This window comes from Scylla paramamosain, chromosome 13 (genome assembly GCF_035594125.1).
Source record: "Scylla paramamosain isolate STU-SP2022 chromosome 13, ASM3559412v1, whole genome shotgun sequence".
In the NCBI taxonomy this organism is placed as follows: domain Eukaryota; kingdom Metazoa; phylum Arthropoda; class Malacostraca; order Decapoda; family Portunidae; genus Scylla; species Scylla paramamosain.
In genome coordinates, this window is record NC_087163.1 from 15,375,119 (window position 1) to 15,447,207 (window position 72,089).

Here is a 72,089-nt window from a genome sequence, read left to right on the forward strand (position 1 = left end):
GCAAACTTGGTATTGTTCAATGCCTCAAAAACTCAATTCCTCCATCTATCAACTCGACACAACCTTCCAGACAACTATCCCCTCTTCTTCAGTGACACTCAACTGTCCCCCTCTTCTACACTGAACATCTTCGGTCTGTCGTTTACTTACTTTACTTCACATTCCATCTCTAGCTAAAACAGCTTCTATGAAGTTAGGTGTTCTGAGACGTCTCCACCTGTTTTTTCTCACTCCCCCAGCTGCTAACTCTGTATAAGGGCCTTATTCGTCTATGTATGGAGTATGCTTCACATGTCTGGGGGGTTCCACTCATACTGCTCTTCTAGACAGGGTGGAATCAAAGCTTTTTCGTCTCATCAACTCCTCTCCTCTAACTGACTGTCTTCAGCCTCTCTCTCACCGCCGCAATGTTGCATATCTAGCTGTCTTCTACCGCTATTTTCATGCTAACTGCTCTTCTGATCTTGCTAACTGCATGCCTCCCTTCTTCCCGCGGCCTAGCTGCACAAGACTTCCTTCTTTCTCTCACCCCTATTCTGTCCACCTCTCTAACGCAAGAGTTAATCAGTATTCTCAATCATTCATCCCTTTCTCTGGTAAACTCTGGAACTCCCTGCCTGCTTCTGTATTTACACCTTCCTATAACTTGAATTCCTTCAAGAGGAAGGTTGCAAGACACTTATTCGTCATTTTTTGACCACTGCTTTGACCCTTTTATGGGACTGGCGTTTCAGTGAGCATTTTTTTTTATTGGGTTTTGTTGCCCTTGGCCAGTGTCATCCGCAAATTTACTAACATCACTACTAATTCCACTATCCAAGTCATTGATATATATATATATATATATATATATATATATATATATATATATATATATATATATATATATATATATATATATATATATATATATATATATATATATATATATATGTTACGGCCATTTTGGAAAATTGGTCGTTTTACAAAATTGCCGGTCATTATGCAAAAAGACCAAATTCGTGGTCACATTGCAAAATGACCTAAATTTCTCAACATTTTGCAAAACGACCAAGATTTTGGTCAGTTTACAAAATTATCGTTGGTCAGTTTGCAAAACGATCAAGATTTTGGTCAGTTTACAAAATTATCGTTGGTCAGTTTACAAAATGTCCATACAGCAAGCAGGCAGATGAAAAAAAAAAGCGAGGGAATGATAAAACGTAGTGAACATAACTAATTTTAATACCAGAGGAAGTCCTGGACGGTATGCAGACGGAGGAGCAGCTTGCAGAGGCACTAGGTGTTGGCAATGAGGTCACAGACACAGAGGAGGAAGAGACAGGTGTTGAAAAGCAAGAAGAAGCATCTGCTGTCATTAACTGCATCTCCTGTGGCAAAAGATATTTTGGTTTAAATGTGTGCAATGTGTGTGAGAACCCATGTCACTCTAATACTCCGTGTTCTATGAGGAATAACGATGCTGATGAGTCTGTGCTTTGTTCCATCTGCAGTCGGAGTCAGAGTATTCATACTGAACAAATGAAGTCCAACATAGAACAACAGAAACAAGCCCAAAAAATGATCGATAATTCTGTGAAGAGATTTCAACCAGCCAAGGTAGGGGAAACTGTGATGGTTCCTGTTCCATTAGTTGACCGCGGACGTGCAGAGTTTCCTAATGTGAAGGCAGTTGTTTTTCAGGCATTGGACAATGGCACATATAAGCTTGGTACAAAACACGGCCTGCTTAAACAAGTGTACACTCGCAACCAATTTACTCCATGTCTAGAAAAATTCCTTTCTCTTGATGATGTTGTACAGGAGCGGGAAGTAAGTCTGCGGGAAGTAGCAATTGCAGAATCAATGGGACAAGGTCAGGGATTCGCTAAATGCTCTTGCACTAAGTCATGTATGACCAGACGCTGCAAGTGTTTAAAAAAACTCTGTATTATGCAACAGCAGATGCAAATGCAGTGCCTCGTGCTCCAACAAGGTCGACACACAATAAAATTAGTTATGTTCACTACGTTTTATCATTCCCTCGCTTTTTTTTTCATCTGCCTGCTTGCTGTATGGACATTTTGTAAACTGACCAACGATAATTTTGTAAACTGACCAAAATCTTGGTCGTTTTGCAAACTGACCAACGATAATTTTGTAAACTGACCAAAATCTTGGTCGTTTTGCAAAATGTTGAGAAATTTAGGTCATTTTGCAATGTGACCACGAATTTGGTCTTTTTGCATAATGACCGGCAATTTTGTAAAACGACCAATTTTCCAAAATGGCCGTAACATATATATATCAATGACTTGGATAGTGGAATTAGTAGTGATGTTAGTAAATTTGATAGGTAGATTAATTAGGTCAGAGTCGGATGTCATGATTTAGCTAGGATGAACAGGACAGGCAAATGGAAAATGCAGTTTAATATCAACAACCGCAAAGTACTTAGCGTAGGTTGAGAAAACCAACACAGTATGTACACAAGAAAGAGCGAAGCTGTGATAGGTTCAAGGTACGAAAAAGATTTAGGAGTTATAGTTAGCTCTGAACTCCGTCCAAGAAAGCAATGCATATAGGCCAGAAATAGGGTAAACATAGTATTACGATTTCTTTTTAGGAGTGTTAAAGGCAGAAGATCCGGATTAATATTAAAGTTATATTTGGCGCTGGTCAGACCTCATCTAGACTAGGCTGTGCAGTTCTGGTCTCCATATTACAGGATTTATATAGGTGTATTAGAATCAGTATAAAAAGAGAATGACTAAAAGATACAGGGGATTGGGGTATTCTTTACGAGGCGAGATTGATGCTGTTAAATTTACATTCTTTATAGAGACGTAGAATAAGAGGGGACCTGATAGAACTCTTTAAGTGTTATAAGGGTTATAACAAGGGGCGCGTAAGCAAAATTCTTAGGACTAGTATCCAAGACAGAACAAGAAATAATGGGTTCAAGCTTGAAAAATTAGGTTTAAAACAGAGATAAGAGGGAACTGGTTATCAAATAGAGTGGTAGATGAATGGAAAGGAATCAATAATCAAGTTGTTAGTGTTGATTCATTGGAAAACTTTAAGAGAAGATTAGACAAATTTATGGATGGGGGATGATAGGTGGAAATAGGTAGGTATATTTCATATAGGGACTGCCACATTTAGGCCTGATGGCTTCTTATAGCTTCCTTTATTTCTTATGTTATGTTCTTATGTTCATCCTTTGTTACTTCATTTATCTGACTAAAATCAACTCCGTGGTGATCGAGAATGCTGAATAACTCTGTTTCACTATGTCTTGGATTTGTTCATGAACTACCTTTCTATGACTATGACGGTCTAAATTCTGGAATATAAAGAGGCTGAGTATCTGGTTTGAGGTTATTATGATGTTCTCCTTTATCAGTTGCACCTAATCATTCACCAGGCAAGGCAACATCAAGGTACTGTTTCAACAGTTTTACTTGTGAGGGCCTTAGCTCTGGGTAATCTTTAATAGTAATAAGGGATTCAAGCGTCTTATCATGGACTGCCTCATCGTCATCTCCTTATGAATGTACTGAGGTGATACAGGTAGGTATCATTGGAATTAGGTAATTCCAATGGTTCTGACACTACCTTCCTATCAAAGGCTAACGCTTGAGTTAAAAGTACTCTTTGTTTTAACGTTCTTGGACCACCAGTAGTATTCACTACAAGAGAGGTAGTTCTATGTTCATCTCTCACCGTATTGAGAGTTGGTTCAACAGCTAGTTTGTTTACTCTACTGTGGCCTTCGAGGCAAATAGCACTACCTACGGTGGCTTTTGGAACGAACACAGGAATATGAATTGCCATATGATTAGGTATTTCATGATTCCCTATTACCGTGACATTAACCATTTCCCATTCCTCTTGATTGTTTCCATTTTAGTTTTTCAAACTTGAAGCAGTAACCTGGTTTATTTCAGACTCTACTATACTACAGTATGAATTATTTGGTGTTGTTCTTTTCTCCTGTCCCGCAGTAAAATCAGTTTGAGCAGCAGTTGAAAGAACAACTTGGGATTGGTTTGTACTATGAGAGAAAGATATCAAACACCATTCATTGTTCTAAAAGTCTTCCCTTAAAATCTCGCTGTACTAGTATCTGTGTGAATCTCTATCTTATTGGCCTGCATTGATTCCAAATCCAGTAATCCATCTGATGGCGTCGGGAAATCGGAAAAAAAAAACCTTAGAAATCCAAAAGGATGGTTGTAGTATTTTTACCTAACCTAACAGGAAGGCGAACAATTCCCAAAATTTTTGAGAGGTAGGCGAGAAACTCCTATTAGAGTTTTATAATTTTGCCTGAGAGGCCATCGGTTGCCATGTGACGCGAGCTTTTATTGTCAAATATACTTTTCAGAGAAGACATTTACAGCAGCGCCCGTATCTACCGCAAAAGAAGCCTTCACAGGTCTTACTTAGTTTTATATGTAGAACCATTACGCTGGTTTGACTGTAAGCGGTTATTAAAGACTCACTTAGAGCACTATCATCTGCCTGATCTGCAGTATTTTGATTTCTGCGATGATTTTCTATCCTGGTTTGTGTTTCATGGGACGCGAGGTTTCCTTCGATGGTTTTGCGCTAGCTCCACGAAGTTTTCTTATTTTCCTGAAAAATGAGTAACACTCTTCTCGCAAAAGCTTTTCTCGCAAAGCTTTTCGTATGTTTTATTTACTTTATCCTGTTCGCTTTCTGCCATGAATAATCATTACTCATTTAATAATCATAAGTAACTAAGGAAACGGTATTATCACAATACTTATATTCCTGTAGATAATAATATTTTGTTAAAGTAAAGTTAAGAGAACTAATCATTTAACTAATGTACATTATTATGATTACTATTTTTATGTTTTTTTTTTTTTTTTTTACTGCCCTCAAAGATGTTTCAAAGTTCCTAAAATTAAGGAACCAGGTAGAAAAGGAAAACATATAATGATATGAGATATACAGCTGAAATCGAGCTGCCATTTTACACTTTCACTCACATCACTTATCATTAAACCCAGCTGTGACCTCAGTGAATGTTTCCCTTTGTGTCTCACAACGCAAGGGGGCAGTCACAGCCTGCCCTTTAAAGATAACTCTTTTCCTGCACACAAAACTACAAACATGTAATTACACACACTCTTCACTCAAAATTCATAATTATCATGACGACTCCTACACCAGCCTTGGAGTCCCCATCTGGGGAGGGGACCACAAATGTCCCCAGGTCGGACTGTGTCTTCCCAGCCCCCCTCACCTTTTTCTTCATTAACTTCTGCAACATTTGCGGTCTTAGATCTAATTTTCAATCTGTAGAACACCATCTCTACTCTACTAAACCTCATCTTCTTTCTTCAATGTCTGTGTCAACTGACATTGAAGGTGTCTGAGGCAACTGACAGTAGCCCCTTTTCTGTCTCCTACTTTTTATATCCTCATTTTCAATCCGAAGCTGGATATTGCGTATATATGCGTAATGACTTATCCTGCTCTCGTACCCACACTCTTGAATCTTCTGAGTTTTCCACCATCTGGCTACGACTACAAAGTCACTCTCAAACTAAATTTATCTGTGGTGTATACCTTTCACTTAACTCCTCTGACTATCAGAAATTCTTTGACTACTTAACTTCCAAAGTGGAAAACATTCTGATTCCCTATCCTTTTGCAGAGATTTCCATTCTTGAAGATTTCAATGTTCACCACCAGCTTTGGCTTTCCCCTTCCTTCACTAACCATCCTGGTGAACTACCCTTCAACTTTGCTATCCTCCATGACCTGGTGCAACACCTGGTCATGGTGCAACACCCTACTCGTATTCCTGACCGTCTTGGAGATACGCCCAACATTTTCTACCCTTTCCTAACCTCTAATCCTTCTGCTTATGCTGTTACATTTTCTTCTCCATTGGGCTCCTCCGATGGCAATCTCATACCTGTATCTTGTCCTATCGCTCAAATCTCTCCTCAGGATTCCCCTGAGCGGAGGTGCCTCTGCCAATTTGCCTCTGTTAGTCGGGTGGACTTGAAGAGGTATTTTGCTGATTTTCACTGGAATGACTGCTGCTTCCGTAACAAAGACTCGTCTCTGTGTGCCGAGCGCATAACAGAGGTGTTATTGTCTGGCATGAAGACATACTTTTCTCACTCTTTTTCTCGACCTAAACCTTCCAAACCTTGGTTTAACACAGCCTGTTCTCGTGCTCTACATGATAGAGAGGTGGCCCACAAAAAGGTACTTTAGCCTTCCATCACCAGAATCTCACAAACTTTATATTTCTGTTCGGAACCATGCCAAAGTCTATTCTCCAACTAGCCAAAAACTCCTTCATTAATAGAAAGTGTCAAAATCTTTCAAGACCTAAATCCCCTCGTGATTTCTGGCATCTAGCCAAAAACATCTTCAATAAGTTTCCTACTTCTTCTTTCCCTCCTTTATTTCAACCAGATGGCACCACTGCTATGGCATCTATCTCGAAAGCTGAACACTTTGCTCAAACCTTTGCTAAAAATTTTACCTTAGATGATTCAGGGCTTGTTTCTTCTCTCTCTCCTCCATCCTCTGACTACTTCATGCTACTTATTGAAATTCTTCCCAATGATGTTTTCCATGCCCTCGCTGGCCTAAACCCTCGGAAGACTTATTGACCTGATAGGGTCCCTCCTATTGTTCTCCGCGCTTGCACTTTGCCCATTCAAACTCTTTCAACTCTATCTGTCAGAATCTACCTTTCTTGCTTGCTGTAAGTTTGCCTACATGAGGCCTGTTCCTAAAAAAAGGTGACCGTTCTAGTCCCTCAAACTACCATCCCGTTGCATTAGTTTCCTGCCTATCTAAAGTTTTTTTTTAATCTATCCTCAACTAGAAAATTCTTAAACATCTATAACTTCAAAACCTTCTATCTGATCGCCAGTATGGGTTCCGTCAAGGCTGCTCTACTGGTGAGCATATATATATATATATATATATATATATATATATATATATATATATATATATATATATATATATATATATATATATATATATATATATATATATATATATATGGATAGTGGAATTAGTAGTGATGTTAGTAAATTTACGGATGACACAATGATAGGTATATTATTTATGTCAGAATCGGATGCCATCGACTTACAGGCAGATTTAGATAGGATGAATGAATGGACGGACAGATAGCAAATGCAGTTTAATATCATCAAATGCAAAGTATTTAGCGTAGGTAAAGGAAACCCACACAGTAGGTATACAGTAAATAACGAAACTCTCGTAGGTTCAAGGTACGAAAAAGATTTAAGACTTATAGTCAGCTCTGAACTCCGTCTAGGAAAGCAATGCATAGAGACATAGAAACAAGGCAAATAGGGCATTAGGATTCATTTTTATAAGTGTTAAAAGTAGAAGGCCGGAAGTAATATTAAAGTTATATTTGGCGTTGGCCAGATCTCATCTAGACTCTGTTGTGCAGTTCTGGTCTTCACATTACAGGAAAGATATAGGTCTTAAAAATCAGTCTTAAAATCAGTATAAAGGAGAATGACTAAAAGGATACATGGAATTAGAAGTATTCCTTACGAGGCGAGATTGAAGCTGTTAAATTTACATTATTTAGAGAGACGTAGGTTAAGAGTGGACCTGATAGAAGTCTTTAAGTGGTATAAAGGTATTTTCTACCTGTATTTTTCATGCTAACTGCTCTTGTGATCTTGAGGGGGATGTAAGTAAAATTCTTAAGATCAGCAACCAAGATAGAACAAGAAATAACAGGTTCAAGCTTGAACAAAATAGCTTTAAGAAAGAGACAGGAAGAAATTGGTTCTCAAATAAATTGATAGATGAGTGGAACGGACTCAATAATCACGTTGTTAGTGCTAAGACATTGGGGAGCTTTAAGAGAAGATTAGACGGGTTTATGGATGGGGATGATATATGGAAATAGGTAGGTTTATTTCATACTGTGACTGCCACGTGTGGGCCTGGTCGCTTCTTGCAGCTTCCCTTATTTCTTATGTTCTTATCTTTTTATGTTCCAAAGTACTCTCGTAGGATAGAACCCGTAGGGCTTCTATTCTTCTCTCTGTAACTTCATCTCAAGTTTCCTCTCTGACCGTTCTATTGCTGTTATAGTAGATGGTCAATGTTCTTCTCCTAAACCTATTAACAATGGTGTTCCTCAGGGTTCTGTCTTGTCACTCACTCTCTTCCTATTATTCATTAATGATCTTCAAAACCCAATTCCTTGTTCCATTCACTCCTGCGCCGATGATACCACTCTGCATTTTTCCACGTCTTTTCACAGACGTCCAGCCCTTCAGGAAGTAGACAGTTCACGCAGGGAAGCCACAGAACGCCTGAATTTTGATCTCTCTAAAATTTCTGATAACGGCAGAGCAAACTTGATATTGTTCAATGCCTCAAAAACTCAATTCCTCCATCTATCAACTCAACACAACGTTCCAGACAACTGTCTCCTCTTCTTCAATGACGCTCAGTTGTCCCCCTCTTCTACACTGAACATCCCCGGACTGTGCTTTTCTTATAATCTAAACTGGAAAATTCACATGTCATCTTTAGCTAAAACAGCTTCTATGAAGTTAGGTGTTCTGAGACGTCTCCGCCAGTCTTGCTCACCCCCCCCAATTGCTAACTCTGTACAAGGGCCTTATCCGTCCATGTAGTGAGTATGTTTCATATGTCTGGGGGGTGCTCCATTCATACGGTTCTTTTAGACAGGGTGGAATCAAAAGCCACTTGTCTCATCAACTCCTCTAACTGACTGTCTTCAGCCTCCTTCTCATTCCCGCAATATTGCATCTCTAGGTATTTTCTACTTCTATTTTCATGCTAACTGCTCTTGTGATCTTGATAACTACATGCCTCCCCTCTTCCTGTGGCCTGACTGCACAAGACTTTTTTTTCTCTCTCTTATTCTATCCACCTCCCTAATGCAAGACTTAACCAGTATTCTCAGTCATTCATCCCTTTCTCTGGTAAACTCTGGAACTTCCTGCCTGCTTCTGTATTTCCACCTTCCTATGACTTGAGCTCCTTCAAGAAGCAGGTTTCAAGACACTTATCCTTCAGTTTCTGACCACCGCTTCGGACCCTATTCGGGGATAGATAATTCAGTGTTTTTTTTTTTTGGGGGGGGGGGGGTTGAGGGATTTTTGTTGTCCTTGGCAAGTGTCCCTCCTGCATAAAAAAAAAAAAAAGAAACGAATAGCCTATTAATCAAGCTAAGAAAATCTGAGTCACATTGACTATCTCAATACAATTAAGGGATGTGATTTATATTTTAATTATGTAGTGTATAATGTAGTGTCAGCTAGTGGATGTTCTCACCTAAGGTCTGAATGTAATTTCTTGTGCGATTAGAGGAAGAATAGTCATCTTCTTCGTCCCTCTCCAGATCACAGCTGACGACTCATGACAGACGGCGTCAGACAGTCTGATAAGGAGGCACGTAAGGAGGCACCTCTGTAGTCTCGTGCCATTAGTACGTCGCTCCTTGCAGTCCCTGCAACCGTTACATGTCTCTGGAATTATGCAGAAGTCTGAGAGTTACTCCTTGACTGATATGTAATCAACTCCTCAGTCATGGCCAGTGATTAAGTAGAGGGTGTGAATAAAAGATGTGCATGCGCGTGTGTGCATTATGAGTTGTGGTAGTAGTGACAAGTTATACTTCTGTGAATGTGACGAGTGGTAAGGAAGCTGGGGGGAGAGTGTGTTGAAGCGCTTTGGCGGTTGTTGCGTTTTCCGGCTGTTGTTCCTGGCTGCTGGTTGTTGACCTACTTGATACTACCCCCAGCGAGAGTCAGAAATTTCCACTTAAACTTCTAGAAGGTTCTGATCTGCAATTACAATGGTTCCCTACACTATGTGCTAACAATCTTCTCGTTTTTCTTTTTTGGAGTTGCTTTTGATTTCTGCTTCTGCACAGTGGGTTCAATGCCATCTGTCTCTGGAATGCTAAGAATGCAAAACCTATCTTGTAGGCCTTGTTCATGGCGTAGGGAGATCTTACATCGCACCTTTCCGCTTTTTCATGGAAAGATTTGTGTCCTTCATTGTTGTCCTTTTCCGGGAAGAGATTTCTATTTTTCGCCTCTATAATGGTTTCATGGTTGTCTGTTTCTTAAGGGCGTGTCTTTCTTGACTGAAACTGTCCTCATGCTTGTCTTTCTTTCTCGTCGTGCAAGTCAGTACGAACATCGGCAGTTCCATCCTCGCCTCCATAACGAATATCGCCAGTTCCGTTCTCACCTCCACACAAAACATCTGCAATTCCATCATCACCTGCACAAGCAACATGTTGCTTGTGGAGGTGCCGATGCTTGTGCCGATGTTCCTTCTCCAGAAGGAACATCGGCAGTACATCCACAAAGAACATCAACAGTTCCATCTTCGCCTCCACAAGGAACATTGGCTGTTCCACCATCGCCCCCAGCTGGGGTGTAGAAGTACACAACCTCATGAGTGTGATCATCATGTGTGAGGCACGGTGATTTCTCGTCCATCACAGGTACAATGCCACTACCAAGCGGTGAGCGCCTCTTCCTCGCCTTCTTCTTGAAGCATCTCCTACAGAGCTAGGAAGAAATTGCAGGTACTTGGTCCGGCTCGTCCTTCTGGGTTTCTATTGGTCGCCTCGTGGTAAGTGCGTTCATATTGGTCGTTAAAGTGTGTCTTCAGAAACGTCCGTCTCATAAGACTACGTAATTATGCATGCGCTCTCTCTCTCTCTCTCTCTCTCTCTCTCTCTCTCTCTCTCTCTCTCTCTCTCTCTCTCTCTCTCTCTCTCTCTCTCTCTCTCTCTCGTTCTTTCTCTCTCTCTCTCTAGATGTGTGAAAGATTGTGTCGGATGCATAGGTGGCGGAACTAAGCTTTTGGGCATTCCAGGGGGTGCTGTGAACTTATCATTAAACACAGCTGTGACCTCGCCGAACGTTTCCCTCTGTGTCTCACAACACAAGGGTGCAATCACAGCCTGCCCTCTAAAGACAACTCTCTTCCTCCACACAAAACTACAAGCACTACTGTCTTGACACCCCCCTCAACCTTTTCTTTATTAACTTCTGCAACATTCGCGGTCTAAGATCTAATTTTCAATCTGTAGAACACATCCTCTCCTCTTCTAAACCTCATTTTCTTTTGATCACTGAAACTCAAGTGTCTGAGGCAACTGACAGTAGCCCCTTTTCTGTTCCCTCCTACTTTATCTATCCTCATTTTCGATCCAAAGCTGGATGTTGCGTTTATGTGCGCAATGACTTAACCTGCTCTCGTGCCCACGCTCTTGAATCTTCCGAGTTTTCTACCATCTGGCTACGACTACAGAGTCACTCTCAAACTAAATTTATCTGTGTTGTATACCTTCCACCTAACTCCTCTGACTATAAGAAATTCTGACTACTTAACCTCCATTCTGACCCTCTTCCCTTTTGCAGAGATCTCCATTCTTGGAGACTTCAATGTTCACCGCCAGCTTTGGCTTTCCTCTCCCTTCACTGACCATCCTGAACTAGCCTTCAACTTTGCTATCCTCCACGACCTAGAGCAATTGGTGCAACACCCTACCGTCTTGGAGATACGCCCTATATTCTTGACCATTTCCTGACCTCTAATCCTTCTGCTTATGCTGTCACCCTTTCTTCTCCGTTGGGCTCCCCCGATCATAGTCTCATATCTGTATCTTGTCCTATCGCTCCAATCCCTCCTCAGGATCCCCCTAAGAGAAGGTGCCTCTGGCGTTTTGCCTCTGCTAGTTGGGGGGACGTGAGGAGGTATTTTGCTGATTTTCCTTGGAATGACTACTGCTTCCGTGTCAGAGACCCGTCTTTGTGTGCTGAGCGCATAACAGAGATGACAGTGTCTGGCATGGGGGCATACATTCCTTACTCTTTTTCTCGACCTAAACCTTCTAAAGCTTGGTTTAACACAGCTTGTTCTCGTGCTATACATGATAGAGAGGTGGCTCACAAAAGGTACTTAAGCCATCCATCACCAGAATCTCATGCACTTTATATTTCTGCCCAGAACCATGCCAAGTCTGTTCAACTAGCCAAAAACTCCTTCATTAACAGAAAGTGTCAAAACCTTCCAAGATCTAACTACCCTCGTGACTTCTGGCATCTAGCCAAAAATATCAGTCTGTTCCTAAAAAGGGTGACCGTTCTAATCCCTAAAACTGCCGTCCTATTGCTTTTATTTCCTGCCTATCTAAAGTTTTGAATATATCCTCAACAGGAAGATTCTTAAACATCTATCACTTCACAACCTTCTATCTGATCGCAAGTATAGATTCCGTCAAGGCCGCTCTACTGGTGATCTTCTGGCTTTCCTTACTGAGTCTTGGTCATCACAGGAGGAGGCAGTAGACACCTGCCGAAACGATAATTACTCAAAGTGAGGTCTAAAGCACTGTTCAGGGGGTGCTGTGAACTTATCATTAAACCCAGCTGTGACCTCACTGAACGTTTCCCTTTGTGTCTCACAACACAAGGGGGCAGTCACAGCCTGCCCTCTAAAGACAACTCTTTTCCTCCACACAAAACTACAAGCACCTAATAACACACACACCCTTCACTCAAAAATTTTAAAATCATGGCGACTCCTACACCAGCCTCGGAGTCCCCATCTGGGGAGGGGACCATAAATGTCCCCAGGTCGGACTGCCTTTCCGTCGACGACCCTAAGTGCCTTGACACCCCCCTCAACATACCTAGATATTGCATATCTAGCTGTCTTCTACCGCTATTTTCATGCCAACTGCTCTTCTGGTCTTGCTAACTGCATGCCTCCCTTCCTTCCACGGCCTCGCTGCACAAGACTTTCTTCTTTCTCTCACCCCTATTCTGTCCACCTCTCTAACGCAAGAGTTAACCAGTATTCTCAATCATTCATCTCTTTCTCTGGTAAACTCTGGAACTCCCTGCCTGCTTCTGTATTTCCACCTTCCTATGACTTGAATTCCTTCAAGAGGGAGGTTTCAAGACAATTATCCACCAATTCTTGACCACTGCTTTGACCCTTTTATGGGACTGGCATTTCAGTGGGCATTTTTTTTATTAGATTTTTGTTGCCCTTGGCCAGTATCCTTCCTACATAAAAAAAAAAAATCTTCTTTTAGAGATTTTGGTGAAACTTTTGCTGTTGCCTTGGACATATGAAAAGCTTTTGATAGAGTCTAGCACAAAGCTTTGATTTCCAAATTACCCTCCTATGGCTTCTCTCCTTCTCTCTGTAACTTCATCTCAAGTTTCCTTTCTGACCGTTCTATTGCTGCTGTGGTACACGGTTACTGTTCTTCTCCTAAATTTATAAGCAGTGGTGCTCCTCAGTGTTCTGTCCTGTCACCCACTCTCTTCTTATTATTCATTAATGATCTTCTAAACCAAACTTCTTGTCCTACGCTGATGATACCACCCTGCACTTTTCCACGTCTTTTCATAGACGTCCAACCCTTCAGGAGTTAAACATTTCACGCAGAAAAGCCACAGAACGCTTGACTTCTGATCTTTCTAAAATTTGTGATTGTGGCAGAGCAAACTTGGTATTGTTCAATGCCTCAAAAACTCAATTCCTCCATCTATCAACTCGACACAACCTTCCAGACAACTATCCCTTCTTCTTCAATGACACTCAACTGTCCCCTTCTTCTACACTGAACATCCTCGGTCTGTCCTTTACTTATAATCTGAACCGGAAACTTCACATCTCATCTCTAGCTAAAACAGCTTCTATGAAGTTAGTCGTTCTGAGACGTCTCCGCCTGTTTTTCTCACCCCCCTAGCTGCTAACTCTGTACAAGGGCCTTATCCGTCCATGTATGGAGTATGCTTCACATGGGGGGGTTCCATTCATACTGCTCTTCTAGACAGGGTGGAATCAAACGCTTTTCGTCTCATCAGCTCCTCTCCTCTAACTGATTGTCTTCAACCTCTCTCTCTCACCGCTGCAATGTTACATCTCTAGTTGTCTTTTACCGCTATTTTCATACTAACTGCTCTTCTGATCTTGCTAACTGCATTCCTCCCCTCCTTCCGGGGCCTTGCTGCTCAAGACTTTCTTCTTTCTCTCACCTTATTCTGTCCACCTCTCTAACGCAAGAGTTAACCAGTATTCCCAATCATTCATCCCTTTCTCTGGTAAACTCTGGAACTCTCTGCCTGCTTCTGTATTTCCACCTTCCTGTGGCTTGAATTCCTTCAAGAGGGAGGTTTCAAGACACTTATTCATCAATTTTTGACTACTGCTTTGACCCTTTTGTAGGACTGGCATTTCAGTGAGCATTTTTTTTTAATTATTAGATTTTGTTGCCCTTGGCCAGTGTCCCTTCTACATAAAAAAACAAAAACAAGGTTTGTACTGAATTCTGAAGTTAGAGATCAAAACCCAAAAGTTATGCATCCTATCGCGTCCTTTCTACAATGTTCTAAGGCCTGCAAAGTTTATGGTTTGGAAAGTGTCACGATCCCGGTTATCTTTCCATGAAAGTGGACGTTACAATGATCCCAGAAAGTTTTAAAGGTCTGGATTTTTAAAGGCCTCGAATACCTACCTAAGCTATTCGAAATCGCTAGCTATTAAACCCTCTCACAAAACCCTTACTCTGACACAGCACACCAGGAATTACCATAACCCAGATCAATGTTGGGATAGAAAACACAGGATATATTAATGATGTTAACTCACAAAGAAATTGAGGTATTACACTCAAAAGGAAATTAGGGAAAAAATTTTTACCCTAGACCAACACAGAATAATTCCCATACTCAATCACAATAGTTTCCCATTTTTACTCAGGCTCTTATATCGCCTCTTTTTTGTGCTCAGAGGTTATACACATCAATATATAACATTCCCGTAACTTCATAAAGCACTAAAACCCTTTTACTCCTTCATAGGCCGCTGAAATATTTTCCCCACCTGCGGGAATTTCCCTACACGCTGTCACCGCGTCACCAAATAACAATTCCCGTATTTTACCTCTTCAAACCTCACAAGACAACATCGCCATCACCATAGATCACCTATAACACCATAACACCACCCTCAAAGACACCAATACCACCACAACACCACCCCCAAAGACACCAATGACACCACAACACCACCGCCACAACACCACAACCCCAACCATAAAACGGCTGCCTCTCACCCCGACACTATCCCCTCAGCGTTACATAACTAACAGCACTCACCAACCAAATTTCACCGGACAAGAGCTCTTGGTACCACAAAAGACTCACCAACCTAATCATCAATATCAGGGTTATACCACCACATCACAAATGCCTCCACGCACACACACTCCGTCACCACACCACACCCGAATATTATTCCCTGAGAAACGCCACCCCTCTGTTCTCTCTCAGGGCCTCTGGCGCTCTGTCTCAAGAATTTGCTGACTCAATACAAAAGCCAAACACGTACCTCTTCTCGCCTCAACACATTCCACCTCAAATACACCTCTTCAGTTACATATACATACATATAAAGAACGTAAATTATGAAGAGAATAATACTACATGATATAAAATGAGCAAATAAGCCTTATACTAAGAATATACATGTTTAGAAGAAAAACGGAACACAGGGAACACTAAGAAAACGTGTTTCTTTTCAGAGGTAAACTCGGCCAATAACATGACAAAAGTGACTTACAAAAGCCCATGATTTTCATCAGCATAATAGTGAATAGGAGAGTAAGTTACGTAAATCTCTGATAAATAATAGGAAAACAACCGGTTATAGGGCAGAATTTCGTGTAACACAGATACTAATAGGCCTAGTGAGAGAGAGAGAGAGAGAGAGAGAGAGAGAGAGAGAGAGAGAGAGAGAGAGAGAGAGAGAGAGAGAGAGAGAGAGAGAGAGAGAAGGGAGAGACGGTATCGCATACTGATGTTGCAAACACCAAGCAGGAAGCAGGAAGAGTATGTCGACTTGAACGATTTTTACAACCACAACGTAATTCCTAAACAGTAGGGATATACAGGTATAGCTTCAGATATTAAAAGGACACACACACACACACACACACACACACACACACACACACACACACACACACACACACACACACACACACACACACACACACACACACACACACAGTTAGTTTACTGACAAACTTACAAAATATGAAATACATACAGTTTGTCGTATGAATAAACTTTGTCTATTTTCAGTTTGTACATTTCACGGCTGTCGGTCTGTCTGTCATCACCATTTTTTTTTCCATTAGAATAATACATTACTCATAAAACATTAAAACATAAAGATTCGACACAAAACAAAACAAACAAAAAAAATCTTAAAATTAAGTAAAAAGTGACATTTAAAACACGTAACTTATTGCACTTAAACCATAAATCATTAAGATAATTGAATTAAAAAAAATGGCAATGAAATTTCAATAATCCATAAGAATTAGTAAGATATTCTTAAAAATCAAGAAATATAAACACACACACACGCACACACACACACACACACACACACACACACACACATATGCCGTCGGCGAGCCCAAATAGGTAACAAGTGGTCAGTAAGCCCTAAATACATTGTCCGGTGCTGCAGATAACCCTAAAATTGCGCTCTTTGCTGCCAACGATGGAGCAATAGAAAGAGGGTTATGGTAAAACCAGAAAAGTTTTTTTTGTTGGTGTTGTTTTCGTAAACTGTTGACTAAAATAACAGTAATGACATTTTTTCTCTCTTCTTTAACCTGTGAAAATAAGGGGAAGGAAAATGAAGGGAATGGAAGGAAAGGGAAGGAATAGGAAGGAAGAAAAGGAAGAGCAACTGTTAAAAAAGCTGATGCATCTCAGGCAATAATGTAATAGTGACAATAGTAGTGGTTGCAGTGGTGGTAGAAATCATGAACATTTTTCTAAGCACATATTGATAAAAGTAATAATATTAGTAGCAGTCGTAGTAAGAATTTTATATATAAAAACAAGAACAGCAGCAGTAGCAGCAGCACCAGCAGCAGCAGCAGCGAAAGCAGCAACAATAACAACAACAACAACAACTACTACTACTACTACTACTACTACTACTACTACTACTACTACTACTACTACTACTACTACTACTACTGCCACTACTACTACACCTACTTCTACTACTACTACTACTGCTACTACTACTACTTCTACTACTACTACTGTTACTACTACTACTACTACTACTACTACTAATAATAATAATAATAATAATAATAATGTCGTGGACCGATATGTTCGAAGGAATTGGTATATAAGGACTACTGGAAAACCCACAAACATTTTTTTCATATTTTAATTAATATGTCCTCGCGACATACTACGGCGAATAGGTCACCACGCGCGCTTCTGTCACCTACTTCGCTTCGCTTCGCAGCATTGCTAAGTGTTGACTTATACCCCTTTACTTCTTAGCTATTGTTTCTATTGTTTTTACACACCTCTTCACACACACACAGCGATAGACTAGTAGTTACTAACATAGATACTTTCCTCACCAGTTTGGTTGTTTATTTTCTGACCACTAGTTCTTATTAGATTGTTTGTATTGATTTGCATACGTCTAACCTTCTTACAAGGTTATCACTAATCCCTGTAGATGCATTTGTCTCTGTGTAATCGTGTAATTTCAGCAGCAAGTAGAAAACCACCACGTACTCCGGCAACTTAGAATTCCCCAGGGAGCTGACCTGACGTCATCAACAATCCCCACACTACCCTCGCTCCCCGCACCAATCCTTGCCCCACCCTTACCCGTTTTCCTGCCAGGCCACACTGCGCGCTTCCTGTTGTGTTACTGTACTCAGTCTCGACTGCTGCTGTACCTACTTCTTCGGTTGTTTAAACGACTGCTACTGTCGCCATTCATCATGCCTTCTCTCCTCAGACATTGCGACGCCTGTCAAGACAAGTTTTCCGCCCAATACTTTAGGAATTCCTCAGCTTGAAGGTTGTGCCATATACAGAACAAAATCATGAGGCTGCATGAGAAGTACGAAGAGAAATGCAAGAAATATGATGACCTCGCCCAGCAGTTTGAAGTTCTTAAGGACTTTGTTTCTGCTAATATTGGTTGCTCTCTCCCAGACACTGCCCCCGCCACTGCCCCCACCCCCGCCAGACACGCCGCCACCCCCGCCAGACCCACCGTGCCGCGCCCTCTGCGCATGAGGAAACACCCTTCACCATAGTCAGGAATAGTCACTCCAACTACTAAATAGAAATTCCTCCCTATTTCTACCTACAACAGATTTAAGGTGCTGTGTGAAGAGGAGGAAGACGCCCTCGAGACGAGACTGGTTGGTGACTCATTGTGAGAGGTCAGCTATCCGAGTTTTGTGGTCAGGCCCGTGAGTCACACAAACGTTTGTGTATGCCTGGTGGACGCCTAGACGACATCATGGCAGCATGCGATGAGGCAGCCAGTGGAGCGAAAATTAATGCCTTTTTGTTTTCCACGCAGATGTTAATAACGTTGAGAACACCAGATCCGAGGAGCTGATAGAAAAGTACAAGAGGATGATTCAGCGTTATAAGACCAAATCTCAAAATATTATTGTTCCAGGCATCCTCTCCCGGACCAGAGCACCGACCATTTTTTGTCTATGATAGAGCTTTTAGTACTAACAGCCGTCTAAGATCTCTGCGCAGATGAAGGTGTGGACTACGTGAATCTCTGGGACCACTTCTATAATAAACCCTTACTATTCCAGGATGACGGTTTGCACCTGAAGGGGGTTGAGGCAGCACGACTCGGGAGGCTGCTAAGTAACAAATTTCTAGTTTCAGGCCAAAAAACGCCCAGCAGGATCGCGTAGCCTCATCCACGTAAACGACTCCTCACCTACACGAAATAAACTTAAGGTCTTCTATGTGAACGCTCGTAGCTTGCGTAACAAGTTTTCAGTTAGAAGAAATAGCGCTCACAGAAGACTACGATATAATAGGCGTAACAGAGTCATAGTTAAATGTAGAAGTCAGGGACTATATACGGGAATATAAAATTCTTTCAAGGAGGAGGCGGTAGACACCTGCCGAAACGATAATTACTCCCAGTGAGGTCTAAAGCACTGTTCAGGGGGTGCTGTGAACTTATCATTAAACACAGCTGTGACCTCACTGAACGTTTCCCTTTGTGTCTCACAATAAAAGAGGGCAGTCGCAGCCTGCCCTCTAAAGACAACTCTCTTTCTCCACACGAAACTACAAGCACCGAATAACACACACACACCCTTCACTCAAAAATTTTAAACTCATAGCGACTCCTACACCAGCCTCGGAGTCCCCATCTGGGGAGGGGACCATAAATGTCCCCAGGTCGGACTGCCTTTTCGTCGAGGACCCTAAGTGTCTTGACACCCCCCTCAACTTTTTCTTCATTAACTTCTGCAACATTCACGGTCTAAGATCTAATTTTCAATCTGTAGAACACCACCTCTCCTCTTCTAAACCTCATCTTCTTTTCCTCACTGAAACTCAGGTGTCTGAGGCAACTGACAGTAGCCCCTTTTCTGTTCCCTCCTACTTTCTCTATCCTCATTTCCGATCCAAAGCTGGATGCTGCGTTTATGTGCGCAATGTCTTAACCTGCTCTCGTGCCCACGCTCTTGAATCTTCCGAGTTTTCCACCATCTGGCTATGACTACAGAGTCATTCTCATACTAAATTTATCTGTGCTGTATACCTCTCTCCTAACTCCTCTGACTATAAGAAATTCTTTGACTACTTAACTTCCAAAGTGGAGCACATTCTGACCCTCTTCCCTTTTGCAGAGATCTATATTCTTGAAGACTTCAATGTTCACCACCAGCTTTGGCTCTCCTCTCCCTTCACTGACCATCCTGGTGAACTAACCTACAACTTTGCTATCCTCCATGACCAAGAGCAATTGGTGCAACACCCTACTCGTATTCCTGACCGTCTTGGAGATACGCCCAAAATTCTTGACCTTTTCCTGACCTCTAATCCTTCTGCTTATGCTGTCACCCTTTCTTCTCCGTTGGGCTCCTCCGATCACAATCTCATATCTTTATCTTGTCCTATCACTCCAATCCCTCCTCAGGATCCCCCTAAGCGAAGGTGCCTCTGGTGTTTTGCCTCTGCTAATTGGGGGGACCTGAGGAGGTATTTTGCTGATTTTCCTTGGAATGATTACTGCTTCCGTGTCAGAGACCCGTCTTTGTGTGCTGAGCGCATAACAGAGGTGATAGTGTCTGGCATGGAGGCGTACATTCCTCACTCTTTTTCTCGTCCTAAACCTTCTAAACCTTGGTTTAACACAGCTTGTTCTCGTGCTATACATGATAGAGAGGTGGCCCACAAAAGGTACTTAAGCTTTCCATCACCAGAATCTCATGCACTTTATATTTCTGCCCGGAACCATGCCAAGTCTGTTCTCCAACTAGCCAGAAACTCCTTCATTAACAGAAAATGTCAAAACCTTTCAAGATCTAACTCCCCTCGTGAGTTCTGGCATCTAGCCAAAAAATATCCAATAACTTTGCTTCTTCTTCTTTCCCTCCTCTACTTCAACCAGATGGCACCACTGCTATCACATATATTTCTAAAGCTGAACTCTTTGCTCAGACCTTTGCTAAAAACTCTACCTTGGACGATTCTGGGCTTGTTCCTCCCTCTCCTCCACCCTCTGAGTACTTCATGCCACGTATTAAAATTCTTCGCAATGATGTTTTCCATGCCCTCGCTAGCCTAAACCCTAGGAAGGCTTATGGACCTGATGGGGTCCCTCCTATTGTTCTCCGAAACTGTGCCTCCGTGCTTGCACCTTGCCTAGTCAAACTCTTTCAGCTCTGTCTGTCAACATCTACCTTTCCTTCTTGCTGGAAGTTTGCCTACATTCAACCTGTTCCTAAAAAGGGTGACCGCTCTAATCCCTCAAACTACCGTCCTATTGCTTTAATTTCCTGCTTATCTAAAGTTTTTGAATTTATCCTCAACAGGAAGATTCTTAAACATCTATCACTTCACAACCTTCTATCTGATCGCCAGTATGGGTTCCGTCAAGGCCGCTCTACTGGTGATCTTCTGGCTTTCCTTACTGAGTCTTGGTCATCCTCTTTTAGAGAATTTGGTGAAACTTTTGCTGTTGCCTTGGACATATCAAAAGCCTTTGATAGAGTCTGGCACAAAGCTTTGATTTCCAAACTACCCTCCTACGGTTTCTATCCTTCTCTCTGTAACTTCATCTCAAGTTTCCTTTCTGACCGTTCTATTGCTGTTGTGGTAGACGGTCACTGTTCTTCTCCTAAATCTATTAACAGTGGTGTTCCTCAGGGTTCTGTCCTGTCACCCACTCTCTTCTTATTATTCATTAATGATCTTCTAAACCAAAGTTCTTGTCCTATCCACTCCTATGCTGATGATACCACCCTGCACTTTTCCACGTCTTTTCATAGACGTCCAACCCTTCAGGAGGTAAACATATCACGCAGGGAAGCCACAGAACGCCTGACTTCTGATCTTTCTAAAATTTCTGATTGGGGCAGAGCAAACTTGGTATTGTTCAATGCCTCAAAAACTCAATTCCTCCATCTATCAACTCGACACAACCTTCCAGACAACTATCCCCTCTTCTTCAATGACACTCAACTGTCCCCTTCTTCTACACTGAACATCCTCGGTCTGTCCTTTACTTATAATCTGAACTGGAAACTTCACATCTCATCTCTAGCTAAAATCATTTTTTGACCGCTGCTTTGACCCTTTTAGGGGACTGGCATTTTAGTGGGCATTTTTTATTAGATTTTTGTTGCCCTTGGCCAGTATCCTTCCTACATGAAAAATAAATAAATAAATAAAATATATATATATATATATATATATATATATATATATATATATATATATATATATATATATATATATATATATATATATATATATATATATATATATATGAAAAGTCGTGTAAACAAACATGGAGTCGGCATCTTATTTTACATCAAAGCCAGCCTGAACCCAGGTCTCTTATCGAAACCTCTCATTGCAAGCGCAGATGCTCCATTTATATTATTAAAAAAATAATTACGGGACCAAACTAGCATTATCTTTTATGTACAGACAACCAACCCAGCCAGTCCAGACTGACAGTGAAATTTTCCACCAAATTAGCGCGATAATTGACACACACGACGCTGTAATCCTTGGAGATTTTAATCTACCGGTGACTTAGTGGGGCGAATCACTCACCTCACATCATGAATATGACCTGTATAATAACTTAAAAGAAAGTTCACTTGCTCAATTTGTGCAAAATCCGACACGTGATAACCATGTCATTGATCTCGTGCTTGCTACGAACGATGATTTCATAGAAAATGTGATTGTCGGCGAGGAGTTTAGTATCAGTGACCACCGCGCAATCACCTTCAATATAAACTTCATGGCAAACGAATTATATCTAAGCAAAGTCCTTGACTACAGAAAAACAAATTTCTTTAAACTCAAAGCAATTCTTAACCAAACAGACTGGAGTCACCTACTTACCACCACTGATATTAATGCTCACTGGAAATTTTCATGGATAGATACTTACAAGAAGTGCAAGAATGCGTACCATGAAAAATCGTCGTCCAACTAAAAATGTTAAGCCCAACTGGTGGAATACTCAAATAGCTGAATGCTTGCGCGCCGAGATGGATGCACATAACAGATTAAAATAATTCAGTATTAACGAAGAACACGCTAAATTCATTTAATTAAACCGTAAAGCAAAAGATCCACCGAATTACATGTTGCGAACCAGAGTAAAACCAACCCGAAGGAATTTTATAGCTTTATCAGGCAAAAGAGAGTGATTACTTCAATTATTGGACTCATAATTGACACAAATGGAGATTACAGTAATGACGAGGAAATTAGTAACATTCTAAACACTTTCTTTGCCTCAGTATTTACAGTAGGAGACCTCAGCAACATCCCTACGGCGCCAGCAGTCCAGCTTAATAACAACGACGTCCGAAATAGCATCAATATAACAGAAAGTTAAGTGTCAAAGTGCATCGATAAACTTAAAGTAAGCAAGTAACCTGGGCCTGACACGATCTCACCCCGCATCTTAAAAGAAGCGAAATCCTAATTAGTTAAGCCATTAACCCTATTGCTCAACAAATCTGTGCAGTCCAGTACAATGCCTGATGAATGGAAGCTCGCTAACGTAACTCCGATTTTCAAAAAATGGCAGTAAATCTTTATTATGTAATTACCGGCCAATCAAGCTTAACCTCAGTCAAATGCAAAATGTATGAAACACTAATAAGAAATAAACTCGTTAATCACTTAGAAGAAAACAACTTACTTAAAAATATTTAACATGGCTTCCACAACAAACGCTCTTCTGTGACGAACCTCTTAGACTTCTATGATATTCTGAACCAGTACGACGAGAGTAAAGCGGAAGATATAATATATCTTGATTTTCGAAAGCCCTTCGACAAAGTCCCCTACACACCCTTCCTGATTAAACTAAAATCACACGGTATCCAAGGCGACGTGTTGCGATGGGTTGAAAACTGGCTAAACAACCGTAAACAAAGAGTAGAACTAAATGGAAAAGTATCTAAGTGGACTAACGCAACGAGTGGTTTAACACAGGAATCAGTCTTAGGACCTGTTCTCGTCCTTCCTTATATTAACGACATAGATGAAGGTGTCACCAGTATAATATCGAAGTTTGCTGATGACACCAAAATTGCGAATTCCGTAGTCTCTAACGAACAAGTAATAGAAATGCATAAAATTGACTGACTGGGGGAAAACATGGCAGATAAGTTCTAATGTAGATGAGTACAAAGTGCTTCACACAGTGTATAGAAACGAGAAAGCAAAGTATATTTTAAATTGTCCCCAACTTAAAAGTGTTGACAACGAATTTGATTTAGGAGTGACAGTATCGAGTAGGTTAAAATCTAGACAACAATGTTCAATAGTCGTAAAGAAAGCAAATAAAATAATTGGCCTAAACGGCAGATCTTTTGAATATAAATCTAAGGATACAATCTTCACTTTGTATAACTCTTTAGTCCGTCCCTTTTTGGAATATTGCGTACAAGCATGGTGCCCCTACTACCAGAAAGACATTGATAAATTAGAAAGAGTTCAGCGTAGAGTAACAAAAATTATACAAAGTCTAAGAAACAAATCATACGAAGACCATCTTAAAGAATTAAGTTTTTTTCCCATTAACACAAAGAAGACTAAGAAGCGACTTTATACAGGTGTTTAAAATCGTCCAAAGCATTGCTAATATGGACTGCAGTAAATATTTCACGATAGACTCTTCAAATTACACGCGAGGAAACGGTTGCAGAATTGTTGGGAAATCCTTCAACTCTCATGAATTATTCATTTATTTATTTATTTTTTTCCATCGAGTAGTAAATCTATGGAATGGGCTTCCTCGAGACGTGATTGACTGCAACACCGTAGGTAGACTGCAACACCGTGATAGACTGCAACACCGTCTTGATAAATATCTTGCCTGCAATCCGTGGCTAACAACGTTTGTTTGTTAGTGATTAACTTCCTTGCCCTCAAGAAATGGTGGGCACCTCATTTCATCTATTTTCTTTCTTTCCTATAAAATTTCCCTTTTTTTCGTTTTTTTTTTTCTTCTCTAACCCCGTAAGGTATTTCTTTGCGACCTTTTTTTTTTCTTTTTTCTTGCACGGCATATACCGGAGTGAGTGGAGGGTAGGAAGAGAGCCTTCTGTTTTTCTGTCCTTTTCTTCTACTATAACCTTAGTAGTCCTAGGTCAGGTCACATCGTGAGGAACGTAAGGTCTGCTGTGGCCTGTTTTTCTATGTAACTTTATGTAACTACTAATTATTTACATTTTGCAAGTCAAAATTTCTCTCGCCTTCATCTTCAAGTCATTCAAAGTTATTAATGTCACTTTATATCTCTTCAACATATTCATTGATCAACGCAGTCATCGTGTAAAACAGAAAATGTAAAATGCATAAACACAACAAATATTTAATTGGCGCAATTAATGTTGAGTTAGAAAAACACACATGATATCATCACATCAGTTAATATAAACATTCCATAACTGAGTATCTTCGTACACCATACAAATTTAACATACTAACATAAAACATCAAATAAACATCCCACTCTTCCTTTAATAAGTTAATTGATTTATAGACTGCATTACGCTTTCAAGTTCCACTTACTTTTTAAGTTATTTTGTCTATCTCGATCCCTCTCTGGTCAGGCACTCTGGAAACTGGCTCTCTGTCTGCTACTCTCCGCTACTGAATTATTCCACTGTTACACGCTATAATATATAATCGTTTGGGACTACCTATTTCCCTCAGAAATTTATCTTTATTTTCATAACATTTTACATATCAACCATTCACATTGTTCATTTATGCATGTGATCCGCCCAAAGGCGAGCTACTTGATGAAGACACCAGTCAGAGGGAAGGAGCAGTTTGGAGGCGAAGCATAAGTGGGCTTGGGTATTTTTCTATAGGCTGACCTCCTTCCGGTGCCTCACGCCTCCTGGCCTCACGCCTCCTAAGCTACTTTCCCTTTCAAATCCTTTCTCCTCCTTGCCCCTACTATCATTACCATTAACTTCTCTTTGACCTAGGCAACCTTCCCAAGTTTTATGGCAGTCTTCCTATTGTGGACTGCGTGGGTCCTGTGTCCATGTTTGTGTTTTTTCAGCTTCCTCGATATCAAGTGCTAATTACTTTCCCTTTCCTGGGTAGTATGACCGCTTGTTATTCTCCCTACTTAATTCATCTTCCCCATTTCTTCTTTTTTTCTTATTTATTCTAGCCTATTATCTTTCTTTTTCCTTATTTTGTCTTCTTTCTTCTTTTTTTCTTTGTTCTTTCTTCTTCCTTATCAATACAATATATTTTGTGGTAAGGCTTTACCATATTACAAACAACATCAGCAACAACTACAACAGCAACATCATTAATTCCTTCTTGTACTAGTACTACTACTACTACTACTAGTACTACTACTACTACTACTACATCGACTATAACTACTACTAATTCTACTACGACTATTACCACTATTACTACTACTACTACTACTCCTACTGCTAATGTATCTACTATAAGACCACCAACAAAAACAACAGGAAGTTTTACAACATCTGAAGATGAAGATAAAGATAAAGATAGCAATAGTGGTTATAAATTCAATGATGATTATTAGGATAATGAAAAAACACAACAACAACAATAACCACCACCACCACCACCACCACCAAAAGAACTACAACGATGGCGGCGATGACAACAAAAACAACAACAACAACAACAACAACAACAACAACAACAACAACAACAACAACAACAATAATAATAATAATAATAATAATAATAATAATAATAATAATAATAATAATAATAACAATGATAAATACTACTACTACTACTACTACTACTACTACTACTACTACTACTACTACTACAACTACTACTACTAGTAATAATGATAATAATAATAATAATGATAATAATAATAATAATAATAATAATAATAATAATAATAATAATAATAATAATAATAATAATAATAATAACAACAATAATAATAATAATAATAATAATAATAATAATAATAATAATTGTTATTATTATTTTTATTATTAATTATTATTATTATTATTATTATTATTATTATTATTATTATTATTATCATTATTATTATTATCATTATTATTATTATCATTACCACAATAACAACAACAACATACTACTAGCACTACAGGTAGTACATTCTCTTCTTTCATCCAAAAGCAAGTAAATGATATGCCAAGGGCAACAAAAATCGGCTCCCCGAAAAAAAATAAAGCCCACTGAGATGCTAGTCTCAAAAATTTAAGGAATTCAAGTCAAAGGAAGGTAGAAATACAAAATCAGGCAGGGAGTTCGAGAGTTTACCAGAGAAAGGGATGAATAATTAAGAATGCTAGTTAAAGAGTTAGAGAATGCATTACAGAGGCGGACAGAATAGCGGTGAGAGAAAAAAGAAAGTCTTGTGCAGGGAGCGCCCGGTAGGAGGGAAGGCATGCAGTTAGCAATATCAGAAGATCAGCTAGCATGAAAATATCGGTAGAAGATAGCTAGAGATGCAACATTGCGGCGATGAGAGAGAGGCTGAAGACGGTCAGTTAGAAAAGAGGAGTTTATGAGCCGAAAAGCTTTTGATTCCACCCTGTCTAGAAGAGCGGTATGAGTGGAACCCCAACCCCCGTCGTGTGAAGCATACTCCAAGCATGGACGGATAATGCCCTTGTACAATGGCAACAGCTAGTGGGGGATGAGAAAAACAGGTGGAGACGTCTCAGAACGCCTAACTTCATAGAAGCTGATTTAGTTAGAGGTAAGGTGTGAAGTTTCCAGTTCAGATTATATGTGGAGAACAGACCGAGGATTTCCAGTGTAGAAGAGGGCGACAGTTGAGTGTCACTGAAGAAGAGGGAATAGTTGTCTGGAAGATTGTGTCGAGTTGATAGATGGAAAAATTGAGTTTTCGAGGCATTAAACAATACCAAGTTTGCTCTACCCCAATCAGAAATCTTAGGAAGATCAGAATTCATGTGTTCTGTTGCTTCCCTGCATGAAATATTTACTTCCTGAAGTGTTGGAGGTCTATGAAAAGACATGGAAAAGTTCGAGGTGGTATCATCAGCGTAAGCGTGAATAGGACAAGAAGTTTGGTTAAGAAGGTCATTGATGAATAATAAAAAGAGAATGGGTGACAGGACAGAACCCTGAGGAACATCACTGTTAATAAATTTAGGAGAAGAACAGTGACCGTCTACCACAGCAACAATAGAACGGTCTGAAAGGAAACTTGAGATGAAGTTACAGAGAGAAGGACAGAAGCCGTAGGAGGGTAGTTTGGAAATCAAAGCTTTGTGCCAGACTCTATTAAAAGCTTGGTATTGTTTAATGCCTCAAAAACTCAATTCCTCCATCTATCAACTCGACACAATCTTCCAGACAACTATCCCCTCTTCTTCAGTGACACTCAACTGTCCCCCTCTTCTACACTGAACATCCTCGGTCTGTCCTTTACTTATAATTTGAACTGGAAACTTCACATCTCATTTCTAGCTAAAACAGCTTCTATGAAGTTAGGTGTTCTGAGACATCTCCGCCAGTTTTTCTCACCCCCCCAGCTGCTAACTCTGTACAAGGGCCTTATCCGTCCATGTATGGAGTATGCTTCACATGTCTGGGGGGGTTGCACTCATACTGCTCTTCTAGACAGGGTGGAATCAAAAGCTTTTCGTCTCATCAACTCCTCTCCTCTAACTGACTGTCTTCAGCCCCTCTCTCACCGCCGCAATGTTGCATATCTAGCTGTCTTCTACCGCTATTTTCATGCCAACTGCTCTTCTGATCTTGCTGACTGCATGCCTAACCTCCTTCCGCGGCCTCGCTGCACAAGACTTTCTTCTTTCTCTCACCCCTATTCTGTCCACCTCTCTAACGCAAGAGTTAACCAGTATTCTCAATCATTCATCTCTTTCTCTGGTAAACTCTGGAACTCCCTGCCTTCTTCTGTATTTCCACCTTCCTATGACTTGAATTCCTTCAAGAGGGAGGTTTCAAGACACTTATCCACCAATTTTTGACCACTGCTTTGACCCTTTTATGGGACTGGCATTTCAGTGGGCATTTTTTTTATTAGATTTTTATTGCCCTTGGCCAGTATCCTTCCTACATAAAAAAAAAAAAGGCAACACCAAAAGTTTCACCAAAATCTCTAAAAAAAGGATGACCAAGACTGAATAAGGAAAACCAGAAGATCACCAGAAGAGCGGCCTTGAATGTTGTGAAGTGATATATATTTATGAATATTTCTGTTGAGGATAGATTAAAAAACTTTAGATAGGCAAGAAATTAAAGCAACAGGACGATAGTTTGAGGGATTAGAAAGATCACCCTTTTTAGGAACAGGATGGATGTAGGCAAAGCTGAAAGAGTTTGACAAGATAAGGTGCAAACACGGAGGCACAATTTTAGAGAAAAATCGGAGGGACTCCATCAGGTCCATAAGCTTTACGAGGGTTTAGGTCAGCCAGGACATGGAAAACATCACTGCAAAAAAATTTAGTAGGTAGTTTAAGATAGTCAGAGGGTGGAGGAGAGGAAGGAACAAGCCTTGAATTGTCCAAGGTAGAGTTTTTAGCAAAGGTTTGAGCAAAGAGTTCAGATGGCACTACTGCTAGCATTGGTGCCATCTGGTTGAAATAAAGGAGGGAAATAAGAAGTAATGTTATTGGAGATATTTTTTGGCTAGATGCCAGAAGTCATGAGGGGAGTTAGGTCTTGAAAGATTTTGACACGTTCTATTAATGAAGGAGGTTTTGGTTAGTTGGAGAACAAACTTGGCATGGTTCCGGGCAGAAATATAAAGTGCATGAGATTCTGCTGATGGCATGCTAAAGTACCTTTTATGGGCCACCTCGCTATCGTGTATAGGACGAGAACAAGCTGTGTTAAAACAAGGATTGGAAGGTTTATGTCGAGAAAAAAGGGTGAGGAATATACGCCTCCATGCCAGACACTATCACCTCTGTTATGCACTCGGCATACAAAGACGGGTCTCTGACACTGGAACAGTAGTCATTCCAAGGAAAATCAGCAAAATATCTCCTCATGTTTCCTAACTAGCAGAAGCAAAACGCCAGAGGCACCTCCGCTTAAGGGGATACTGAGGAGGGATTGGAGCGAGAGGACAAGATACAAATATGAGATTGTGATCGGAGGAGCCCAACGGAGAAGAGAGGGTGACAGCATAAGGAGGATTAGAGGTCAGGAAAAGGTCAAGAATGTTGGGCGCATCTCCAAGACTGTCAGGAATACGAATAAGGTCTTGCACGGAAGGAGTAGTCATTCCAAGGAAAAGCAGTAAAATACCTCCTCAGATCCCCCCAACTAGCAGAGGCAAAACACCAGAGGCACCTTTGCTTAGGGGGATCATGAGGAGGGATTGGGGCGATAATAGACACCTTCCGAAACGATAATTAAACGATAATAAGCACTGTTCAGGTGGTGCTGTGAACTAATCATTAAACCCAGCTGTGACCTCACTGAACGTTTCCCTTTGTGTCTCACAACACAAGGAAGCAGTCACAGCCTGCTCTCTAAAGACAACTCTCTTCCTCCACACAAAACTACAAGCACCTAAAAACACACACACCCTTCAGTCAAGAATTTTAAAATCATCATGGTGACTCCTACACCAGCCTCGGAGTCCCCATCTGGGGAGGGGACCATAAATGTCCCCAGGTCGGACTGCCTTTCTGTCGACGACCCTAAGTGTCTTGACACCCCTCCAACTTTTTCTTCATTAACTTCTGCAACATTCTTGTTCTAAGATCTAATTTTCAATTTGTAGAACACCACCTCTTCTCTTCTAAACCTCATCTTTTCCTTACTGAAACTCAGGTGTCTGAGGCAACTGACAGTATCCCCTTTTCTGTTCCCTCCTACTTTCTCTATCCTCATTTTCGATCCAAAGCTGGATGCTACGTTTATGTGCGCAATGACTTAACCTGCTCTCGTGCCCACGCTCTTGAATCTTCTGAGTTTTCCACCATCTGGCTACGACTACAGAGTCACTCTCATACTAAATTTATCTGTGCTGTATACATCTCACCTAACTCCTCTGACTATAAGGAATTCTTTGACTACTTAACTTCCAAAGTGGAGCACATTTTGACCCTCTTCCCTTTTCCAGAGATCTTCATTCTTGGAGACTTCAATGTTCACCACCAGCTTTGGCTTTCCTCTCCCTTCACTGACCATCCTGGTGAACTAGCCTTCAACTTTGCTATCCTCCACGACCTAGAGCAATTAGTGCAACACCGTACTCGTATTCCTGACCGTATTGGAGATACGCCCAACACTCTTGACCTTTTCCTGACCTCTAATCCTTCTGCTTATGCTCTCACACTTTCTTCTTCATTGGGCTCCTCTGATCACAATCTCATATCTTTATCTTGTCCTATCGCTCCAATCCCTCCTCAGGATCCCCCTAAGCGAAGGTGGCTCTAGCGTTTTGCCTCTGCTAGTTGGGGGGACGTGAGGAGGTAATTTGCTGATTTTCCTTGGAATAACTAGTGCTTCCGTGTCAGAATCCCGTCTTTGTGTGCTGAGCGCATAACAGATGTGATAATGTCTGGCATGGAGGCGTACATTCCTCACTCTTTTTCTCGTCCTAAATCTTCTAAACCTTGGTTTAACACAGCTTGTTCTCGTGCTATACATGATAGAGAGGTGGCCTACAAAAGGTATTTAAACCTTCCATCCCGAGAATCTCATGCACTTTATATATCTACCCGGAACCATGTCAAGTCTGTTCTCCAACTAGCCAAAAACTCCTTCATTAACAGAAAATGTTAAAACCTTTCAAGATCTAACTCCTCTCGTGATTTCTGGCATCAAGCCAAAAACATCTCCAATAACTTTGCTTCTTTATCTTTCCCTCCTCTATTTCATCCAGATGGCACCACTGCTATCACATCTATTTCTAAAGCTGAATTCTTCGGTCTAACCTTTGCTAAAAACTCTACCTTGGACGATTTTAGGCTTGTTCCTCCCTCTTCTCCACCCTCTGACTACTTCATGCCACATATTAAAATTCTTCACAGTGATGTTTTCCATGCCCTCGCTGGCCTAAACCCTCCGAAGGATTATGGACCTGATGTTGACCTCCTATTGTTCTCCGAAACTGTGCCTCCATGCTTGCACCTTGCTTAGTCAAACTCTTTTAGCTCTGTCTGTCAACATCTACCTTTCCTTCTTGCTGGAAGTTTTCCTACATTCAACCCGTTCCTAAAAAGGGTGACCATTCTAATCCCTCAAACTACCGTCCTATTGCTTTAATTTCCTGCCTATCTAAAGTTTTTTTAATCTACCCTCAACAGGAAGATTCTTAAACATCTATCACTTCACAACCATCTATCTGATCGCCAGTATGGGTTCCGTCAAGGCCACTCTACTGGTGATCTTCAGGCTTTCCTTACTGAGTCTTTGTCATCCTCTTTTAGAGATTTTGGTGAAACTTTTGCTGTTGCCTTGGACATATCCAAAGCTAGAGATATCCATATACAAAGATAGAGTCTGGCACAAAGCTTTGATTTCCATTCTACCCTCCTACATTTTCTATCCTTCTTTCTGTAACTTCATCTCAAGTTTCCTTTCTGACAGTTCTTTTGCTGCTGTGGTAGAAGGTCACCGTTCTTCTCCTAAATTTATTAACAATGATGTTCCTCAGGGTTCAGTCCTGTCACCCACTCTGTTCATATTATTCATTAATGATCTTCAAAACCAAACTTCTTGTCCTATCCACTCTTATGCTGATGATACCACCCTACACTTTTCCACGTCTTTTCATAGACGTCCAACCCTTCAGGAGGTAAACATATCACGCAGGGAAGCCACAGAACGCTTGACTTCTGATCTTTCTAAAATTTCTGATTGGGGCAGAGCAAACTTGGTATTGTTCAATGCCCCAAAAACTCAATTCCTCCATCTATCAACTCGACACAACCTTCCAGACAACTATCCCCTCTTCTTCAATGACACTCAACTGTCCCCCTCTTTTACACTGAACATCCTCGGTCTGTCCATTACTTATAATCTGAACTGGAAGCTTCACATCTCATCTCTAGCTAAAACAGCTTCTATGAAGTTAGGTGTTCTGAGACGTCTCCGCCAGTTTTTCTCACCCCCCCCCCCCAGCTGCTAACTCTGTACAAGGGCCTTATCCGTCCATGTATGCTTTATATGTCTGGGAGGGTTATACTCATACTGCTCTTCTAGACAGCGTGGAATCAAAAGCTTTTCGTTTCATCAACTCCTCTCCTCTAACTGACTCTCTTCAGCTTCTCTCTCACCGCCGCAATGTTGCATATTGAGTTGTCTTCTACCGCTATTTTCATGCTGACTGCTCTTCTGATCTTGCTAACTGCATGACTCCCCTCCTTCCGCGGTCTCGCTGCACAAGGCTTTCTTGTTTCTCTCACCCCCTATTCTGTCCACCACTCTAACCCAAGATTTAACCAGTATTCTCAATCATTTATTCCTTTCTCTGGTAAACTCTGGAACACCCTGCCTGCTTCTGTATTTCCACCTTCCTATGACTTGAATTCGTTCAAGAGGGAGATTTCATGACACTTATTCATCAATTTTTGACCACTGCTTTGATCCTCTTATGGGACTGGGATTTCAGTGGGCATTTTTTTTTATTAGATTTTTGTTGCCCTTGCCCAGTGTCCTTCCTACATAAAAAAAAAAAAAAAATCCACTTGTAGCCAAAAACAACTTAAATTCTCAGGGTCGGTATAAACGAAAGTTCTTAATAGAGAGATAAGGCTCATCAAAAAATAAATAAATAAAATAAAATGAAATAAAAGTTATGCTTGGTGTTATAGTTAATAACTTCCCAAATCGTGCTGAGTCATGTGCTTGCTGTGCCGAAAAGTTAAGCCTAGGGCCGGATGCTCAAAAGTCTTAAGGGTTCTTTAAGTGCTAAAGGTTCCTTAGACCGCTCAAGGGCGATACTCAAAGCGTAAAAAGTCCATTAATATCAGCGCCAAAGCTCTTTTTAGTAAAGGTTGCTTCAGTATCATCCTTAAGCTAAAGGTTACGAAATCTATTTACCCTGAAAATCGGCATTATCGGTGTTTTTAAGATTATATATTCTGGTATTCACTCTCCAAAAATAATTTCAAGGTTGCAGAAGTGTTTTCAGATATGAAACTCTATATAAAACGCGCCGAATATCCCAAATAACTGCGGACAGAAGGTTCTGCTGGGAACTGGCTCCTCGGCGGTCGTGTTGTTTTTGTCAGGATATAGGTTTTTTTTTTTTTTTTTATGTAAGAAGGACACCGGCCAAGGGCAACAAAAATCAATAAAAAAAATGCCCACTGAAATGCCAGTCCCGTAAAAGGGTCAAAGCAGTGGTCAAAAATTGGTGGATAAGTGTCTTGAAACCTCCCTCTTGAAGGAATTCAAGTCATAGGAAGGTGGAAATACAGAAGCAGGCATGGAGTTCTAGAGTTTACCAGAAAAAGGGATGAATGATTGAGAATACTGGTTAACTCTTGCGTTAGAAAGGTGGACAGAATAGGGGTGAGAGAAAGAAGAAAGTCTTGTGCAGCGAGGCCGCGGAAGGAGGGGAGGCATGCAGCTAGCAAGATGAGAAGAGCAGTTAGCATGAAAATAGCGGTAGAAGGCAGCTAGATATGCAACATTGCGGCGGTGAGAGAGAGGCTGAAGACAGTCAGTTAGAGGAGAGGAGTTGATAAGACGAAAAGCTTTTGATTCCACCCTGTCTAGAAGAGCAGTATGAGTGGAACCCGCCCAGACATGTGAAGCATACTCCATACATGGACGGATAAGGCCCTTGTACAGAGTTAGCAGCTGGGGGGTGAGAGAAACTGGCGGAGACGTCTCAGAACACCTAACTTCATAGAAGCTGTTTTAGCTAGAGATGAGATGTGAAGTTTCCAGTTTAGATTATAAGTAAAGGACAGACTGAGGATGTTCAGTGTAGAAGAGGGGGACAGTTGAGTGTCATTGAAGAAGAGGGGATAGTTGTCTGGAAGGTTGTGTCGAGTTGATAGATGGAGGAATTGAGTTTTTGAGGCATTGAACAATACCAAGTTTGCTCTACCCCAATCAAAAATTTTAGAAAGATCAGAAGTTAGGCGTTCTGTTGCTTCCCTGCGTGATATGTTTACCTCCTGAAGGATTGGACGTCTATGAAAAGACGTGGAAAAGTGCAGGGTGGTATCATCAGCGTAGGAGTGGATAGGACAAGAAGTTTGGTTTAGAAGATCATTAATGAATAATAAGAAGAGATTTGGTGACAGGACAGAACCCTGAGAAACACCACTGTTAATAGATTTAGGAGAAGAACAGTGACCGTCTACCACAACAGCAATAGAACGGTCAGAAAGGAAACTTGAGATGAAGTTACAGAGAGAAGGATAGAAACCGAGGAGGGTAGTTTGGAAATCAAAGCTTTGTGCCAGACTCTATCAAAAGCTTTTGATATGTCCAAGGCAACAGAAAAAAATTTCACCAAAATCTATAAAAGAGGATGACCAAGACTCAGTAAGGAAAGCCAGAAAATCACCAGTAGAGCGGCCTTGACAGAACCCATACTGGCGATCAGATAGAAGGTTGTGAAGTGATAGATGTTTAAGAATCTTCCTGTTGAGGATAGACTCAAAAACTTTAGATAGGCAGGAAATTAAAGCAATAGGACGGTAGTTTGAGGGATTAGAACGGTCACCCTTTTTAGTAACAGGTTGAATGTAGGCAAACTTCCAGCAAGAAGGAAAGGTAGATGTTGACAGACAGAGCTGAAAGATTTTGACTAGGCAAGGTGCAAGCACGGAGGCACAGTTTCGGAGAACAATAGGAGGGACCCCATCAGGTTCATAAGCCTTCCGAGGGTTTAGGCCAGCGAGGGCATATAAAACATCATTGCAAAGAATTTTAATAAGTGGCATGAAATAGTCAGAGGGTGGAGGAGAGGGAGGAACGAGCCCAGAATCGTCCAAGGTAGAGTTTTTAGCAAAGGTTTGAGCAAAGAGTTCAGCTTTAGAAATAGATGTGATAGCAGTGGTGCCATCTGGTTGAAGTAGAGGAGGGAAAGAAGAAGAAGCAAAGTTATTGGAGATATTTTTGGCTAGATGCCAGAAATCACGAGGGGAGTTAGATCTTGAAAGGTTTTGACATTTTCTGTTAATGAAGGAGTTTTTGGCTAGTTGGAGAACAAACTTGGCATGGTTCCGGGCAGAAATATAAATTGCATGATATTCTGGTGATGGAAGGCTTAAGTACCTTTTGTGGGCCACCTCTCTATCATGTATAGCACGAGAACAAGCTGTGTTAAACCAAGGTTTAGAATGTTTAGGACGAGAAAAAGAGTGAGGAATGTACGCCTCCATGCCAGACACTATCACCTCTGTTATGCGCTCAGCACACAAAGACGGGTCTCTGACACGGAAGCAGTAGTTATTCCAAGGAAAATCAGCAAAATACCTCCTCAGGTCCCCCGAACTGGCAGAGGCAAAACGCCAGAGGCACCTTCGCTTAGGGGGATCCTGAGGAGGGATTGGAGTGATAGGACAAGATAAAGATATGAGATTGTGATCGGAGGAGCCCAACGGAGAAGAAAGGGTGACAGCATAAGCAGAAGGATTAGAGGTCAGGAAAAGGTCAAGAATGTTGGGCGTATCTCCAAGACGGTCAGGAATGCGAGTAGGGTGTTGCACCAATTGCTCTAGGTCATGGAGGACAGCAAAGTTGTAGGCTAGTTCACCAGGATGGTCAGTGAAGGGAGAGGAAAGCCAAAGCTGGTGGTGAACATTGAAATCTCCAAGAATGGAGATCTCTGCAAAAGGGAAGAGGGTCAGAATGTGCTCCACTTTGGAAGTTAAGTAGTCAAAGAATTTCTTATAGTCTGAGGAGTTAGGAGAGAGGTATACAGCACAGATAAATTTAGGTATAGAAGGTATAGAGACCCAATGGATATTCTGGACGTCAGTGATGAAAATTTATATACTGTATTTAAGTATAGCCTTTCGCAGGTTTTACATCTCACTGTTTGGAGTATTTCTAACCCAATTTCAGCCTGTCGGAAATTAATATGAAGTTTACCTTATGGGGTCAAGGTGCGGGGGTTACAAAATGTTAGTGTTAGTTTAGTGTACTTTATGAGGTGTCCAGAGGGATCGTGGCCCTATCATTTATGTTACGAAATGTTAAGTTTATTACACCTTACAGGGGTGTCCAGGAGAGGTGAATATATATATATATATATATATATATATATATATATATATATATATATATATATATATATATATATATATATATATATATATATATATATATATATATATATATATATATATATATATATATATATATCATACTTGACTTTATTAGCCACTCCAGCAGATATCATATTTTATCACTAAACATAACACCTCCATCTTGTAGTTATTAGTGTTACTGCAAAGTTCATGATTATTCATGCCTAGATTTGTGATCCTGATAGGAACACACTGCCTGCATTACTGATGGGTTTATCTTTGTTGGTCAATGAATGTATTCCTTGCTCAAATATGATATAGACTTCCTGTGAATATAGCAGATGATTTAGCACAAGTTCATAAAATAAACTGTGATGTAGATGAACATTCTATTACCCTCTCATTCATCATATTTCAATCATATAGTATATGATAAGACTGTAAACATTATCTCACCGTGGCGTGGTGAAACGTCTGTCTCTGGAACCTGGCAGACCTTACACTGCCTCCACTTCAAGTGTGGCAACCATTTCTTACTCCACAGGAGTCAGCTTGATGGAAGTGGATGCTCCACTAACAAGGAATAGGATATCAGTCATTGTAGACTGAGACTGTTTATTTTCTTTGGTATTATTTTCATTTGAATATTACTAGTCATTTTAATTGTAAGGTAATAAGTATGAAAGTCCATCTTTAGAACCAATATGTTTTTATCCTACATATCCCCTGTTTTTTTTTTTTTTTTTTATGTAGGAAGGATACTGGCCAAGGGCAACAAAAGTCTAATAAAAAAAATGCCCACTGAAATGCCAGTTCCATAAAAGGGTCAAAGCAGTGGTCAAAAATTGTTGGATAAGTGTCTTGAAACCTCCCTCTTGAAGGAATTCAAGTCGTAGGAAGGTGGAAATATAGAAGCAGGCAGGGAGTTCCAGAGTTTACCAGAGAAAGGGATGAATGATTGAGAATACTGGTTAACTCTTGCGTTAGAGAGGTGGACAGAATAGGGGTGAGAGAAAGAAGAAAGTCTTGTGCAGCGAGGCCGCGGAAGGAGGGGAGGCATGCAGTTAGCAAGATCAGAAGAGCAGTTAGCATGAAAATAGCAGTAGAAGGCAGCTAGATATGCAACATTGCGGCGGTGAGAGAGAGGCTGAAGACAGTCAGTTAGAGGAGAGGAGTTGATGAGACAAAAAGCTTTTGATTCCACCCTGTCTAGAAGAGCAGTATAAGTGGAACCCCCCCGACATGTGAAGCATACTCCATACATGGACGGATAAGGCCCTTATACAGAGTTAGCAGCTGGGGGGGTTAGAAAAACTGGCGGAGACGTCTCAGGACACCTAACTTCATAGAAGCTGTTTTAGCTAGAGATGAGATGTGAAGTTTCCAGTTCAGATTATATGTAAAGGACAGACCGAGAATGTTCAGTGTAGAAGAGTGGGACAGTTGAGTGTCATTAAAGAAGAGGGGATAGTTGTCTGGAAGGTTGTGTCGAGTTGATAAATGGAGGAATTGAGTTTTTGAGGTACTGAACAATACCAAGTTTGCTCTGCCCCAATCAGAAATTTTAGAAAGATCAGAAGTCAGGCGTTCTGTGGCTTCCCTGCGTGATATGTTTACCTCCTGAAGGGTTGGACGTCTATGAAAAGACGTGGAAAAGTGCAGGGTGGTATCATCAGCGTAGGAGTGGATAGGACAAGAAGTTTTGTTTAAAAGATTATTAATGAATAATAAGAAGAGAGTGGGTGACAGGAAAGAACCCTGAGGAACACCACTGTTAATAGATTTAGAAGAACAGTGACCGTCTACCACAGCAGCAATAGAACAGTCAGAAAGGAAACTTGAGATGAAGTTACAGAGAGAAGGATAGAAACCGTAGGAGGGTAGTTTGGAAATCATATTAGCAACTCTGCTTGCAAGAAACTTATATCGTGCCTTAAAGAATCTTTAATATGTAGTATTTGCTTTGTGACTGAATAATAAACTATATCATTCTAATAATGATTATGATTTATCATAAAATGGTAAAACAGTGGAATACATAATTCAGTGTGACTACTACAGTAAAAGTCAACTGGGAATAATTTCTCCTCCATTGGGATATTAGAAATATTACTGAAAGATGAAGTACAGAAAAATTAATCATTAAATAAATTAACATTATCAGCAAATAATGACTAGAAAACACCTAGAAGGAAATGTATTTGGTAGAATGAGTATCTTTATGATAGATGAGATGAATGAAAATTGATTTTTGAGTCTGGAGTAGCAAGCATCTCACTTTTTGTGAGGGAAGAAAGACATCTCTGATGTCATCTTTCTGTTATAAATATTTCTTATTAAGGCTAATCAAGTGAAATAACCAAATTTATGCCCATAACCGTGAGATTAGCTATATGTACAGTTATGAATTTGGTGAATTTCCATTTAGGTAAGTTAAATATATTTAATAGTTTTTAATCTATTTTATATTAATAGGCAAATTTGATTTTTTTACCTTGAATTACTTATTTTATTATTTATTTTCCTTTCATGATTGATATGTCATCTAGATTACTAAACTCTAGTGAGGGCAAATTTATGGTGAACAATTAAGTGTCCGGTATTTCTTGATAAGAGGTCCGCCCTCAACCCCATTCCCTCCAACACCGCCCCCCCCGTAATCCCCTCAAACAAGCTTGGTGGTCTGTAGGGAATCTTTTTTTTTTTTTTTTGCGGGGGGGGGGGTGAATAATAAGTGAAATAAGGGGGTTAAAAAATCTAAGGAAATTTACCCTAGTATTTCGAATTTCTCTAACCTATCGTAACCCCTAGAACTCTTATAAATAAAATTCTTGAGTATTCTGCCATAAATATTAAGGCAAATCCTCCTCTCCTATACTCTGTATTGAGCCTTGATGTTAATTCTGACTCTTCTGCAAAATTGAAAGGTGTTCGGTTAGTTTCACCTAAACGGGAAGCAAATCAAATTAATCTTAAAGATAACGATATGAATATAAATTAAAACATAACACTGATATTTTACAAATAACTATAATCTGAATCCACCTAATAATGCAATGAATGATAATAAAATCAAACCCAATCTTACCTCATACGAAATGAGGTAAGGCTGAACCTGCTACCGTTATACTACAAACTCCTATTCCTAAACAAAAACTAAAATAAATAAATAAAGAAATAAAGAAGGAAAATAAAATGATAATAAATAATAAATAAAATTATCATGATAAAAACAACTAACCCTACATCATAACGTATCACACTTCATACTAACAGAGATAAAAATAAGCTAAACACAGGACACAAATAATAAACAACAAAATTTAATATAATAGGAATAGTTAGTTCTTTTCTAAGAAGCTTCACAGGATCAGGAAACATATGAAGTAAGCCTATGTAATCCAGTTTATTTGGTCCTTTACGAATCTGAATATAACCTAAAATTTTACGCTCCAACACAGTTACAAAAGCTACCCTAACTAAGACACAAATGATTAAAAGCAAATAATTTACAATCTCCACTAACAACACAAAACAATTAGATTCAGTTATTTTACTGTTTAGAAAATTCATTTTATTTAGTTAGATCCTAAGTCTAGTAGATATTATCTGACAAAATAGCATTTCAACTGCCTAAAAGTAATAAATTATTCAATCCTTTCGTACTAAAACTTTTTTTTCTTTTTAATCTAAAAGATAGAAACCGACCTGGCTCTCGCCGGTCTGAACTCAAATCATGTAAAAAATTAAAGGTCAAGCAGACCTTCTTGTATAGCTGCTGCACCATATATATATATACACATATATATATATATATATATATATATATATATATATATATATATATATATATATATATATATATATATATATATATATATATATATATATATATATATATATATATATATATATATATATATATATATATATATATATATATATATATATATATATATATATATATATATATATATATATATATATATATATATATATATATATATATATATATATATATATATATATATATATATATATATATATATATATATATATATATATATATATATATATATATATATATATATATATATATATATATATATATATATATATATATATATATACTCAAATAGACATTTTTTTTCATAAACAGGCAAAGAATATTTTAGCCGAGTAAATTTTTTATTTCAACAAATTTACTATAATTTACTCTTTTTATTCTAGATATCTAAATACCTACAGTTTTATTCTACTTATGTTATAATTTTCTTTCTTAAAGTTCAAAGTTAAATGTAATATTTTAGTAATTACCCAAAGATATATATATAACTGTTAATCCTATTTAAAAATAAAAATTAGAACACTAGCCAACTTAGCTACTTTTAAGCCTAGAAAAAAAAGTCTGTCTTTCCTTTCTTTCTATTGGTTTCTATTAATAACAAGAAGCTTGTTCTTCCTACCCTTAAGTATTGAATTATCTTTACTCTATAATTAAATGATATTTTATTCCTAGAAAACCAGATATTGTAAAGCTCGTTTGACATTTTGACATCTAGCCAAAAATATCTCCAGTAACTTTGCTTCTTCTTCTTTCCCTCCTTTATTTCAACCAGATGGCACTACTTCTATCACATCTATCTCTAAATCTGGACTCTTCGCTCAAACTTTTGCTAAAAATTCTACCTTGGATTATTCAGGGCTTGTCCCTCCCCTCTCCTCCACCCTGTGACTACTTCATGCTACCTATTGAAACTCTTTACAATGATGTTTTCCATGCCCTTGCTGGCCTAAACCCTCAAAAGGCTTATAGACCTGAAGGGGTACCTCCTATTTTTCTCCGAAACTGTGCCGCTCTACTGGTGATCTTCTGGCTTTCCTTTCTTAGTCTTGGTCATCCGCTTTTAGAGATTTTGGCGAAACTTTTGCTGTTGCATTGGATATATCAAAAGCTTTTGATAGAGTCTAGCACAAAGCTTTGATTTCCAAACTACCCTCCCATAGCTTTTATCCTTCTCTCTGTAACTTCATCTCAAGTTTCCTTTCTGACTGTTCCATTGCTGCTGTGGCAGGTGGTCACTGTTCTTCTGCTAAATCTATTAACAATGGTGTTCCTCAGGGTTCTGTCCTGTCATCCATTGTCTTCTTATTATTCATCAATGATCTAAACCAAACTTCTTGTCCTATCCACTCCTACGCTGATGATACCACCCTGCCTTTTCCACGTCTTTCCATAGACGTCCAACACTTCAGGAAGTAAACATTTCACGCAGGGAAGCTACAAAGCGCCTGACTTCACACCTTTATAAACTTTCGGACTGGGTAGAGTTAACTTGGTATTGTTCAATACCTTAAAAACTCAATTCCTCCATCTATCAACTCAACACAACCTTCCAGACAACTCTCCCCACTTCTTCAATGACACTCAACTGCCTCCTCTTCTACACTGAACATCCTCGGTCTGTCCTTTACATATAATCTGAACTGGAAACTTTACATCTTATACCTAGCTAAAACAGCTTCAATGAAGTTAAGTGTTCTGAGACGTCTCTGCCAGCTTTTCTTCACCTCTCCCCCCCCCCCGCCCACCAAGTTGCTAGCTCTGCGCAAGGGCTTTATCCGTCCACGGATGGAGTATGCTCCACATGTCTGGAGTTGGGAGTTCCTCATACCGCTCTTCTAGACAGGGTGGAATTAAAAAGCTTTTCGTCTCATCAACTCCTCTCCTCTAACTGACTGTCTTCATCCTCTCTCTCATCGCCGCAATGTTGAATCTCTAGCTATCTTCCACCGCTATTTTCATGTTAACTGCTCTTTTGATCTTGCTAACTGCATGCTTCCCCTCCTCCCGCTGCCTCGCTGCACAAGACTTTCTTCTTTCTCTCACCCTTATTCGGTCTACCTCTCTAATGCAAGAGTTAACCAGTATTCTCAATTATTCATCCCTTTCTCTGATAAACTCTGGAACTCCCTGCCTGCTTCTGTATTTCTACCTTCCTATGACTTGAATTACTTCAAGGGGGAGGTTTCAAGACACTAATCCTGAAATTTTTGACTTGGACCCTTTTCTGGGACTGGCACCTCAGTGGGATTTTTTTCTTTTTTATGTTTTTTTGTTGCTCTTGGCCAGTGTCTCTCCTACGTAATATATATATATATATATATATATATATATATATATATATATATATATATATATATATATATATATATATATATATATATATATATATATATATATATATATATATATATATATATATATATATATATATTCGGTAGTTTTTTCTTATATTTTAATTACTTTATCTTTACTGCTGAAATTAGGTTCCGCTCTCTTACATTTTTTTTTCTCAAGTCATTGAGGGCCTATCATGATCTCAAGATTTTTTTTTTTTTTTTCAACGATCTAAAAAATAGCTCCTGTATTTTTAATCTCCTATTTAACTTTTTCCTTCTAACTTAGTGTTTATAATTGTTTTATTAGCTCTTGCATCTTCTTTCATTAGAGCTTTAGGTTAATTAAACATAATAAAGCTACTTCAGTTTATAGCCTTCTCGATTAATCATATATCTTGAATACTTATTGCTATATCTGTTAATGCTATAATATGAGTTATCTACTTTGCTTTTTTAATTATCTTATTTCACTGTCTCTAATTATTTTACTTCATGTTATTCAGTCCTCTTCATTCTTTGATGTAATAAATCATAATAAAAGAAAAGTTATTCTAAATCTATTTTTACCAATAAATGTTTTACCGTTAGGTGGCTTGCCCCCTTTTTATACCATTTATGCCAAAATGAATTATAATTCAACTAATTTCTTCTAAAATATTTTTTTTTCTTTTCTAGTCCTTTTCTTTTCAAGGCATATTACCTTATATTTTTATTTACGCTTTTTTTGTCAAAATAATTTTATTATCTTTCCCTTCTTTCGCCTCTTCCTTTAAAAACAAATCATTATTTATGTTCTCCCCAATCTTAACCTTTGTTACCTTTATGCGGTATATGTTTCCCAACTCCCTTTTTAGTCTAGGATTTAAAGTTATAATATAAATACATACATATATATATATATATATATATATATATATATATATATATATATATATATATATATATATATATATATATATATATATATATATATATATATATATACACACAACCTATTATGACTGGAGGAGTGGACTGGTTTCTTTGATATTAGAAGCCCCTGATATGGCATTCCCATGAATAAATAATGAAATTTTGACTTTTACCTCCTTCTCTGACTCCTCTTTTAATAAGAGGTATAGCAGAAAGAGGAGTCGGCACAGGTTGAACTGTTTACTCCTCCTTAGCCACAGCTATTGACCTTGGAATTTTATCTCTTCACCTTGCAGGTGTATCTTCAATTCTTGGAGCAGTCAGTTTTATAACGACTGCGATCTTTTGGGATAAGAATGGATCAAATACCTTTATTCGTATGATCTGTCTTTATTACTGCTATTCTTTTATTTTTATCTTTACCTGTTCTAGCAGAAGCAATTACTATGCTTTTAACTAACATTAATCTTATTACAGCCTTCTTTGATCCCGCTGGAGGTGAAGATCTCGCTCTCTATCAACACTTGTTTTGATTTTTGTTTATATTCTTATTTTACCCGCCTTCGGAATAATTTTTCACATTGTAAGACAAGAGTCTGGAAAAAAAAAATACTTTGGGACGTTAGGTATAATCTATGCTATAATGGCTATTGGAATTTTTGGGATTTATTGTTTGAGCTCATCCCATATTTACAGTAGGTATAGACGTCGATACTCGAGCATACTTCACATCGCCCACAATAATTATTGCTGTCCCTACAGGAATTGAAAGTTTTAGATAACTCAGATCCCTCCATGGAACACAAATCAATCATAGTCCTTCAATATTATGAGCTCTTAGCTTTATCTTTTTATTTACTTTTGTTCTAGCTAATTCATCATTTGAGATTATCTTTCATGACACTTATTATGCTGTACCTCACTTCCATTATGTTATATCTATAGGAGCTGTTTTTGGTATCTTCGCTGGTATTGCACACTGATTTCCTCTTTTTACATGCTTATCCCTTAATTCTAAATGGATAAAAATTCACTTTGCTATTATGTTTACTGGTGTGAACATTACGTTTTTTCCTCAACACTTATTAGGACTTTATGGTATACCTTGACGTTAGTCTGATTATCCAGACGCTTACACAACATGAAATATTGTTTCTTCAATAATATCTATATTATTCCTCGTCGCTGTACTAATCTTTATAATTGTTATCTGAGAAGTCCTTATTTCTGATCGTTCTGTACTACTGTTTTACTTTCTTTAATTGAATGAATTCACTGTTTTATAGAAATCCCAATTATTACTAATTTCTAAAATGGCAGAAAGATGTATAGAATTTAAGTTTTCTTCTTTTAAAAATATTCTTCTATTTCCCTCTAATGGCAACATGAACTTATCTAGACCTTCAAGATAGAGGTTCTCCCTTAATAGATTTTTTTTTTCATGACCATATTATACTTGTTCTTATTATAATTATCACTTTTGTATGATATATACTAACATCAGTTCTTAGAAATTCCCTTACTAATCGATTCATATTTGAACATCAAACTATTGAATTAATTTGAACTGTCATCTCCGCTATTACTTTAATTTTTATTGCCCTCTCCTCTTTACGACTTTTATATTTATTGGATGAAGTTAATAATCCATCTATTGCTTTAAAAACCGTTGGTCACCCAGGTAAAAAATCGATGTTTTCGAGCCAAAATGTGTTTTTGAGTTTCACGCCTCAAAAAATCAAGCAATGTTCTGGCAACATCGTGTAAAAATTTCGGAGCTCTAAGGCTCATCTAAAACTTTTAGATGGCATTTAAAAGTCCCACGTGCTCAGCGGGGATTTAAATGACCGGCCCCGATGAGTCACGTGCTTCTTACATAGGCCTGGATGATTTTTTTCAATAAAAGAAAATCACTCAGTTTTGCTAACTGGCGAGGCATGGCAGCTACACTGCCAGAGGACAGAGCCCAGGACCTTAGTCAGGGCTTCAAACCTCAGTCATCCTTGAGACGTAATTGTGGAGGGAGGGTGTTTACTAGCATCAATCGAGCACTCTTTTTTCTTATTATTGATACTCACTTCGACTCCTTATTCTGCATGACTAGGCCATCCAAGCTTCGTCAGAAAAGGAAGGAGAGTCTTCTCAAGGGAAGATCAGCTTGACAGAAAAAAAAAACACCGAGCAGTCGCGCGTGGCATCACCGCCGCCAGCCTCTCAGCTGACGAGCTCATCGCCTTATGACCAGCATGTCGCTACCTCACCACCACCACAGCGCTCTCTGTCCTGAGGGTGAAGTCACGTGGTGTTTTTTACCAGTATTCAGTGTCAAAAGAAGAAACACCACCAAGCCACAGTGAAATGCGAATCGCCTTCTCCTTACCACCTGAACAACTGGACTTGGTAAAGAATGTGTACATCCACCTCACATCTGATGAAATGATGAAAAGATGCTTGCAAGGACTTACACAAAATCCGAATGAGTCCTTTCACAGCCGCATCTGGCTGTACTGCCCGAAGCATTTCAACGCTACGAAGAGAAAGCTGAATTTCACGGCAGCCCTGGCGACTGCAGACTACAATGTGGGCTACGTCGCCAGTAATCTACACCAGCTGGGTGTAAAGTACACTGAAATCCTTCATGACCATCTGACAAGGAAGGACAAGAGAATGGACAAACCAAGAACCAAGAAAATGAGAAACAGGCGCCTCCAGAGGGAAATCTACTCCACGGCGGGCCACTAACCTTGAGCGGCGTTTTCTCGAAAGTAAGTTTTTTCGACTTCAATCCATTATATCTCCACCATTTCTTGACCAATCATCTTCATTTTTTTTACAGTAATTTCCAATGCATGTGCTACATTGTCATCAATATGGATCTTCTATTTTCCTGATTTGTTTTAAAATATTAATATTTTAAAGCTTGAAATTTTGTAAAAAAAAAAAAAAAAAAAAAAAAAAAAACATCGTTCTTTATGATTAAAAAAAAATAAAAAAATTCGCACAATGCTAAAATGGAAAAATCGTTCTGATGGCATTGTAAACAACATATCACACTATAGAAAGACAGAATTTCATGGAGTGTAGGAGTTTGCTTTTAAAGTTATAACTTATTATACTATCCTCTTTACGACTTTTATATTCACTGGATGAAGTTAATAATCCATCTATTACTTTAAAAACCGTTGGCCACCAATGATATTAAAGTCATGAATACTCAGACTTCCTTAATGTAGAATGTGATTCTTATATGATCCCTACTAATGGGTTAAATTTTTCAGGATTTCATCTTTTAGGTGTTGATAACCGAACTGTTCTATTGATAAATACAGAAATTCGTATTGTAATTCCAGCAGCAGATGTAATTCACTCCTGAACCGTTCCAGCCTTAGGTGCAAAAGCAAACGCTATCCCAGGACGCCTAAACCAAGCTAGATTTACAATATCTCGCCCAGGATTATTGTACGGTCAATGTTAAGAAATCTGTGGTGCTAATCATAGATTTATACATATTGTAATTGAAAGAATAAATACGAACTCTTTCTTAAACTGAATTTTTTCATGTTCTGACTCACCCGATGACTGAAAGTAACTGTAGCTCTTTTAAACCTATTATACTATTCCACCTACTTCTGGTGACAAAACATTAGTTAAATAATAATATCAACTTATGTTAGTTATTTTTTGTCAGATATTTCTTATGCCTTAAATTGCTCTCTTATTCTGCCTTAGTTTTTTTGTTCTCCTATTAAGATTAACTATCTTTATATCTCTTAATTAGTTCTTTAAACCATTTGACAAAAAAAGTTTATTCTAAAATTACTCAACCTTATCTACCCCCTCAATCTACTTGAACATTGTAGCTAATTTATTCTCAGTTTTTTGAGCCTTCTTCAAGAAATCTTAATCTATCATTAAAATTTAATTTCTACTTTATTAGGGCTAATATTTATTCCTTATCTTTATTTGGCATCTCCCTCATGATGGTCTTTATGTTGAAATTATAATTATTCTTCATGAATTTAAAGCATTATTAACCACTCTCATTGTAGATTCTGATATATTTTGTATTACCTTATTATCATTAACTTTCTATAACAACTTATTAGGATTGTTACTTTATGTGTTTCTAAGATCTAGGCACATAGAAATAACCTTAGCACGTTGGAGTAACCTTAATAATTAGAGGTTGAATCAGCCATTCTCAGCATATGTTTGCTCATTTGGTTCCTCAAGGTACTCCTGTTCTTATGCCATTTATGGTTAAAATTGAAACTATTATAAATATTATTCGACCTAGAACTTCAGCTGTTCGTTTGGCCGGTCATATAATTGCAGGACATCTTCTTTTGGCCTTATCAGGAAATATCGGCCCATCAATAAGATCCTCATTTCTCTTATCAGTTCTATTTTTTTTTTTTTTCTCATATCCTATTAACTTTAGAATTTGCTGTCACAATCATTCAATCCTATGTTTTTGCTGTTTTAAGAACTTTATAATAGAGAAATTAACTAATGACATCATCTCACGTTTTCCAGCTTTATCATCTAGTAGATATAAAACCATGGCCTTGAACTGGGTCTATCAGTGTAATAATGGGTTTAATTAAATGATTCCACAAATATAATATAAATATTATGTTATTGAAATTTATTGCTGTTCGTCTCACCATGTATCAATGGTGACATGTTATTACTAGAGAAGGTACTTTCCAAAACCTTCATACTTATGTAGTGTTTAAAAGTTTACGATGACGAATAATCCTTTTTATTGCCTCTGAAGAATTATTCTTCTTTTCATTTTTTTTTTAGTTGTTTTTCATAGGAGACTAGCTCCAAGTATTGAAATTGGAATAAATTTACCGCCTTATGGAATTCACCCTTTTAATCCCTTTCAAATTCCCTTACTTAATATCACTACTCTTTTGTCTTCAGGAGCTACTGTAACCTGAGCTCACCATGCTATTATAGAATCTAACCATTGCAAAGCCATTCAAAGATCAGGACTAACCATTATTTTAGGATTTTATTTGACTTTACTTCAAGCTTTTATAATATTTTGAAGCTCCCCTCACTATTGCTGACTCAGTGTTTGGCTCATTTTTTTTTTTTTTTTCATTGTGGCTACAAACTTTCATGGGCTTCACGTAATTATCGGAACCTCATTTTTACTTTTTTTTTTTTTTCTACGTTCATATTTCTCTCACTTACCATCTGATCATCACGTCAGATTTCAAGCAGCTCCTTGATACTGACATTTTGTTTATGTAGTTTAGTTATTCCTTTATGTGTTATTTACTGGTGGAGGCAATTTTTATTTTATTTTATTTATTTTTTTAATATAAAAAAAGTATATCTGATTTCCAATCAGAAAGTCTAGATTCCTAGGAAAAATAATTCTCACTATACTTTTTCTTTCCCTTATAACAATTTTTATTTGTTATATTGTTATAACCTTAGAACATAAGAACATACATAAGAACATAAGAAATAAGGGAAGCTGTAAGAAATGACCAGGCTTACACGTGGCAGTTACTGTATAAAATATACCTACCTATTTCCATCTATTATCCCCATCCATAAACCTGTCTAATCTTCTCTTAAAGCTCTCTAATTTCCTAGCACTAACAACATGATTACTTCGTTCCACTCATCTACCACTCTATTTGAGAACCAATTTTTTCCTATCTCCTTCCTAAACCTAAACTTTTCAAGCTTGAACTCGGTATTTCTGGTTGTTGATCCTAAGAATTTTGCTTACATCCCTCCCTTGTTATAACCCCTATAACACTTAAAGACTTTATGTCCCCTCTTAACCTACGTCTCTCTAAAGAATGTAAATTTAACAACTTCAATCTCGCATCGTAAGGAATAGTCCTCATCCCTTGTATCCTTTTTGTATTTCTCCTCTGTACTGATTCTAATGGACCTATATCTTTCCTGTAATGTGGGGACCAAAACTGCACATCGTAGTCTAGATGAGGTCTGACCAGCGCCAAGTATAACTAATATTACTTCCGGCCTTCTACTTTTAACACTCCTAAAAATTAATCCTAGTACCCTATTTGCCCTGTTTCTGGCCTCTATGTATTGTTTTCGTAGACGGAGTTCAGAGCTAACTATAACTCCTAAATCTTTCTCGTACCCTGTACCTACCAGAGTTTGGTTGTTTAATGTGTACCTACTGTGTGGGTTTCCTCTACCTACCCTAAATACTTTGCATTTATTAATATTAAATTGCATTTGCCATCTGTCCGTCCATTCATTCATCCTATCTAAATCTGCCTGCAAGGCGATGGCATCCGATTTTGACCTAATTAATCTACCTATCTTTGTGTCATCCACAAATTTACTAACATCACTGCTAATTCCATAATCCAAATCATTGTTATATATTATAAATAACAATGGCCCTAATACTGATCCCTGTGGCACCCCACTAATTACATGATCCCACTCGGATTTTGAGCCGTTTATTACAACTCTTTCTCACCTGTCGCTAAGCCATGACCCTATCCAGCCTAACCCCTTCCCATCTATCCCGTGCGCCCTAACCTTTCTCAGGAGTCCCTGATGAGGTATCTTGTCAAATGCTTTGCTAAAGTTCAGATACGAGTATATCATAACTATCACCATTATCTACTGCCTCGTACACTTTACTGTAAGAACTTAACATGTTTGTCAGGCAAGACTTCCCCTTCGTGAAGCTATGCTGTGACTGATTTATCAAGTTATATTTGTCTAGATATTCTCTAATGTTCCTCGCTATTATTGACTGTAATAATTTACCTACAACTGAACTTAAGCTGGCAGGTCTGTAGTTAGACGCTAACCTTAGCATTTATTAACTAAAAATAAATAAATAAATAAATAAATAAATAAATACTTATCAAGAAAAAAAAATCCCCTATGAATGTGGATTTGACCCTAAAGGATCACGATTTCACTTTTTTCCCTTCGATTTTTTTTTAATTACTGTATTTTGTTTTTTTTTTCGACGTAGATATCTCTTTGGTTTTACCCTAAGCGTCAATTATTAATATCACTAAAGTGTTTTCTTCATTATTTACTAGAGCTAATCCTATTATTAGGGCTTTACTATGAATGAATTGAAGATAACTTTGAATGATCGGAATAACCACCGTAAGATCATAGTCAAATAGTATGACATGAGTTGCATTCATTAAGTATTTTAATAAACTTGTTTTGCCAAAAATAATATCTATGAGAAAAGCATTTAGTTTCAACCTAAACTTTGGCTTCCCAGTTGCATGCCACCCCTCTTCCCGCCTCTTTGCACAAGACACCTGCCGAAACGATAATTACTCCCAGTGAGGTCTAAAGCACTGTTCAGGGGGTGCTGTGAACTTATCATTAAACCCAGCTGTGACCTCACTGAACGTTTCCCTTTGTGTCTCACAACACAAGGGGGTAGTCACAGCCTGCCCTCTAAAGACAACTCTCTTCCTCCACACAAAACTACAAGCACCTAATAACACACACACCCTTCACTCCAAAAATTTTAAAATCATGGCGACTCCTACACCAGCCTCGGAGTCCCCATCTGGGAAGGGGACCATAAATGTCCCCAGGTCGGACTGCCTTTCCGTCGACGACCCTAAGTGTCTTGACACCCCCCTCAACTTTTTCTTCATTAACTTCTGCAACATTCGCGGTCTAAGATCTAATTTTCAATCTGTAGAACACCACCTCTCCTCTTCTAAACCTCATCTTCTTTTCCTCACTGAAACTCAGGTGTCTGAGGCAACTGACAGTAGCCCCTTTTCTGTTCCCTCCTACTTTCTCTATCCTCATTTTCGATCCAAAGCTGGATGCTGCGTTTATGTGCGCAATGACTTAACCTGCTCTCGTGCCCACGCTCTTGAATCTTCCGAGTTTTCCACCATCTGGCTACGACTACAGAGTCATTCTCATACTAAATTTATCTGTGCTGTATACCTCTCTCCTAACTCCTCTGACTATAAGAAATTCTTTGACTACTTAACTTCCAAAGTGGAGCACATTCTGACCCTCTTCCCTTTTGCAGAGATCTCCATTCTTGGAGACTTCAATGTTCACCACCAGCTTTGGCTTTCCTCTCCCTTCACTGACCATCCTGGTGAACTAGCCTACAACTTTGCTATCCTCCATGACCTAGAGCAATTGGTGCAACACCCTACTCGTATTCCTGACCGTCTTGGAGATACGCCCAACATTCTTGACCTTTTCCTGACCTCTAATCCTTCTGCTTATGCTGTCACCCTTTCTTCTCCGTTGGGCTCCTCCGATCACAATCTCATATCTTTATCTTGTCCTATCATTCCAATCCCTCCTCAGGATCCCCCTAAGCGAAGGTGCCTCTGGCGTTTTGCCTCTGCTAGTTGGGGGGACCTGAGGCGGTATTTTGCTGATTTTCCTTGGAATGACTACTGCTTCCGTGTCAGAGACCCGTCTTTGTGTGCTGAGCGCATAACAGAGGTGATAGTGTCTGGCATGGAGGCGTACATTCCTCACTCTTTTTCTCGTCCTAAACCTTCTAAACCTTGGTTTAACACAGCTTGTTCTCGTGCTATACATGATAGAGAGGTGGCCCACAAAAGGTACTTAAGCCTTCCTTCACCAGAATCTCATGCACTTTATATTTCTGCCCGGAACCATGCCAAGTCTGTTCTCCAACTAGCCAAAAACTCCTTCATTAACAGAAAATGTCAAAACCTTTCAAGATCTAACTCCCCTCGTGATTTCTGGCATCTAGCCAAAATTATCTCCAATAACTTTGCTTCTTCTTCTTTCCCTCCTCTACTTCAACCAGATGGCACCACTGCTATCACATCTATTTCTAAAGCTGAACTCTTTGCTCAAACCTTTGCTAAAAACTCTACCTTGGACGATTCTGGGCTTGTTCCTCCCTCTCCTCCACCCTCTGACTACTTCATGCCTCGTATTAAAATTCTTCGTAATGATGTTTTCCATGCCCTCGCTGGCCTAAACCCTCAGAAGGCTTATGGACCTGATGGGGTCCTTCCTATTGTTCTCCGAAACTGTGCCTCCGTGCTTGCACCTTGCCTAGTCAAACTCTTTCAGCTCTGTCTGTCAACATCTACCTTTCCTTCTTGCTGGAAGTTTGCCTACATTCAACCTGTTCCTAAAAAGGGTGACCGTTCTAATCCCTCAAACTACCGTCCTATTGCTTTAATTTCCTGCTTATCTAAAGTTTTTGAATCTATCCTCAACAGGAAGATTCTTAAACATCTATCACTTCACAACCTTCTATCTGATCGCCAGTATGGGTTCCGTCAAGGCCGCTCGACTGGTGATCTTCTGGCTTTCCTTACTGAGTCTTGGTCATCCTCTTTTAGAGACTTTGGTGAAACTTTTGCTGTTGCCTTGGACATATCAAAAGCCTTTGATAGAGTCTGGCACAAAGCTTTGATTTCCAAACTACCCTCCTACGGTTTCTATCCTTCTCTCTGTAACTTCATCTCAAGTTTCCTTTCTGACCGTTCTATTGCTGCTGTGGTAGACGGTCACTGTTCTTCTCCTAAATCTATTAACAGTGGTGTTCCTCAGGGTTCTGTCCTGTCACCCACTCTCTTCTTATTATTCATTAATGATCTTCTAAAACAAACTTCTTGTCCTATCCACTCCTATGCTGATGATACCACCCTGCACTTTTCCACGTCTTTTCATAGACGTCCAACCCTTCAGGAGGTAAACATATCACGCAGGGAAGCCACAGAACGCCTGACTTCTGATCTTTCTAAAATTTCTGATTGGGGCAGAGCAAACTTGGTATTGTTCAATGCCTCAAAAACTCAATTCCTCCATCTATCAACTCGACACAATCTTCCAGACAACTATCCCCTCTTCTTCAATGACACTCAACTATCCCCCTCTTCTACACTGAACATCCTCGGTCTGTCCTTTACTTATAATCTGAACTGGAAACTTCACATCTCATCTCTAGCTAAAACAGCTTCCATGAAGTTAGGTGTTCTGAGACGTCTCCGCCAGTTTTTCTCACCCCCGCAGCTGCTAACTCTGTACAAGGGCCTTATCCGTCCATGTATGGAGTATGCTTCACATGTCTGGGGGGGTTCCACTCATACTGCTGTTCTAGACAGGGTGGAATCAAAAGCTTTTGGTCTCATCAACTCCTCTCCTCTAACTGACTGTCTTCAGCCTCTCTCTCACCGCCGCAATGTTGCATCTCTAGCTGTCTTCTACCGCTATTTTCATGCTAACTGCTCTTCTGATCTTGCTAACTGCATGCCTCCCCTCCTTCCGCGGCCTCGCTGCACAAGACTTTCTTCTTTCTCTCACTCCTATTCTGTCCACCTCTCTAACGCAAGAGTTAACCAGTATTCTCAATCATTCATCCCTCTCTCTGGTAAACTCTGGAACTCCTTGCCTGCTTCTGTATTTCCACCTTCCTATGACTTGAATTCCTTCAAGAGGGAGGTTTCAAGACACTTATCCACCAATTTTTGACCACTGCTTTGACCCTTTTAGGGACTGGCATTTCAGCGGGCATTTTTTTTATTAGATTTTTGTTGCCCTTGGCCAGTATCCTTCCTACATAAAAAAAAAAAAAAAAAAAAAAAAAAAAAAAAAGACTATCTTCTTTCTCTCACTCTATTCTGTCTACCTGTCTAATGCAAGAGTTAACCAGTATTCTCAGTCATTCATCCCTTTCTCTGGTAAACTCTGGAACTTGCTGCCTGCCTCTGTATTTCCACTTCCTATGACTAGAATTCCTTCAAGAGGGAGATTTCAAGACACTCATTCTTCGATTTTTAGCCACCGCATCGGACCATGTTAGGGGACCGGCATCTCATTGTTTTTTTTTTTTCTTTGCCAGTGTCCCTCCTACACACACACACACACACACACACACACACACACACACACACACACACACACACACACACAAAGCCTCTAATAATTGTTTGAAACCAAAAAGAGGTATCTCACTGTTAATGGCAAAATCTTCCAATCAAACATCTTCCAATCAAGATGGAGCATAATGTAAAAAAAAAGAAGCTTCTAACTAATTTTAAATGGTTAAATTCCGTTTATGGTCCCTTTTTTTTTTTTTTTTTTTGTTTGTGTGTGTAATAAACATATTACATTTTCTTTGTAAAACCGATTTTTATTCGAAAAATACCATTTTCTTATTTTTATATGTTATACTCCTAGTAAACATTGCATCTTAAGAGCCGCAAGCTAACATTTTTTTTCTTTTTTTTACTATTTAAATATATTTACAGGGCGCTGCCCGCTTTTGCAGTTTCAATGCAACATACTTCTTAATATAAACTTAATATAAACAGCTAAAACTGTAAAAAATAATTATTACAATTATTTTATTTTTTTTTAACACTTTAATACTATTTGATTTTATGGAGCTTAAAAAAAAAAGTATCAAAATATATAATAAAGACCATGATCTCCATAAAACTCAAATCAACCTTAGTCTGTTACTTTTTTTCTTCATGGGGATCCTACCTTTAGCCTCTTTTCTCTCACTTTTAAAGTGCTTAATAAAGGTAAAAATCATATTGATTATATTATAACAATCATAATTATTAACCTTATTTGGTATATAATTTACTCTAGTTATATTTAATGTATATCCAACCAGACTTCCTAATAACCTTACTATCAATACTATTGTTTTCATTACTGTACTTACACAATTTATATAACATTTAGGAAATAATCTTCACCTTAATACTGAACCTCCTAAGATAGCTCCTAATCCTTAAACTCTTATTGAATTAGTTATTAAAAATTCTTCATCTGAAAGTACACCCTAGGTTATACTCTCCTGTAATATGATAAAAGAATAAACGTAAAGTATATATTACCGTTAATCTGTGGTCATCACATAAGAAAACAATGCAGTAAAATTAATTAATCTCATAAAAGCAACCTCTAAAATTATTGCCTTTGAATAAAATCCCGCTATAAAAGGAAACCCACATAAAGCTAAATTGGCAATAGTTATAAGATACAGTTAATGGTAAAAATTTAACTGTATTTCCTGTAAACCAAATATCCTGATAACCCCCTACCCCATGAATTACAACATCAGCGCATATAGAAAGCATTTTACAATAAGTGAAAAAAAAAACAAATCTACATAACCTAAAGACACCTAATCTAACTAACCTAACTTAGCATAACCTAACCTAACGAGGGACCTCAAAAATTATACCGTTATTTCTTACCGGTATGGTATGGAAATTCTCAGGGCGAGGAGGTGGGTACAGTTTGGCGGCTTCCCTAATAAACACATGGAACATCTTCCTCACATCTGTACATCTGTACATCTTCCATCTTAACCATTGCTGTTGCTAAATATCTAACATAGTGACTTTTTTTCCTGCTGAACACTAACACTGCTTCACCTCCCTCCACTGGTTAGCCATATTAACAAATGACAGTGAGCCTCTATCAGAACGTCTGATGCGTTTCTAAAACAAATGAAAAGTGTAACTGAACCTACCGTATAAAGCCATAATTGGCAGCCTCAGGAATGGCCTCACGAGTGGCAGCGCGTGATTGGAGGGATCAGCTGTACAGATACCATGAAATCCTAATATGCCGCTACTCACAAATCCCAGTTATAAACAAAAGAAAATTATTTCAATGTTGACTCTTGACTGGTGAAGAGCTCGCTGGACCTGAAAATATCGAATTTCCTCATTCTCGATTACTATTACAGCCATACTAAACACGTATCCCCTTTTTTTTTTTTTTTTTACGTTTACAGCAAGGTTTCGTGCCTCGCTGTAACACGGGTACGATATCCAGATTAAATAAGTGTTCATTATAATACAGAATGTACCCATAATGATTTACCTGTCTGTCATTCATGTTGTCATATCCTTGCGACCTTCTTCATCACCACACCCTTAAAGTTCACGTACTTCTTCCTGATTTCTGCTGGTGTCCTATCCTTACCACCCACAGCATTGACTGCCCCTGTCACAGTTGCCCACGCACTGTGCTAAGTACACTTGATTTCTGTGGTGACAGGACCACTCAGCGATCCCAGCAGCACTACCTTCCTCTCTTATACTTTTCTGATGTGTACATAACGCTCTTCGTCGCTGAACTTTTTTTTTTCTTTTTTTTCTAAGCCTTTAGCTTGCCATGGTGTGCTGTCCACTAATGCTTACAAACACAGCTGATAAATTTCACGAATGTGATTGGCTGCACGTGACTGTAATGCCTGCATTTCATTGGCCAAGTCGCTTTGACGTAATCAAATGCTGTGATATATGTACTCCTAACACAACGCTCCCATAAACTAACGAGAGGCTCAAGGGGGTTTTGAACATCGACCTTATAAATCGCCCTTAAGGTGAATCGTAGCGGAAAGTCCCTTGGAGGCGCCCTAAGGGAGAGTTTTAAGCATCCGGCCCCTGGGGTCTGATATTGAAAAGTCTTAAGGGCCCTTTAAGTGACAAAGGTCCCTTAGACCGCTTGCGGGCGATGCTCAAAGCGTAAAGGTCCCTTACGATCAGTGTCAAAGATCCCTTTAGTAAAGGTTGCTTCGGCACCACCCTTAAGCTAAAGATTGTGAACTCAATTTAGCTTGTGAATCAACATTATCGGTGTTTTTAATACTATTTCTTCTGATATTCATTCCCAAAAAATAATTTTACGGTGGCAGAAGTGTTTTGAGATATATAACTCTACATAAAATGCGTTGAATCTCCCAAATAAGTGAGGACAAAAGGCTCCGCTGGGAACCGGTGTTTCCTCGGCGGTCGTGCTGTTTTGGCAGGATGGAATTCCTTGTGATGGAAAAACTTGACCGTCGTCTAAGGCGATGGAGAAGGTATACAGACTCACTGGATGCTCTGCACATCAGTGATGAGCATTTATATACTTCGTGTTTATTGCATTTTCAACCAGTATACCGTATGTATAGTAGGAGGAGGCAGTAGACACATGCCGAAACGATAATTACTCCCAGTGAGGTATAAAGCACTGTTCAGGGGGTGCTGTGAACTTATCATTAAACCCAGCTGTGACCTCACTGAACGTTTCCCTTTGTTTTTTTTTTTTTTTTTTTTTTATGTAGGAAGGACACTGGCCAAGGGCAACAAAAATCCAATAAAAAAATGCCCACTGAAATGCCAGTCCCATAAAAGGGTCAAAGCAGTGGTCAAAAATTTATGAATAAGTGTCTTGAAACCTCCCTCTTGAAGGAATTCAAGTCATAGGAAGGTGGAAATACAGAAGCAGGCAGGGAGTTCCAGAGTTTACCAGAGAAAGGGATGAATGATTGAGAATACTGGTTAATTTTGCGTTAGAGAGGTGGACAGAATAGGGGTGAGAGAAAGAAGAAAGTCTTGTGCAGTGAGGCCGTGGAAAGAGGGGAGGCATGCAGTTAGCAAGATCAGAAGAGCAGTTAGCATGAAAATAGCGGTAAAAGACAGCTAGATATGCAACATTGCGGCGGTGAGAGAGAGGCTGAAGACAGTCAGTTAGAGGAGAGGAATTGATGAGACGAAAAGCTTTTCATTCCACCCTGTCTAGAAGAGCAGAATGAGTGGAAACCCCCAGATATGTGAAGCATACTTCATACATGGACGGATAAGCCCCTTGTACAGAGTTAGCAGCTGGGGGTGTGAGGAAAACTGGCGGAGACGTCTCAGAACGCCTAACTTCATAGAAGCTGTTTTAGCTAGAGATGAGATATGAAGTTTCCAGTTCAGATTATAAGTAAAGGACAGACCAAGGATGTTCAGTGTAGAAGAGGGGGACAGTTGAGTGTCATTGAAGAAGAGGGGATAGTTGTCTGGAAGGTTGTGTCGAGTTGATAGATGGAGGAATTGAGTTTTTCAGGCATTGAACAATACCAAGTTTGCTCTGCCCCAATCAGAAATTTTAGAAAGATCAGAAGTCAGGCGTTCTGTGGCTTCCCTGCGTGATATGTTTCCCTCCTGAAGGGTTGGACGTCTATGAAAAGACGTTGAAAAGTGCAGGGTGGTATCATCAGCATAGGAGTGGATAGGACAAGAAATTTGGTTTAGAAGATCATTAATGAATAATGAGAAGAGAGTGGGTGACAGGACAGAACCCTGAGGAACACCACTGTTAATAGATTTAGGAGAAGAACAGTGACCGTCTACAGTTTCGGAGAACAATAGGAGGGACCCCATCAGGTCCATAAGCCTTGTGTCTCACAACACAAGGGGGCAGTCACAGCCTGCCCTTTAAAGACAACTCTCTTCCTCCATGCAAAACTACAAGCACCTAATAACACACACACACCCTTCACTCAAAAATTTCAAAATTATCATGGTGACTCCTACACCAGCCTCGGAGTCCCCATCTGGGGAGGGGACCATAAATGTCCCCAGGTCGGACTGCCTTTCTGTCGACGACCCTAAGTGTCTTGACACCACCCTTAACTTTTTCTTCATTAACTTATGCAACATTCGCGAACTAAGATCTAATTTTCAATCTGTAGAAAAGACCTCTCTTTTTCTAAACCTCATCTTCTTTTCCTCACTGAAACTCAGGTGTCTGAGGCAACTGACAATAGCCCCTTTTCTGTTCCCTCCTATTTTCTCTGTCCTTATTTTCGATCCAAAGCTTGATGTTGCGTTTATGTGCGGAATGACGTAACCTGTTCTCGTGCCCACGCTCTTGAATCTTCAGAGTTTTCCACCATCTGGCTACGACTACAGAGTCACTCTCAAACTAAATTTTTATGTGCCATATACCTTTCGCCTAACTCCTCTGACTATAAGAAAAGAAGAGACTTCAACGTTCAACTTCAGCTTTGGCTTTCCTCTCCCTTTACTGACCATACTGGTGAACTAGCCATCAACTTTGCTATCCTCCACGACCTAGAGCAATTGGTGCAACACCGTACTCGTATTCCTGACCGTCTTGAAGATATGCCCAACATTCTTGACCTTTTCCTGACCTCTAATCCTTCTGCTTATGCTGTCATCATTTCTTTTTCGTTGGGCTCCACCGATCTCAATCTCATATCTGTATCTTGTCCTATTGCTCCAATCTCTTCTCAGGATTTTCCTAAGCGAAGGTGCCTCTGGCGTTTTGCCTCTGCTAGTTGGGGAGACCTGAGTTGGTATTTTGCTGATTTTCCTTGGAATGACTACTGTTTCCGTGTCAGAGACCCGTCTTTTTGTGCTGAGCACATAACAGAGATAATAGTGTCTGGCATGGAGTACATCCCTCACTCTTTTCTCGACCTAAACCTTCCAAATCTTGATTTAAGACAGCTTGTTCTCGTGGTATACATGATAGAGAGGTGACACAGAAAATGTACTTAAGCCCATCACCAGAATCTCATACACTTTATATTTCTGCCCGGAACCATGCAAAAACTCCTTCCTTAACTGAAAGTGTCAAAACCTTTCAAGATCTAACTCCCCTCGTGACTTCTGGCATCTAGCCAAAAATATCTCCAATAACTTTGCTTCTTCTTTCCCTCCTTTATTTCAACCAGATGGCACCACTGCTATCACATCTATTTTTAAAGCTGAACTTTTCGCTCAAACCTTTGCTAAAAACTCTACCTTGGACGATTGGGCTTGTTCCTCCCTCTCTTCCACTCTCTGGCTACTTCATATCTATTAAAATTCTTCGCAATGATGTTTTCCATGCCTTTTCTGGCCTAAACCTTGCTTATGGACCTGATGGGGTCCCTCCTATTGTTCTCCGAAATTGTGCTTCTGTGTTTGCACCTTGCCTAGTCAAACTCTTTCAGCTCTTTCTGTCAAGATTTACCTTTCCTTCTTGCTGGAAGTTTGCCTACATTCAGCCAGTTCCTAAAAAGGGTGACTGTTCTAATCCTTCAAACTACCGTCCTATTGCTTTCATTTCCTGCCTATATAAAGTTTTTGAATCTATCCTCAACAGGAAGATTCTTAAAAATCTATCACTTCACCACCTATCTGATCGCCAGTATGGGTTCCGTCAAGGCCGCTCTACTGGTGATCTGGCTTTCCTTACTGAGTCATGGCCATCCTCTTTTAGAGATTTTGGTGAAACTTTTGCTGTTGCCTTTGACATATCAAAAGCTTTTGATAGAGTCTGGCACAAAGCTTTGATTTCCAAACTACCCTCCTACGGCTTCTATCATTCTCTCTGTAACTTCATTTCAAATTTCCTTTCTGACCATTCTATTGCTGCTGTGGTAGACGGTCACTGTTCTTCTCCTAAATCTATTAACAGTGGTGTTCCTCAGGGTTCTGTCCAGTCACCCACTCTCTTCTTATTATTCATTAATGATCTTCTAAACCAAACTTCTTGTCCTATCCACTCCTTCGCTGAAGATACCACTCTGCTCTTTTCCACATCTTTCCGTAGACGTCTTCCCTTCAGGAGGTAAACATTTCACGCAGGAAAGCCACAGAACGCCTGACTTCTGATCTGATCTAAAATTTCTGATTGGGGCAGAGCAAACTTGGTATTGTTCAATGCCTCAAAAACTCAATTCCTCCATCTATCAACTCGACACAACCTTCCAGACAACTATCCCCTCTTCTTCAATGACACTCAACTTTCCCCTTCTTCTACACGGAACATTCTTGGTCTGTCCTTTACTTATAATCTGAACTGGAAACCTCATATCTCATCTCTAGCTAAAACAGCTTCTATGAAGTTAGGTGTTCTGAGACGTCTCCGCCAGTTTTTATCACCCCCCCAGCTGCTAACTCTGTACAAGGGCCTTATCCGTCCATGTATGGAGTATGCTTCACATGTCTGGGGGGGTTCCATTCATACTGCTCTTCTAGACAGGGTGGAATCAAAAGCTTTTCGTCTCATCAACTCCTCTCCTCTAACTGACTGTCTTCAGCCTCTCTCTCACCACCGCAATGTTGTATTTCTAGCTGTCTTCTGCCGCTATTTTCATGCTAACTGCTCTTTTAATCTTGCTAACTGCATGCCTCCCCTCCTCCCATGCCCTCGCTGCACAAGACTTTCTTCTTTCCCTCACCCCTATTCTGTCCACCTGTCTAACGCAAGAGTTAACCAGTATTCTCAATCATTCATCCTTTTCTATAGTAAACTCTGGAACTCTCTTCCTGCTTCTGTATTTCCACCTTTTTATGACTTAAATTCCTCCAAGAGGGAGGTCTCAAGACACTTATCCGTCAATTTTTTGACTACTGATTTGACACTTTTATGGGACTGGCATATCAGTGGGCATTTTTCTTTATTGGATTTTTTTTTGCCCTTGGCCAGTGTCCTTCCTATATACAAAAAAAAAAATAAATAAAATAAAATATTTAAACAAAATAAATAAATAAATAGGTGACATCTCTACCTAAATATCATCTCCGCAGGGTGAGGTAAGCCTTCAAACAAACAACCCAAACTCATCACTCCAGCCTCACCCTCGGCAATACTCTTAACAAAGTCAGGTGCCTTTTACGGTGGCTCTGCGCTTACACAGTCAGCCCCAGCACAATGACTCAAATACGAGTCCAACTCTGACTCGACAAAATCCCAGCAGTGGGACAGGCCTTTGGGTATTCTGTCCCCACTTTGGCACTAATTCGAACACTGCATTCCCTTTGTGATGGCCCTACCTTATTGCAGGCGAACCCTGGAATCACAGAACCCTTGAGCACCCGACGCCGGGGTGCTCGCCTCGCCTTAGGACGAGTAACAGAACAAATTGATTCAGCAACCTCAGTAGCCTCCACATCCGGGTCGGCGTCTGTGGATGACTGCACCCAGTCTCCCTCCTGCCAGGTCATTTCCTAGAAGAAAATCGATCCCAGATACTGGAAGATCTTTCGATAGTGCCATCCGCGCCTCTGCCGTAACTAGCGGGCATGAAGGCCTCATCTCCGCCATAGCGAAGCTTTCTACAACGCCAATTCCTCGGCACCCCGCAGGCTTTTCGGGGGAGGAAACCTGCCTACCTGTAACATTCCTGCTGTGTGGTTGTCTCTCGAAAGAGTTACAGGGTATTGAATCCCATCAATCTCGACAGTGCCCCGGCACAAGAATCGACGACACAAGTCCAAACTAGGCTTCACAGGTGGCAATGAGGTTTCAACAGATGATGGGGCAGTACTTCCTGCCTTTATCCCTCACGAACAAACACCGTCCGGACCTCCTTACTCTCCTGATCCCGACCATGAGACATTGTCAAAGCCACCGGCTTCTGGGGGTTCTTGGAAGCTGTGGCGGACACTAACTTAGGGCAGTTAAAATTAAAATGGCCAGTATTTTTACACTGATAACATATGGACTGGGTGCCATACCTGGAAGTGTTGCGTTGCACGCTTCCAGTTTGTCTCTGTCGTGGGATGGAATCAACTCCTCTGCTTTAATAGACTGTCTTCAGCATCTTTCTCATCGCCGCAATGTTGTATCTCTAGTTATCTTCTACGGCTGTTTTCATGCTAATTGCTTTTTTGATCTTACTATCTGCATACCTGCTTTCTTTCCGCGGCCTCGCTGCACAAGACATCCTTCTTTCTGTCTTATTTTGCCCACCTCATAATGCAAGAGTTAAACAGTATTTTCAATCATTCAACTCTTTCTCTGGTAAACTCTGGAACTCCATCCCTGCTTTTGTATTTTCACCTTCTTAAGACTTAAATTCCTTCAAGAGGGAGATTTTAAGATACTTATCCTTCAATTTCTGACTACCGCTTCGGTCCCTATTTGGGAACCGAAATCTAGTGAAGGCTGTCCTTTATCCTCTGACTATAAGAAATTTTTTGACTACTTAACTTCCAAATTGGAGCACATTCTGACCCTCTTCCCTTTTGCAGGGATCTCCATTCTTGGAGACTTCAATGTTCACCACCAGTTTTGGCTTTCTTCTCCCTTCACTGACCATCCTGGTGAACTAGCCTACAACTTTGCTATCCTCCATGACCTAGAGCAATTGCTACAACACCCTACTCGTATTCCTGACCGTCTTGGAGATACGCCCAACATTCTTGACCTTTTCCTGACCTCTAATCCTCCTGCTTATGCTGTCACCCTTTCTTCTCCGTTGGGCTCCTCTGATCACAATCTCATATCTTTATCTTGTCCTATCACTCCAATCCTTCCTCAGGATCCCCCTAAGCGAAGGTGCCTCTGGCGTTTTGCCTCTGCTAGTTGGAGGGACCTGAGGAGGTATTTTGCTGATTTTCCTTGGAATGACTACTGCTTCCGTGTCAGAGACCCGTCTTTGTGTGCTGAGCGCATAACAGAGGTGATAGTGTCTGGCATGGAGGCATACATTCCTCACTCTTTTTCTCGTCCTAAACATTCTAAACCTTGGTTTAACACAGCTTGTTCTCGTGCTATACATGATAGAGAGGTGGCCCACAAAAGGTACTTAAGCCTTCCATCACCAGAATCTCATGCACTTTATATTTCTGCCCGGAACCATGCAAAGTCTGTTCTCCAACTAGCCAAAAACTCCTTCATTAAGAGAAAATGTCACAACCTTCCAAGATCTAACTCCCATCGTGATTTCTGGCATCTAGCCAAAAATATCTTCAATAACTTTGCTTCTTCTTCTTTCCCTCCTCTACTTCAACCAAATGTCACCACTGCTATCACATCTATTTCTAAAGCTGAACTCTTTGCTCAAACTTTTGCTAAAAAACTCTACCTTGGACGATTCTGGGCTAGTTCCTCCCTCTCCTCCACCCTCTGACTACTTCATGCCACCTATTAAAATTCTTCGCAATGAAGTTTTCCATGCCCTCGCATTACCTAATCCCTCACACTACCGTCCTATTGCTTTAATTTCCTGCCTATCTAAAGTTTTTGAATCTACCCTCAACAGGAAGATTCTTAAACATCTATCACTTCACAACCTTCTATCTGATCGCCAGTATGGGTTCCGTCAAGGCCGCTCTACTGGTGATCTTCCGGCTTTCCTTACTGAGTCTTGGTCATCCTCTTTTAGAGATTTTGGTGAAACTTTTCCTATTGCCTTAGACATATCCAAAGCTTTTGATAGAGTCTGGCACAAAGCTTTGATTTCCAAACAACCCTCCTACGGTTTCTATCCTTCTCTCTGTAACTTCATCTCAAGTTTCCTTTCTGACCGTTCTATTGCTGCTGTGGTAGACGGTCACTGTTCTTCTCCTAAATCTATTAACATTGGTGTTCCTCAGGGTTCTGTCCTGTCAGCCACTCTCTTCTTATTATTCATTAATGATCTTCTAAACCAGACTTCTTGTCGTATCCACTCCTACGCTGATGATACCACCCTGCACTTTTCCACGTCTTTTCATAGACGTCCAACCCTTCAGGAGGTAAAAATATCACGCAGGGAAGCCACAGAACGCCTTACTTCTGATCTTTCTAAAATTTCTGATTGGGGGAGAGCAAACTTGGTATTGTTCAATGCCTCAAAAACTCAATTCCTCCATCTATCAACTCGACACAACCTTCCAGACAACTATCCCCTCTTCTTCAATGACACTCAACTATCCCCCTCTTCTACACTGAACATCCTCGGTCTGTCCTTTACTTATAATCTGAACTGGAAACTTCACATTTCATCTCTAGCTAAAACAGCTTCTATGAAGTTAGGTGTTCTGAGACGTCTCCGCCAGTTTTTCTTACCCCTCCCAGCAGCTAACTCTGTACAAGGGCCTTATCCGGCCATGTATGGTGTATGCTTCACATGTTTGGGGGGGTTCCACTCATACTGCTCTTCTAGAGAGGGTGGAATCAAAAGCTTTTCGTCTCATCAACTCCTCTCCTCTAACTGACTGTCTTCAGCCTCTCTCTCACCGCCGCAATGTTGCATATCTAGCTGTCTTCTACTGCTACTTTCATGGTAACTGCTCTTCTGATCTTGCTAACTGCATGCCTCCCCTCTTTCCACGGCCTCGCTGCACAAGACTTTCTTCTTTCTCTCACCCCTATTCTGTCCACCTGTCTAACGCAAGAGTTAACCAGTACTCTCAATCATTCATCCCTTTCTCTGGTAAACTCTGGAACTCCCTGCCTGATTCTGTATTTCCACCTACCTATGACTTGAATTCCTTCAAGAGGGAGGTATCAAGACACTTATCCACCAATTTTTGACCACTGCTTTGACCCTTTTATGGGACTGGCATTTCAGTGGGCATTTTTTTATTGGATTTTTGTTGCCCTTGGCCAGTGTCCTTCCCACATAACAAAAAAAAAAAAGTTGAGTGTCAGTGAAGAAAAGAGGATTGTTGTCTGGAAGATTGTGCCGAGTTGATAAATGGAGGAATTGAGTTTTTAAGGAATTGAACAATACCAAATTTGCTCTGCCGGAATCACAAATTTCAAAAAGATAAAAAATCAGGCATTCTGTGGCTTCCCTGCGTAAAATGTTTTACTTCCTGAAGTGTTGGACGTCTATGAAAAGACGTGGAAAAGTGCAAGGTGGTATCAGGGCAAGAAGTTTGCTTTAGAAGGTCATTGATGAATAACAAGAAGAGAGTGGGTGACAGGACAGAACCCTGAGGAACACCACTGTTAATAAATTTAGGAGAAGAACAGTGACCGTCTACCACAGCGGCAATAGAACGGTCAGAAAAGAAACTTGAGATGAAGTTACAGAGAGAAGGATAGAAGCGTAGGAGGATAGAAGAGGTAGAGAAGGACAGAAGCCGTAGTTTGAAATCAAAGCTTAGTGCCAGACTCTATCAAAGGCTTTTGATATATCCAAGACAACAGCAAATATTTCATCAAAATTTTTAAAAGTGAATGACCAAGATTCATTAAGGAAAGCCAGAAGATCATCAATAGAGCGGCGTTGATGGAACCTTACTGGCGATCAGATAGAAGGTTGTGTAGTGATAGATATTTCAGAATCTTCCTTTTCAGGATAGATTCAAAAACTTCAGTAAAGCAAGAAATTAAAACAATAGGACGGTAGTTTGACGGTTTAGAAGGGTCACTCTTTTTAGGAACAGGCTGAATGTGGTCAAACTTCCAGCAAGAAGGAAAGGTAGATGTTGACAGAGTTGAAATAGTTTTACTAGGCAAGGTGCACGGAGGCACAGTTTCGGAGAACAATAGAAGGGACTCCATCAAGTCCGTAAGGCTTCCGGGGATTTATGCTAGTAAAGGTACGGGAAACATCATTGCGACGAAGATTTTTAATGGGTACCATGAAGTAGTCAGAGGGTGGAGGAAAGAGAGGAACAAGCCCTGAATCATCCAAGGTAGAGTTTTTAGCAAAGGTATGAGCGAACAGTTCATCTTTAGGGATAGATGTGATTTCAGTGGTACCATCTGGTTGAAATAAAGAAGGGAAAGAAGAAGAAGCAAAGTTATTGAAGATATTTTTGACTAGATGCCTGAAGTCATGAGGGGAGTTAGATCTTGAAAGATGTTGACACTTTCTATTAATGATGGATTTTTTTGGAGAAGAAATTATTCCCAGTCTACTTTTACTGTAGTAGTCACATTAAATTGTGTATTCCACTGTTTTGCCATTTTATAATATATCATAATTATTATTGGAATGATGTAGTTTATCATTGAGTCAACAAAGCGTGCACTGTGTACTAAGGATTTTTTTTAAGGCAGAGTTGTTTATAATATGGTGTAGGCAGGATAAAAACATAATAGTTGTAAAGATGGACTTTCATACTTATTATCTTACAATTAAGATTACTATTAACACTCAAATGAAAATAATACCAAAGAAAATAAATGATATCAGTCTGCAATGACTCAGGAAACATTGATATCCTATTCCTAGGTGGTAGAGCATCCACTTCCACCAAACTGACTCCTGTGGAGGAAGCAGTGATTGCCACACTGGAAACTGAGGCAGTGGAAGGTCTGCCAGGTGTTACAGAGATGTGAGACATGTTTCACCACGCCTGGTGGGATAATGCTTGCAGCCTTTCATATAATATATGACTAAAATATGATGAATGAGAGGCTAATGAAAGGGCATACATAAGGTTGTGCCTTGCTAGGATGTTCATCTCTATCACAGTTTATTTTATAGGCTTGTAGCAAATAATTTTTATCATATTTCTGCAAGGAATACATTCATTGACCAACAAAGATAGAACCAACAATAGTGTAGGTAGTGTGTTCCTACCAGGATTCAAACCTAGGCATGAATAATCATGAACTTTGCCGTTTGAAGTGTTATGTTTAACGAAAAAATATGATATCTGCTGGACTGATTAATTAAGTCAAGCATGATATATATATATATATATATATATATATATATATATATATATATATATATATATATATATATATATATATATATATATATATATATATATATATATATATATATATATATATATATATATATATATATATATATATATATATATATATATATATATATATATATATATATATATATATATATATATATATATATATATATATATACATATATATATATATATATATATATATATATATATATATATATATATATATATATATATATATATATATATATATATATATATATATATATCATGCTTGACTTAATTAATCAGTCCAGCAGATATCATATTTTTTCGTTAAACATAACACTTCAAACGGCAAAGTTCATGATTATTCATGAACTTTGCCTCATAAGAAATAAAATTAAGTGGGCTCATACCCACTACTGAAATAATTACAGTATATATATATATATATATATATATATATATATATATATATATATATATATATATATATATATATATATATATATATATATATATATATATATATATATATATATATATATATATATATATATATATATATATATATATATATATATATATATATACTGTAATTATTTCAGTAGTGGGTATGAGCCCACTTAATTTTATTTCTTATGAGGCAAATGTTTAGATTTGTTCCATTGCTTTGCACAAAAATTATATTACCATTTCTTACAGTAATACCAGTGTATATGTCGTCAAATTCCCACAGGTGTTAGGACTTACTTTCTGTTATCTTCTTGTCTTTTGCTCCCAGTGTCACAATTGTTCATAAATGTTTGATTTATTTTCTTAAGTGTATATTTTTACATGTCTCAGGGCAAAGTCAACTTCCACATTCTTTTGACCTTATGCTGGAGGAGGAAGGTGTAGTGGTCCACAGCCCTGCCACCCTCTCTCTCTTCGGGCTTCCCGTGTGCGTTTTCCTGAAGTTCCCTCGGAGTCACACACAAGGGATAATGACACAATTGCGGAACCTCAGCAGGAACCTCCATCACCACCAAGGCGACATAGAGCTCAAATGAAATAGCAAAGATATAACAGAGACGGGATAGCATTGCAGATGTTGCAAATGCAAACAGACATCAGAATTTTTGTATGAAAAGCGCAATTCTTTGGACCGGTTGAGCAACACTTGACTGTTTTAGCACCACATTTTATACATTTGTTAGGCTGTGGCAAGCTAAGCAAACTAACATTTAAGCAAGTTTCTTATAACCTTTATATATATATATATATATATATATATATATATATATATATATATATATATATATATATATATATATATATATATATATATATAGATAGATAGATAGATAGATAGATAGATAGATAGATAGGTAGCTAAAAGAAAGAGTTATTAATGATTAATATTTACTCTAGTATAATTAACATTAACTTTAGTCTGAAGAAATAGCCATTATTTATTTAAATATATAATCATATTTTATGATCTGATTTTGCAATTTTATTCATGATCTGATTTACAAGTACCATTGCTTAGAATTGTTAAGGCTTTGTGATGTACAATATGATGTGTGATGGCCTTCAATTATTTCATTGACTTGTCTGCAAGAATGACTAATGAATTACCTCTGCTCTGGTTTTAGTTAAGTTATTTAGTGCAATACAGTAGAACTCTTCAAAAAAGAACTTTTTCATATTTTCATAATTTACTGTACTTTTTCCCATGCTTTTTGACCTGAAAAAAAAAATCACATCCGCTTTTATCTAGGATGTATGGAAGCATTACCGCATGGAAGCTAAAGTTTTTGCTATCTTTGCGAGGCATTTCCAAGCATATTTTCTGGTATAGTTTTTTTTTTTCTTCAAGGTAAGGCAACAAATTAAATACTAAATGAATGAGCAGGATCTACTCTACATATATCAACCGTTAGAATTGATGACTTTTTTACTAACCTGAAGACATGGTTTTTGCATGGAGCAGGATAGAGCAACAAAATAGCTATCAAATTAAATAGTTTTAATGCTCTTTTGAACGCTGACAAACAGAAACAGGACATTGTTGCTCAGTTGCATGCCACTCAGAAGCTAGACAGTTTTAGAAGGGAAAAAACATGTGTTTCAGAAGGTGACAGCCAAAACCACACTAGTAGATCTCATTGACCCGAAATTCCAACTTCTGTTAGACATCCTCAGCATTGGACCTGACTGGCTCCTGGATCGGGTTGAATCACGGCCAGAGAAGGAGGTCTACAAGAAAGCCTTGGAATATGTGAGAAACCTCAGAGTAGTGAATGACATCGCTGAGCGTGGAGTTAACATGATGAATGATTTTGCAAATGTCATCACCACAGATCCCAAGCAGAGGGAATATTTTCTCCATGCTGTGGAATACTGCAGACGGCGCTTCGAAAGTTTCAAGAAACAAACACTTAACAAGTGACTGTGTAACATCATTTTGATACATATAATCATGATTATTGTGGTAATTTCAGATGATGGTTTGACTTGTTGCATAATTACACTTTCCACTGTGTTTCATATATGTCAAATGTGTGGATTTTTGTTATTCTTCTGTAAATACCATAAATAACATGCCATTTTTTTGTGCAATGTTAATCAGATTGTACACGTTCAAAGGAGCATTAAAATGCTTTAATTTGATAACTATTTTGTTGTTCTATCTTGCTTCATGCAAAAACCATGTCTCCAGGATAGTAACAAATAAGTAAAGATTTTCAACTAATTTCGTATCTATTAAAAATCACAGGGAAAATTGATCAATTTGATATATGTAAAGTAGATCCTACTCATTCATTTGGTATCTCCTTTGTTGCCTTACTTTGAAGAGATAAAAAGTTATACCAAAAAAATATGCTTAGAAATGCCTCAGAAAGATATAAAAAAAGCTTCAGCCTCCATGCGGCAGTGCTTCCATACATCCTAGATAAAAATCGATATGATTTTTGGCTTTTTTCAGGTCAAAAAGCATGGGAAAAAAGTACAGTAACGTATGAAATTAGGAAAAATATATTTTTTGAACAGGTTTAGTAGTACACACACCTGAATAATGAAAAAAAAAAAAGAGTCGTTATCACCATCATTATAGAGAGATGATGGTGATGAAAAAAAAATAGTCGTTTAAAGATTGTGTAGGATATCGTGTTTTCTTATATATATATATATATATATATATATATATATATATATATATATATATATATATATATATATATATATATATATATATATATATATATATATATATTTTTTTTTTTCTATGCTGGATAAAACAGAAGTGATGTGAACTACAAATGATTTTAGATATTACTATATCATCTCACAGACTGTGATACCTCGAGTTTTGGATGAAGCATAAATCCCCGTTACAAGTATCCTAGAAAACCTCTCTCTCTCTCTCTCTCTCTCTCTCTCTCTCTCTCTCTCTCTCTCTCTCTCTCTCTCTCTCTCTCTCTCTCTCTCTCTCTCTCTCTCTCTCTCTCTCTCTCATTACCATTGTATTATGTACCTGTGGCATGCATTCCATGCAGATATCTAACTTATTTAGGGAAAAGTAAAGACTGTTGTTTTGTATGATACAAAGAATATATTTTTATTGTACACTAAATGTTATTTGATCATACTTTATCATTTTCATCAGTGAATGCTGCCACTTTAAAGTAATACTGTGTTTGACTTAGTTTTTGGTTTTCCCCACTTATTTTCTTAGGGGTTGGACGTCTATGAAAAGACGTGGAAAAGTGCAGGTTGGTATCATCAGCTTAGGAGTGGATAGGACAAGAAGTTTGGTTTAGATCATTAATGAATAATAAGAAGATAGTGAGTGACAGGACAGAACCCTGAGGATCACCACTATTAATAGATTTAGGAGAAGAACAGTGACCGTCTACCACAGCAGCAATAGAACGGTCAGAAAGGAAACTTGAGATGAAGTT